The 72089-nt window shown below is 42.6% G+C and overlaps 1 protein-coding gene and 1 long non-coding RNA gene across 3 annotated transcripts in view; one reads left to right on the forward strand and one right to left on the reverse strand.

The window, feature by feature from the left end:
* LOC132819307 (uncharacterized) overlaps positions 1-7670 on the reverse strand; it is a 21922-nt gene extending 14252 nt beyond the window's left edge. The window contains exons 1-2 of one of the 2 annotated variants that reach the window (XM_060830751.1): positions 7531-7670; positions 3305-3640 (exon numbers count right to left, since the gene is read on the reverse strand). In XM_060830751.1, coding sequence (XP_060686734.1) covers positions 3305-3640; positions 7531-7582 — 388 coding nt within the window. In that variant the 5' untranslated portion in view covers positions 7583-7670. The remainder of the gene's footprint in view (positions 1-3304; positions 3641-7530) is intronic. The other variant, XM_060830752.1, reaches the window with a different exon arrangement.
* An 8025-nt stretch (positions 7671-15695) lies between these two features.
* On the forward strand, positions 15696-58866 carry LOC132819308 (uncharacterized). The gene is made up of 3 exons (XR_009645067.1): positions 15696-15854; positions 47239-47325; positions 54693-58866. It is a non-coding gene; the product is annotated as an uncharacterized LOC132819308 (long non-coding RNA).
* Positions 58867-72089: the final 13223 nt, after the last annotated feature.

Genomic DNA, 72089 nt, shown 5'->3' on the forward strand with positions numbered 1-72089 from the left:
GTTGAAGATAGTTGGCCCTTGGACACAACCTGAGGAACTCACACAGATGCCACAACCAACTCTCTTTTGGCTCTTATAGGTGAGGAGGGGGTGATCAATGTCTCCCTTCTAACTCCCTTCTCGATCATTCACATCAATGGAGGGAGAAGGTGGGAGGGTCTGGGTTTGGGTGGGATGTTCTTCAGAGGGCCAGTGCAGACCCAGAGGGGTGAATGGCCTTGTTTCCACGCTGTCTGAATCACTTTACAAGATTTTCTTGATGGCTAAAAGAGAGTTGACTTTTGTAATCTACTGATCTGAAAGATATCATCAAAATGTATATCATCAAAATGCACACAAGTAAAGAAATAAACTTGCAAAGAAATGGGGAGGTGCATCTGTACTGAAAGGAAGTTAGTCAATGCAGTTAAAATTCGACAGTCCCTATTCCCCACAATCCTAACATCTCCCCACCACGAAGATGCATCCTGAGCAATCTGTTCCCTTTTTCTCTGTTGAAGATTCCATTAAATCATCAATATGAAATCACAAAGATTTTGACAAAAGATGCTCACATTCCCTGTGAAATAACTCTACAGAAGTGATATCCTGTCAACAAGTCACCCTTTATTTACATGTTGATCATATTTAACACTGATCCAGTTCTGCTAGAGCCAGCTTGCAGAGTGAACACAACCCCGGCACTTCTGTTTCTATTTGCCAGCCTGAACTCCCTGGTTGAACCAGATTAACAGTCCCAATCAGAGAATTCTGAGGTCCACCTGTCTGACTCTGTTCCAGTCATACACCTTCTCTTTCTTTTCACCCTAATCTGCATTTAAAACCTACAGGGCAAGCATTTATTGCCCTTCCCCAATTAACCAGAGGGCAATTAAAAGTAATCCACATTGCTGTGGGTCTGGAGTCATGTGTAGGCCAGACCAGGTAAGGGCAGCAATAGTGGAGCAAACTCAAAAGGCCAAATGGCCTAATTCTGCTCATTTATCTTATGGTTGATAATCTTCCTTCCCAAAGGGACATAAATGAACCAGATGGGTTCTTTCTGACAGGAAACAACAGTTTTATTATCATCATTTAATTCTCAATTTGAGATTTTATTGAGTTCAAATGCCAACATCTTCCGTGGTGGGATTCATACTCATGTCTCCAGGACATATATCTCTGGATTAATAATCTAACCATACACCTCTTGGAAAACATCTCCACCAATTGTTTGTTTCAGACTTGCTCTAGTCTTACTGTGCTGTTTTTTCTCTGTTGGGGAGTATATTTTGCTCCAAGCTGAATCATTTGTCAATGCAGTTTGAGAGCAGCTGAACTCTGAGCAGACCCATTACAAGTCCACTCTCTGAGTAAACTTTAATGGGTTATCCCTCTATACTTGATCTCATAAGGACTTTTATCAGCATATTGGCATTTCCTTTGTTCCTAAGGTGGAAAATCTTCCATTTCTCCACGAGGGACAGCTGTAACCACCCAATGTCTTGGAAAACACTAATTTCTCTCTGCAGGTGCTCCAACAGCCTATAGTCTGCCTTCCTTTTGATGCTGGCCCCTGGCAGTTATTCTGGTCGACAGTCATGTCTGAGCAAGCAGTGACGCCTCCCTTGATGTGACAGATACTCATTGGAAATGGCAATGTATACATGTACGGTTAGGAAAATCATATAGTCATGCAGCATAGAATATAAAAGCAGGATGTACTTCTGAGGCTCTATAAGACTCTGATCAGACCACATTTGGAATATTGTGTGCAGTTTTGGGCCCCACATCTCAGGAAGGATGTACAGGCCTTGGAGCATTTTCAGAGAAGGTTCACAAAAATATTCCAGGAATCAAAAGCTTAACATAACTTTTGAGTACTCTGGGTTTATACTCGATGAAGTTTAGAAGGATGAGGTGGGATCTAATTGAAACATACAGAATACTGAATGACATGTACAGAGTAGATGTGGGAACATGTTTCCATTGATCAGAGAGACTAGGATCCGAGGGCACAGTCCTAGAGTAAAGGGAACTCCTTTTAGAATGGAAGTAAGGAGAAATGTCTTCAGTCACAGAGTGGTGAATTGATGAAATTCATTGCCATAGAAAGCTGTGAAGGCCAGGTCATTGAGTATATTTAAGACAGAGATAGATAAGTTCTTCATTTTCAAGGGAATCAAAGGTTACGGGAAGAAAGCAGAAGAATGGGATTGGGAAACTTATCAGCCATGATTGAATGTAGAGAAGACTCAATGGCCTAGTTTCTGCTCCTATGTCATATGATCTTATGGTCTCAAAAAGGCCCTTTGGCCCACCATCTGCATGCTGATCAATAAACCCTAAACTACATTAATCCCATTTACCTGCACCTGGTCCATCACTGACTGTACCCTGACATTTGAAGCGCCCGTCCAGAAGTTTCTTCAATGTGGTGAGAGTATGTGCCTCTACACCTCTCCCCCCACCCCACCTCCACCGCTCTCAGGCAGCACCTTCCATATTTCTACCATCCACTTTGGGAAAAAAAACATTCCTTAGATCTCCTCTAAGCCACTTACTCCTTCCCTTAAACTTATACCTCCTTAAACATGTGTATTGTGGGGAAAAGATTCTCATAATCTTCTCTGTCTATGTTACTACAACCTCAGGTGTGGGTGGGACTTGGATGCTGGCCTCTTGTCTCAGAGGCTGCAACACTACAACTGCACCACAATGGCCTTTTTATGTTAGTGTCACACTAAATTTATTCCCATTAAAGCCACATGTCAGATGCTTTATTGTCTTGTTATACAGCTTACTTCTCAAAATAATAGAATCCCCAGAGTGTGGAAAGAGGCCATTCATCCCAAGGCACCATGGCTCAGTGCTTAGCAATCCTCCTGAGCCATTGTGCCATCTCTCACCAGCCACTCCTTCCCATTTCCATGGAGGAAACCTTTCCCTTCTTCTCTGTCTCTCACAAATAAGTGGCTGTGCCTTCATGAAACCTCCACATCTAAGTGGAAGTTCTTGCTATGTTTTATACAATACAACGGTTCACCTTTCTTTGTCAAAAAAGCAGTCTTCAGCCAAGCTGTGAATTATATTCCCACCCACCAAGGTTGGAGAGAGCTTGAGCATTGCTGCAGCAGGTGCAATTCTGCTCTTCTGACAAACCCCCAGATGTGAGGAGGCTCCTTGTAGGGGTTTTCATTTCCCCCTCCTGTTACCTTCCCCCAGCCCCACAAACCCACACCAAACCCTTCCCTTGTTCATTGGTCTGGTGCTTGTGATCATGCTGTCCCTGTGAGCCTGCCAGTGGGATCGAATATTTACTTACTGGTTACATTCAGCTGGGTTCCTTCCCCGTAGATCGATCCCTGCACACTACAAACATAGACAGCATCATCACTGAGTTGTACGTTTGTGATGTTCAGGATGTAGCTGTTATTGGAGACATCCCTAGAAGGTTGGAAGCGTGCTGTCACTCCTTTGTTACGGTGGACATTGTTGTGTGAATCGGATGTTAGCAGCTCCTGTCTGCTGGATCCTTGCTTGAACCAAGTAATAATGAGTTTGCTGACATTGGCATTCTCCATGCGACACTGGAATCTGACAGAGCTACCCTGTAACACACTGTGCACTGCTGGAGACTGGAGCAGAACTGGTCTCTCTGCTGTTAGGGGAAAGAAACCTCATTTAGACATCATCAATCTTTGGGGATGGAAAAGCAAGAACTAAAAAAAGAGCAAATAACCATGAATTTGTGTCTTATAGTCATTGAGACATAAGGATTGACAGAACAGAAAAAGAGCCTTCAACCCATCCCATCCACACCAATCAAAAACAACTTCCTCACAATGATAATCCCACTTTCCCCGACATGGACCACAACATTGTATGTCTTGGCATCACAAGTGCACATCCAAACAATTAGTTAATGTGCTGAGGATTTTTGCCTCTCCCACCCTAACATGCAGTGAGTTCCAGAGACCCACCACCCTCTGGTGATTCCATATTTCCCTAAATCTCCTCTAAATCTTCTGCACCTAACTTGAAACCTATGTTCCTGGTCATTCATCCCTCTATCACAATTTCAGTCTAGATTTTCTCTGTCTCTCTTACTTCTCCCTGTAACTTCTCAATCTCCTCTGCTCTAAGGAAAATAACTCTAGTTTGTCTTCTATCTTATATCTTGTCGTGTAATTTTAATAAGATGAAAAAGATATAATTCTATTCCTCCACCTCACTACACCCTTGGTACTGGCTGATCAACCCATAGTATCAACTGTCCCTCGATAAACACCCTGTCCCCATGACCCTATCTAATGAAAGCTCTGTCCGAAGTCAATCATGTATGCTGCTTTCTCCTGAATGGTGTCAAGTTACCTGAGTGCAGTAGAAGCTGTAACCATTCAGGCAAGTGGCGGGGGTGGGGGAGGAGGGTATTCCAGCAAGTTTCAAAAATATGTTAAAGTTCATTTTCTGATGAAGGAAAAGATTCTCAGAAATGAGATATCTTGTCTCCAGCATTTACATCTTCCCTCTCAGACTTGCAGAATCACAAAATTGTAATGGTGCAGATGAAATAACATAAAATCTAGGAGCAAGCAGAGGTCATTCAGCCCCTGTGCCTGCTGATTCAGTTAAAAACATCATGGCTGATCTCATCTTGGAGTTAACTCCACTTCACTGCCCGGTCTCCATAACTTTTCCACCCATTGGTAATTAAAAATCTGTTCATCTCCTCCTTAACTTTGCTCACTGTCCCAACGTCCACCATACTCTGGAGGAGTGATCTCACACATTCATGACACTTTGAGGAAATCATTACCCATCATCTCCATTTTAAATCTGTCACCCCTTAACCAAAAACAATGATCTTTCATTTGAGATTGCCTCATGAGGGGAACCATCTACCTTGAGTCTCCTTTGCCAATCCCTTTCAGTACTTTGTATACACCCATTAGATCTCCTATCATTCTACTGAACTCCAGAGGGTATCAACCTAAATTGCTCAATCTGTCTTTATAAGGCAAGCATTTCATCTCTGGAATCAATCTCATGAACCTTCTCTGATCTGCCTCCAATTCAATTACATCCATCCTCAAATAAGAGATCGAAGTTACCTGCAATACTCCAGATGTGGTATCAGTAATGACTTATACTTTTCATTATCACTGCTCATAACATTTTCATGCACTTTAACATTTTGAGTTGATAACATAAATCTAGGAATTTTAACTATGACTCTCTGACTGCAATATGTAAACTAATGGAATTGTTTTTACTTTCTGGTTTGTGTTTTTGAAAAGACCATGACATGCTTCTAACTCTTGTTCTTTCCATACTGTAAGGTTAATTTTGAGGTCTCTTTATGCTGAGAATACATTGCCAAGTTTTGTTCGGTTTTAAAGTAGACACATACACAGTTTTGTAAGAGTAGTTCAGCTGAGTTTCATTTCAAACAGTTTGGCTTTTCTTAGGATTATTGACTCTCAAAAGCACAATGCTTCTCAATCCATCTCTCACACAGAGAGTTCTCATTTCGTTCCAATGCCCTTCTCATCAAATTCCCATGTTATAATTTGTCATATGACCAGAAGCTTTCCCTCTGATTTGTCATTCCAGGTCATGACAAAGGAAAATTGCACAAAAGTTACAAAAAAGGATGACCTTTAACTCAACCAGTCCATATTGGTAACAAAAAAACAGAAATTGCTGGAAGAGCTCAGCAGGTCTTGCAATGTCTGTGGAGAGAAATCAGAGTTAATGTTTTGGGTCAATGCTTTCCTCAGAACCCCTCAGTCCATATCAGTCCTTCCCACCATGTTTGTAAAGACATCAATGCATCATTATCCATCTAACTCCTACATCCCTTCAATAATGTTCCCTCATTCACTTAGCACTTCCAGTCTCAATTTAAATGTTTGCTCAATAAGACTCTAATTTTCTGATTTATATCTTACTCCTGTTTAGAACAACAATAGAGTATTTGCTAAAACATTCTGCTGTTGCCCTGATATGTTCTGGGCTTGTGAGCATGACACTTAACTATTGCCCAATTTGAAATTGCTTTCTGTTATTATCTGTAATTTCTCATTCACAACTCTTCTCTTTAGCACTGAGGAAACTTCAATTGTAATATTATTTCAACAAAATAACCTTTAACTGTTTTCCACAAGAAGTTTGACTGCCAGTCTGCTTTAAGACAGTAAGACCAGATGATGTAGGAGCAGGAGTAGGCTATTCGGCCCCTTGACCTTGCACCACCATTCCATGGGATCATGGCTGATCCAATAATCTTCACATCCAATTTCCTGCCCTTTCCTAATAACCCGTGATTCGCTTCATTCTCAACTTTAAATATATACAAGGACTCTGCCCCAACAACTCACTATATTAAGGAGTTCCAAAGAGTCTCCAACCCTGTGGGAAAAGAAAGTTTTCCTCATCTCTGTCTTAAATTGAATCTCCTTTATTCTGAGATGATATCCTCTGGTCTTAAACTCTCCCATGAGAGGAAACATCCTGTCAGCATCTACCCTGACAATCCTCTTAAAAATGCTATATGTTTCAATGGGATCACCTCTCATTTTTCAAAATTCCAGTGATTCACAACTGTTTAACCTTTGCTCAGAAGACAATCCATTCATATCAGGGATCAACCAAGTGAATATGTTTTTAACTGCTTCCAATGAAATGATATATTTTCTTAAATAAGGAACTAAAACTGCTGCCAATACATTGGATGTGATCTCACCAGCAGCTTGTATAGTTAAAATAAAATTTTCCTACTACTTCATTCTCCAAATAAGGACAACACCCTATTATAATTCCTGATTAGCTGCTGCCGCTGCTTGCTAACTTTTTGTGTTTTGTGCACAAGCCCCCCCCAACACACACACACACACACACACACACACACACACACACACACACACACACACACACACACACACACACACACACACACACACACACACACACACACACACACAGTCCCTTTGTATTGCAGCCTTCAGCAGTTTTTCTTTGGTTCAGTAACTTGTACTTGCATCACAATCAATTACAAAGGAGGCCACACGAGTGATATTCATTGAAAGGTCAGTGACATGTGGTGATCAGGACGGTCCACACCAGCTTTAACAGTCAGTTCCACAGTCTCACCACTCCCCATGGAAACACATTCCTTGCAAGATATTCATTTGATCTGTTTGAATTCTTTCTTTTCATTCTCACTTTTTTTTTCTAGACTGAACTTCCAGTAAAAACAGCTTCTTTATGTCTACCCTCGTGATTTATTCCCTCTTTTACAAATGTCCAGGCTCATTTTGTTGATGAAGCTTGTCCCAGCGCACCCAGCCCAAAGCATGGAAAGGAACAATTCCATTTCTGAAATCGCAATGAACAATGTCTCGCCTGTCAGAAGTACACACAATGAAGCAGAAGAAGCTGAAACACAGATCACAAAGAATTGACGAATCGACCAAACACGAGATACTATCAGTAACACAAACCAGGGCAACTCTCACTGAGGTCAAATCAAACAGAACTCATACTCACCCGTTTCAGCAGAGAAAGTCAACGTTGCCACAAGGAGGATAATATGGAGCATTTTGGATGCCTATGATATGAAATGACGATGCGGTGTATCCACGCTGTGCGATATTTCAGTGTACAATGTGTCAAAGTGGAAGTAAAAGACTTTCTTTCTGACTTGGGTCAGAACTAGTCACACTGAACTGTAGAGGAAGTACAAACCAGCAAATAGGGATCCTGACCAAGAAAGTAAGTGTGAAGGCAGGCTTACACAGCCATCTCAGAGGTTTCAGCTTCACAGAGTTAGTGTTGAAGCAATTGTTGTACAGGAACTAACACAGAAAGTAACAGAGCAAAGCTGCCTGTCCTTTCACCAAAGTGGAATATAATTCAATCTTTGCAAACTCAGTTTGTTGTAATGAGCCAGTGACTCACTGACTCCTATCAGTTTGTCTGGCATCAGTGGAAACTGATTGCTCTGTTTTAGAGTCTTGAAACTTCCTGATAACTACAGAGCTGGAAGGGTTCTGAAACACTTACCCATGAAGACAGCAGACAGTCAATATATCTGCTTCATACCCTTCAATAAGACACAATGCAAAAAGGAACATCTATTCAGATATCACATTTCCCATCCTCATCAATGTCATGGCATCTTATAATCAATGAAGGATATACTTGAAAGTGCAGTCTCTGATGTCTTGCAAGGAATGATGCAGATGTTATAAAAACTTTCATGATTAGAGATGTGCTGGAAAAGCACAGCAGGTCAGACAGCATCCAAGGAGCAGAAAAATCAATGTTTCAGGCAAAAGCCCTTCATCAGGAATACAGGCAAACTGTCAAGTCCCACCAACAAAAAAGACACGGTGTTGATTGAAGGTCAGTATTGGTCAGGATACTAGGGAGACCTCTCTTGCCTTTCTTCAACATAGTTCCAGCTGGAGATCTACTCTGTCCACCTGAAAGGACAACCCTGGCCTGGGGAAATATTGCCTCAGAAAGGCTGTGCCTCTGACAGTGACACACACCCTCAGCACTGCCCTGAGTGCTGGTATTTTTGGATATACTGCCTGGGCAGCCCGATCAGATCTGAACCACAGTCAGAAAGGTGCACGATAGGGAAATAACAGCATTTAATGTATCCAATTGATTCTCCTCAGAATGCAGGTGAATGTGTTTGTGAGTGGATGGACAGAATTCTTCTCCTTCTGATGTACAGGAAGCCTGTTCTGTCAAAAAGCTGAAGTGATGGTTCTCTCAATTTCCCTGTCTTGTTTACTAGTCTCTCTCTCTCTCTCTCTCTCTCTCTCTCTATATATATATATATATATATATATATATATATATGTGTATATACCTCCCTCTCTCTTTCCAATGGAGGAGCAGTCCTATGGTCTTGTCAGACTAAGGCAACCATATCTTAGTGGCAGGACTGAGGGGGTTCTTGAATGTGTTGTCTGATAAGAGTTAGCCTATTTGTGAAATGGCATATTGAGAGGAAATGCTGAGAACAATTCAAAGCAAACTGACTTTGGGCAATACTTCTGACACGCAACAAGCCGACTGTCATCTGATAAGTGGAAGAGAGGTGAAAATCATCGGTTTGTGGGCGGTGGTTGCTGCTCTTTTTAAATTCTTGCCTTATCACTGAATTTCCAGGAGGCCTGTTGGCTGAATAGTTCATTGTGCCGTGTTGGACTGACGTTATCTCACACAGTGACCCTGATGTTGATGTGGGACTGAGAGACCGGTGATAACTGACAGCATCAAGAGTCACATAGGGACAGACACTGCAGAAAGCTGACCCTATTGCAGGCAGCTGGAGAGTTGGAGAGGGAAGCCTGCTGGTGCTCAAAAGGAAATAATTATACATTTCGGGCAACAGCTTCACATTTTGACCTTATAGAATTTATTGAATTTAACATGAATAGGATTAAATACTCAGGATGTCAAACAGCCACAATAAGCAAAGGGGAATAAATGTGTAAACATTGTGCTTTCCATATACAGATGAATATACTGACATACAAACAGACAGACAAACAAGGAACAAGAGTAGACCACTCAGCCCATCAAGCCTGTAAATTACTGCCATGTCTATTTTCACCAATTTCCTACATGATCTGCATTCCATTCCCATGTTTTAATCCTCTGCGGAGGGTTTGGTCCTGCATTCACTGTTTATCCTTCAGTGCAGCTTGCAGAGTTTACATTATGCTTGGACTGGTCCCTACCTGGTTCTGATTACATGTGTGATAGCTCCAAATGGTTGCGGTCCCAAGTGAGAAAGGATGAACTGACATCTCTTCCTAATTCATCTCCTCTCTTGGTTGGTCACAGCAAGATTAACTTTAAAAGAGGGCCTTACCTCATGGATATCTTTCATCAGCCCAAACACATTTCTATTTGAAAGGAATCCAAATTAATCTGAGTTTCTTCATCAGCAACTAACCAGGGGAAAAGCTTGTGAAAGACAGACACAAGGATGGTAACAATTAAAAGGATATCTGGATCAGCCTCTGGGTTTGGTGCAAAGTAAGGTCAATGTAAAATCGTCCTATTCCCAGAGGGCCATAGTTCCAGAGAGCTGCTCTCATTAGAGACAAGGAGAGGGAGGGAGACTTCTGATGGGTGTTTAACTTGAGGGTCACTATATCTCATGTCAGGGGAGAGGTTGTCGAGGTGGGAGCTGCCTGGTAATCTCGGATGTTGTGGGAATTGAAACTACACTGTTGATGGTACTGTAAATTGTAAACCTGCGCTCAGTCAACTGGGCTACCCAGCAACACCCTCCCCATCCCCTCAGCATCCCACCTTTGAAAAGTCAATGGTGAAACCTCATGGCAGTTTAAACAAAGAAACAAAAAACAGTACAGCACAGGAACGGAATCTTTGGCTCACCAAGATTGCATTAACAAATGATGCATTTCTAAACCAAAAGCCTTTTGCCTCTATACGGTCTCTATTCCCTGCCTCTTCAGGTAACAGATAAATGGTGGCCTCAATGGGTTGCTGGGCCTCCAGCACTCAGAGCGATGGAGTTGCTGTGTTTTCTTTACCTGTTGTGTAGTGGTGTCTAATTACTGTTCCCAAGCTGTGATCTTTGCAGGACTAGACTCCACATCAGTGCATCAACCTATGAACGTTCACAAACCAGGGATAGCAGTTGCCTGTTAATTTCTTTTGAGTATATTTCTGGAAGGGTAATTCCAAAATGTCTGCAGTTCAGGACATAATTCACAGCAATGGCATTCTGCTGAGATGAGTAGTCACTCCCATTCTCTCTGTACCATGAGATCTTGCTGAGCTTTGAATTGTATTTCTCTCTTTGTTGTCGGTAGTTCCCTGGCACCTTTTCAGGTGTGACACCCCAATGTTCCCCTCAGAACTTTGTCAGACAGCCACTGGATTTACAGCCACCATTCCCTTTGTGCTGTCAGTTGTAAATACCACATCTTTTAGTTTCCTTCCTTTTGGGACTGTAGTTTCAAACAGAAAAATTCTGTTCTGCTGGCATAGCTGCGATTTTAAAAATCATGTCTCCTGCAGCACACTGTGAGTTGTATATAATGTTGAGTCTTCATTGAACAGGGAGAATACTGGCAGACATCACAGAGACGAACAGTTCTGAACTAAAGAACACTTGTCCATGGAGGAGGTGGAAGTTTGTGATTGTAGTACCAATCAAATGGGCTGCTTTTTTCCTGGATTGTATGAACCTTCTTGAGTGTTGTTGGCGCTGCAATCATCCAGGCAAATGGGGAGCATTCCATCACACTTCTGACTTGTGTCTTGTTGATGATGGTCAGGCTCTGGGGAGTCAGGAGGAGTGTTGCTCCAAAACTGTGTACAATATTCCACGTATGGTCTTACAAAGGTCCGGTATAGCTGCAGCAAGACATTCCTGCTCCAATACTCACATCCTCTTGCTATAAAAGCCAACATACCATTTGTCTTCTTTTCAGTAATTGGTGTTCAAGGAGACCTAGCTCTCGTTGCTCCTCTCCCTTTTCCCAATCTATAATCCTTCAGACAAACAATCTGCCTTCCTGGATAACCTCACATTTATCTACATTATCCTGCATCTGCAATGCACTTGTCCACTCACTCAAATTGTCCAATTTACATTGAGGCTTCTCTGCATCCTCCTCACAGCTCATCCTCTGATCCAGCTTTTTGTCATCAACAAACTTGGAGATATTACATTTTGTTCCCTCATCTAAATCATTGAAACAATTTGTGAATACCTAGTGTCCTAACACAGATCTCTGCAGTATCCACGAGTCTACAATTTGAAGAAAGGTTTGTTCGTTCTTACTTTTTCTTTTCTTTGACAACCTATTCTCCATCCATGGATCCCAAATCCATGTGTGTTCATTTTACTTGCTATTCTGTACAGTGGGACCATATTGAAAGCTTTCTGAAAGTAATTGTGGTGAGGTGCTGGAAGACTGGAGGTTGGCTAATGTGGTGCCACTGTTTAAGAAGGGTGGTATGGACAAGCCAGGGAACTATAGACAAGTGAGCCTGACATTGGTGGTGGACAAGTTGTTGGAGGGAATCCTGAGGGATAGGATGTACATGTATTTGGAAAGGCAAGGACTGATTAGGGACAGTCAACATGGCTTTGAGCGTGGGAAATCACATCTCACAAACTTGGTTGAGCTTTTTGAAGAAGTAACAAAGAGGATTGACGAGGGCAGAGCAGTAGATGTGATCTATATGGATATCAGTAAGGCGTTCGACAAGGTTCCCCATGGGAGGCTGATTAGCAAGGTTAGATCTCATGGAATACAGGGAGGACTAACCATTTAGATACAGAACTGGCTCAAAGGTAGAAGCCAGAGGGTGGTGGTGGAGGGTTGTTTTTCAGACTGGAGGCCTGTGACCAGTGGAGTGCCACAAGGATCAATGCTGGGTCCTCTGCTTTTTGTCATTTACATAAATGATTTGGATGTGAGCATAAGAAGTACAGTTAATACGTTTGCAGATGACACCAAAATTGGAAGTGTAGTGGACAGTGAAGAGGGTTACTTCAGATTACAACAGGATCTGGACCAGATGGACAATGGGCTGAGAAGTGGCAAATGGTGTTTAATTCAGATAAATGCGAGATGCTGCATTTTGGGAAAGCAAATCTTAGCAGGACTTATACACTTAATGGTAAGGTTCCTAGGGAGTGTTGCTGAACAAAGAGACCTTGGAGTGCAGATTCATAGCTCCTTGAAAGTGGAGTCGCAGATAGATAGGATAGTGAAGAAGGCATTTGGTATACTTTCTTTTATTGGTCAGAGTACTGAGTACAAGAGTTGGAAGGTCATGTTGCGGCTGTACAGGACATTGGTTAGGCCACTGTTGGAATATTGCATGCAGTTCTGGTCTCCTTCCTATCGGAAAGATGTTGTGAAACCTGAAAGGCTTCAGAAAAGATCTACAAGGATTTTGCCAGGGTTGGAGAATTTGAGCTATAGGGAGAGGCTGAACAGGCTCGGGCTGTTTTCCCTGGATCATCGGAGGCTGAGGGGTAACCTTATCGAGATTTATAAAATCATGAGGGACATGGGTAGGGTAAATAGGCAAAGTCTTTTCCCTGGGATCGAGGAGTCCAGAACTAGAGGGCATAAGTTTAGAGTGAGAGGGGAAAGATATAAAAGAGATCTGCGGGGCAATTTTTCCACACAGAGGGTGGTATGTGTATGGAATGAGCTGCACCAGAGGAAGTGGTGGAGGCTAGTACAATTGCAACATTCAAGAGACATTTGGATGGGTAAATGCATAGGAAGGGTTTGGAGGGATATGGGCTGGGTGCTGGCAGGTGGGATTACATTGGATTGGGATATCTGGTCGGCATGAGCAGGTTGGACCGAAGGGTCTGTTTCCGTGCTGTACATCTCTATGACTCTATGACTCTAACTAAAAGGGAAATAAAATGAAGAAAAAGGTAGCAACTTGTCAAATATATGTATTTCTGAATGGTGCATCAGATGAGTTTCTGATTTTTGTTTTCTCCCTTTTCTGCCCTTAATAGATATGTCTTAGAGTCATTGAGTCATGGAGAGATATAGCACAGAAATAGACCCTTTGATTCACCTTGTCCATGCCAACCAGATACCCAAAATTAATCTCGTCGCATTTACCATCATTTGGCCCATATCCCTGTAAACCTTTGTGATAGATGTACCTTCCTATTCATATACCCATCCAGACACTTTTAAAATGGTGCAATTGTACCTGCCTCCATCATTTGCTCTGGCAGTTCATTCAACGCATGAACCACATGTGTGAAAATGTGGCCATTAGGTTTCTTTTAAATTTTTTCCATCTCACCTTGAACTTGTATCCTTTTGAACTCTCCTATGCTAGTAAAAAGAGTTTGGCTGATCACCTCGTGATTTTATAAACTTCCAAAGGTCACCCCTCAGCTTTTGATGTTTCAGGGAAAACAGCCCCAATCTATTCAGCCTCTCCCTATAGCTCAAATGTTTTGCCTATCTTGTGTGACTGCCTTCTTATGGGACAGGATAAATTCAAACAGAAATTGTGTTTCCATTCTGTCTTTGGTTAAAACAAATAGGTTGCAATAAGTTTAAGTTTATCTTGATCAGTTCAGTAACCTGTTTTGTGTTTACATTTACCTTGAGCTGATTGGTCAGGAGTTGATTGGAATGTTTAATGCAACCTTTCCCAATTTGGCCAACTCTGGAAATAGTGGGCTTGATTTCCAGGGAATCATGACAATGTTGAATTTTAAATAACCATGTTGCAATTATAACTTTAATGTATCTGTAAATAATCTGTGGATATAGGGTGTAGGTTTGCTCACTGAGCTGTAAGTTTGATATCCAGACGTTTCATTATCTGGCTAGGTAACATCATCAGTGGCGACCTCCAAGTGAAGCGAAGCTGGTGTCTCCTGCTTTCTATTTATATCTTTCAACAAACTCGCATTTCTGCACGTCACATTAGAAAGAAAGGACAAGGGAGAATTACAAACCTGCGTATACAGAAAACTGACAAACACTGACCAAATACTCAACTACACCAGCAACCATCCTAACACACACAAATGAAGCTGTATCAGAATACTTTTCCAATGAGCCACCACACACTGCAGCACAGACGAACTTCGAAAAACAGAGAACCACCTATACGACATATTCAAGAAGAACGGATACTCAAAAAACACAGTGCGCAGATTCCTCAAGAACAAACCACAACAAGCAGACAAAACACAGCCAGAAATCCTAACCACCTTACCATATATCAAAGAAGTTTCAGAAATTACAGCCAGACTACTGAGACCCCTCGGAATCCGAGTAGCACACAAACCTACCAACACTCTCAAACAAAAACTAACAAACTTAAAAGACCCAGTACAACCCATGGACAAAACCAACATCATCTATAAAATTCCATGCAAGGACTGCTACAATCACTACGTAGGACAAACAGGAAGAAAGTTAGCCACCAGAATACATGAACACCAGCTAGCCACAAAAAGACACGACCCCCTCTCCCTCAGAGCCCTACACACAGATGAAAAAAAGCACCATTTCAACTGGGACAACACCCCTATCCTGGGACAGGCTAAGCAAAGACATGCCAGAGAATTCCTAGAGGCCTGGCACCCCAACCACAACGCCATAAACAAGCACATAGATCTAGATGCCATCTATCAACCCCTCAGAAAACAAACAGGAAATGACATCACCACAAACCCCAGGAACCCCATCCAGGAGAAAGATATAAATAGAAAGCAGGAGACAACAGCTTCACTTCACTTGGAGGTCACCACTGATGATGTTACCTAACCAGGTAATGAAATGTCTGGATATCAAACCTACAGCTCAGCGACCAAACCTACACCCTAAACCTCAACCTGAGCTACAAACCTTGCGAAAATCTGTGGAAATGTTCCATTTTCATGACAATTACTGCAGCGATTGTAACCACCTCTGTGTAATCCTCAGGGTAAATACACTGCGAACAAATCATAAACACAAATAATATCAGATTCACTTCATTGAAAGCCTACTCAGTAATGTCTGTTCACTAAAGGGTTAAAAAGAAGTTAAAGAGGAACTTTGAAAAACAAGAAATGTTTCAAATTTCAGTCCCCGTGGGGAATGAGAGAACTGTGCTGAACTTCCTCTTTACTGTCATTTTAACACCTTTAACCCCTGAGAAACAAGAGATTAAAGAAGCTGCAGTTGGCCTGGACACTTTGTATTTTGATTAATTAACTGAATTTACAATAAATTGTGTGGACAAACAGGGCTGTCACTCTCTTGAGATGATCAGTGGAACTCTGTTTGCTGTGACCCTGTATCTCTGTGTTACTTTGGGTAAGTGTTTGCTTTGGAGAAATTTAACTTGTTATAAAAGACCTTTCCATGGTTTGTGCTGTTGTAGAATTTGTATGAATTCTATAAGTTAGAATGTTCAGAGCTACAGGCGAGTGTCACAAGGAGAATTTATCATTATCTGGAGATAGTTTGCTGCAGCTAACACAGAGCTCCCCAGGGTGGGAACACAGAGCAGAAAACAGAGTGTTCCTCCCATGCTTTGCTGTCATTCATTTACTGGAAGAATGGGATTGAGGGACAGGCTGCACCATTAAGGTGTGTATTTCAGGTGAATTGAATTAGCCTGTGTTCCCACTGGGTCTCGTTGGTGTGGATTTAAAAGACAACCTCCCATTTTTACAAAGTTGGTGAATTTACAGCTTTGTGATTCAGAGTGAATTTCACCAATCACTCGCATCAATTTTCTATCATCAATAATATTGAATTTGTTCCATTAAAACATCTTCAGGACATCACAAACTGTGAACCAGTTTGAAGTTCAGTATCTGTGATAGCACTGAGTCCTGGGTCTGTTCCTCACTGGGAACATTTCCAAAGATGAATGTGCTGAATGCCAGTTCATGTTTTGTGTGATAGTGTTAATTGAAGGAAAGATGTTGGTTATCAGGAGATGGAGAGTATCTCCTGTTCTTTTTCACATTGTGCTTTGTGATCTTTATATCTTTAAATTAGATCCCTGAGCACTCCACACACCATCTGATGGAAACAAGGACAGAGTGCAATCTTCTCTCTGTTGCTGCTGTTTGTAGCCTCTCCTGCCAGGTGATCTGCTGCCATGGCACCACGCTCATCTGTTTTGTTTAACAGCCTCACCCACCCACTGTAGCTTGTCTGAAACTGTTCTGTGACATCCGGCTAGTCCAGCAGAACATTGGCTTTGAGCCAAGCTCCAGAAATAGTTTTGACAGCCACAGCTTCCTGTCGTTGGATGGTGCATGCCAGGAGTGCGTTGTCAGTGGAGGTGTTAGAGGCGAGCACAATTGCGTCATTTAAGATGTATTCTGATACATTAATGTTCAGGGAACAGAGGCACACAGATCCTGAGATAATAGGTGAGAGGTTTAGGTAGAGGATCTGGATTGGTGCTGTCTTGGAGGGCCGAAGTTCCTGTTCTTGTGCTGTAATTTTCTTTGTTCTTTGTTCTTCTTTGTTCTAAGTGTGAGAGAGTTACCAACTGAGCCAAGCTGCCACCTCACACTCACTGAGAGTATCGAGTGTCCCCCTGTGTTCCCACCATTTCCCAGCTGTTCAAAGAACAGACAATAAGGTGGAATAAACTGGGGATTTCACCATCTACAGAGCAAACAGAGGGAATGCTAGCTCAAAAAGAGTTTTGACAGTTTGCCTGAGATAGGGGTGGCCTTTTCTGAATACCAGCTGCAAACTGAGGCCAGGAAACAGAAAAGGGGAAGCAACTTTTGCTGCACAGAGTGGAATCTCATTGTTCCCAAACTCATAGGAATGTTCTGATGAAGAAGGAAGCCATTGGGTCCATTGTTTCAGCACTGGCTCTCTCAGCACTTTGACGTAGTGTCAATTGCTTGACTTTTCCCCTTCACCCTGCACATTATTTTAGTTTGAATAACCATCCAATACTGTTGGATGTTAAATACCTCATTTGGAGCTTAAGACCACAAGACATAGAAAGAGAATTAGACCATTTTGCCCATCATGCCTGTTTCAACATTCAATAAGATCATGGCTGCTCTGATAGTCCCCATCTCTACTTTCATGCCTTTTTCCCATAAACCTGGGTTCCATTACTGATTGAAAATATGTCTCTCTCAACTTAAATATACTTCATGACCCAGCCTTTGACAGCCCTCTGCAGTAAAATATTCCTCAGATTCACTTCCTCTGAGAGATAAAATTCCTCCTCGCCTCCATTGGAGACCCATTCCTATGAGCTTTTGTCCTCTGGTCCAAGACACTCCCACAAAGAGAAACAACCTCCTCTCCATATTCACCCTGTCAAGACCTAAAGAAACTGAGATGTTTCAAATCTTTTTTTCATTCTAAACTCTAAATCAGGACAAGCCCTTCCCCTTCCTTTTAAAATATTGCACACAATTCTGATCACTGTGTAAACAAAGATTCTATTAAACTGGAAAGAGTACAGATACTATTTGTAAGGATGTTGGTGGGAGTAGAGGGTTTGAGTTAAAAGGAGGTACTGGGATTATTTTCCCTGCAATGTAAGAAAATGAGGGGTGACCCTTTAGAGGTTTATAAATTTATGAGAGACACAGATAAAGTGGATAGCTAAGACCTTTTCCAAGGATAGAGGCGTCCAAAAATAGACAGCATATTTATAAGGTGAGAAGGGAAAGAGTGAAAAGGGACCTGAGGGACACATTCTTGACACAGAGGATGGTGCATGTATGGAACAAACTGCCAGAGGAAGTTTTAGAGGTCAGTATAATTACTTCTGTAAGAAGACATTTGGATGAGTCCATGAATAGAAACGTTTAGATGGATATGGGCCAAACACGGGCAAATGGTATTAGTTCAGTGAGGCTTAGCTGATCAGGATGGATGAATTAGACCAAAGGATCTGTTTCCGTGCTGTGTGACTCGATGAATCTTGGAACAAAATGGGTAACTGTAGGTTAGTTCACTTCACATCTATTGTTGGAAAAGTATTGAAATCAATTATTAAGGAAGTATGAACAACCATAACCTAATAAAGCAGAGTTGGTGTGGCTTCATGACAGGGAAATCCTGTCTGACTAATTTAAGGGAGCTTTTTAATGAAACCTTCACCAGCATGGTAGTGGGGAACTGCTGTCGTATTTGGACTTCAAGAAAGTCTTTGGCAAGGGACCTCACAAAAATTTAAGACAAAAGATGAGCCCATGGTATTGGAGATTCTATACTAATATGGACTATCGAGAATTGATCAAAGGGTAGCAGACAAGTTCATGTTGATGATACATGTCCAATGGGGCTTCATGGGATCAGTGTTCAGACCACAACTGTTTACAACACAGATTACTGATTGGGAAGAAGGAAGTGAATGTACTGTAGAAATACTTCCAAATGACACAAAGTAGGTGGAAAGGCAGATTGTGAGAGGGGTGCAAACAGTTTACAGAGAGGTGATGGTAGGTTAACTAGTAGGCAAAAAGCTGGCAATTGGAGTACAATGAAGGGAAATGTGAAGTTTGGAGGAGAGAACAAGCTAACAAAATATTATTTACATGAATAAAAACTGCACACAGGGGCAGTAGATAATCAGGAAGGCAAATGGAATGCTGGTCCTGATTTAAAGGAGGTTGGAGTATAAGAGAAGGGAGGTCTTATTGTAATTGTAAAGTCTATTACTGTAAAGTGTGGGGAGATATCAGTGAGACAGGAACCCAGCTGACTGTAACAGGTAAGTCGTGTTTACCTTAGAATAATCTGATACAATAACCATTTCCACATGGATTTATTAGAGAGGAGAATGTGTTAAATTCCTCTGGTAAATAGAAAGCAGAGAGCTTGATATAAATAGAATAGTTACTTCCTCTTCTTTTACTCACAGATAGAATAAACGGGTTCTCCTCCTGCACCAGTTTCTCAATCTCAAATTCTTTATATTCTCTCTATCTTTCTGCTTCTCCATCTCATTTGTTCGCAATGTTGTATTTAACATTCTCCTGTCCCTCTCTGGTTTTGTTTCCTTCATTCTTGGCACATGGCCATCATAGTTGGGCCAGCACTTGTTGTCCATCATGAATGTCCTTGAGAAGAATTGTCTTCACCTAGAGAGTGGGGGACCTGTGGAATTCTCTGTTACATGAAGCAGTTGAGGCCAAAACATTGAGAGGTTTCAAGAAGGTGTTCAATATATTTATTTGGGATAAAGGGATCAAATGGTATGGGGAATAAACAGGAGCAGGGATGTGCATTGGATGATCAGCTATGGTCATGTTTAAAGGTGGTGCAGGCTCAATGGGCTGAATGGCCTACTCCAGCTCCTGTTTTCTTAATGCTGAGAAGGTGATGGTGAGCTGCCTTCCTAAACTGCTGTGTTGGGACATTTGGTCCAGTGAAACTGAAGGAATGATGATGATGTATTTCTATGTCAGGATGGACAAAGTTAAAAATCTCTTCAAAACATTTATAGTCCAACATCCAAACATTTGTACTTCCCAATAAACCTGTTGGAATATAACCTGGTGTTGTGTGATTTTTAAAATTTTCCACCTCAGTCTAACACCAGCACCTTCACCTTATTCAGGATGGTGAGTGCACTGGAGGAGAACATGAAGGAAGTGCTGTCCCATGTATCTGCTGTCCTTGTCCTTTCAGATGGGAGAGGCTGTGGGTTCAGAAGCCGTTGTTGAAACAGCCTTGGGGGGTTACTGAAGGGCATCTTGTGGATCAGTGTTAAAGGGAATGAGTATTGGTGTGAGTTGCGGTGCCAGTCAAGTGGCTGCATTATTGTGGATGGCATGAAGCTTCTTGAGTGTTGTTGGAGCTGCACCCATCTAGGCAAGTTGTTCCATCATCCTTCTGATTTCTGCTTTGTCAATAAGTGGTAGGCAGGCTGTGGGAGGCAGAGTGTGAGCTACTCACCTCGGCCCGCTCTTGTAGCCACAATATTTATTACACTGCTCCAGTTAATGGATAGATCAATGGGGACTCCCAGGATGTGGTTCATCAAAGAACTGTTTTCTTTATTTTTTAATGTGAGCATCATTGGCAAAAAGCAGCACTTGTACCTCATCCCTTTTTGCCCTGAAACTGAGCTTCTTGACTGCTCATTCCAGACAGCAATAAGAGCAATCCACATTGCACTGGATCTGGAGCCACAAGTAAGGTCAGCAGATTTCCTTCCAAGAAGGACCGTAGTGAACCAAATGGGTTTTTCCAACAATTGATGGGCACATCAGGAATTAAGATGACATAGAGATTTAACACTTTAGTAGAACACAACACAATTTGTTTTATTGAAACTTATTGTATTTCAGAATCATTCACTCCCATGAGCAAGATCCTTGTTCAAACAGACCACAGCTGTTCTATATCTCAGCATCATTTAAACTAAATGTTAAATTGGTTTCCGGTGTAACTCATTCAAATCTGACTAATTGAGGACTCTGGGTCTGTACTTGATGGAGTTTAGAAGGATAACGGGAAATATTTGATGACAACTTACAGAATATTCAGAGACCTGGATAGGGAGAATGTGGAGAAGAGGTTTCCACTTGTCGGAGAAGGAATTTCTTCATCATTACTCTGTGGTACTAATTGCCACAGAAGACTGTGGAGGCCACGTCACTGAGTTTATTTAAGACAGAGATAGATAGGTGCTTGGTTCATTAGGGGATGAAAAGATCTGGTGAGAAGGCAGGAGAATGGGGATGAGAAAACTTTATTCATGATCAAAATGTGGACAGCAAACTCAGTGGACTGAATGGCGTAATTCTGCTCCTATATCTCACGGGTCATGATCTTGAGGTTTTAAATGGGAAATTTCAAACTCCAGCTCTCGAGCCTTTGGGCCATTATTTCCCACAACCCTCTGCAGCTCCTGGTCTGTTCAATGACACTCCCATCTCCACGTCTCTTGTCTTTGTCTGACCTAAACCTTTCTTATGACCCTTATTCATTCCCTTAGTCTAAGAGACACAGACAGAGGGACATAAGAACAGGAGTAGGCCATTCAGCCCATCAAGTCTGCTCCATCACTCAATTAAATGACAGATGATCAATGGCCTCAATGGCACCTTCACACACTATCTCCAAATCCCTTCATGTAAATCACCTCCAGTAAGCTCTCAGTTTCAGTCTAGAACATTCCCAATGACTGAGTGTCCAGAATTTTCTGGGAAATGTCGGTTATTGGAATTTCAGACAAGACTTTGACAAGGTCCACTGTGGAAGCTGATCGTGAAAGTAATAGCTGGTGGGATGCAGGGTCATCTGGATCCAAAGTTGGATCCAAAATTGGTTCTGTCCAAACAACAGAGGGTGTAAGGTCTGTTTGTGTGACTGGACATCAGTGTCCAGTGGTGTACCACAGGGATCAGTGCTGGGTCTGTAATTGTACATGCTGTATGTAAACATTGCAGATCCAAATATAGGGGATTGCATGTAAGTTTGCAGATGACACAAAGATTGGCCAGGTGGTTATAGAGTCATAGAGTCCTGTGGCACAGAACCAGACCCTTTGGCCCAAACTGGTCCAAACTGACCAAAATGTCCACCTCTGCTAACCCCATTTCCCTGTACTTGGCCCATATCCTTCTAAGCTGAAAATGTGTTGCTGGAAAAGCGCAGCAGGTCAGGCAGCATCCAAGGAGCAGGAGAATCGATGTTTCAGGCATGAGCCCTTCTTCAGAAAATGCTGAAGAAGGGCTCATGCCCGAAACAGCAATTCTCCTGCTCCTTGGATGATGCCTGACCTGCTGCGCTTTTCCAGCAACACATTTTCAGCTCTGATCTCCAGCATCTGCAGTCCTCACTTTCTCCATATCCTTCTAATCCTTTCATATTCATGTTTTTTATACAAATACATGTTAATGTATCTGTCTCAACAACTTCTGCTGGCAGCTCATTCCATATGTGCAGCACCCTCTGTGTAAAAAAAGTTGCCACTCAGGTTCCAGTTTTTTTTTCCCTCTAACTTTAAACTGATGCCTTCTAGTCCATGATTCCCCAACCCTGGGAAAAAAACATTGAGTGCATTCATCCTATCTCTGCCTCTCATGATCTTACACACTTCTATAAGTTCCCTGCTCAGTCTTCTCTGCTCTGAAGGATAATGTCTGAGCTTGTCCAACCTCTCACTATAACTCAGACCCTTGAGTCCTGGCACCATCCTCATAAATTTCTTCTGCACTCTTTCCAGTTTAATAACATTCCTCTGATAACAAGGTGACCACAACTGAATACAATACACCAAGTGCAGTCTCACCAACATCCTGTACAACTGCAATATAACTTACCAACTCCTATACTCAATGCCCTGACTGATGAATGCCAGAGTGTCATAAACCTTCTTCACTTCTCTATTTACCTGTGAATCCAGAGAACCGAACACTTGAACTCCTATTTTCATGTCATCTGAAAACTCATGACTCATGCCTTATACATACTCATCGAACTCATTCATATATATTACAAACAGCAGTGGGCCAAGCACCGACCCCTGAGGCACTTCACTAGTCACAGGCCTCCAGTCCAATAAACATCCTTCCACTATTACCCTATTTTTCCTACCACCAAGTCAATTGTGTATCCAATTTGCCAGCTCCACCTGGATTCCATATGATCTAACCGCCCACCCTACCATTTGGAATCTTAGCAAAGGTCTTACTGAAATCTATGTCTAAAACCTTGCTCTTGTCAACCTTCCTGGCCACTTCATCAAAAAACTCTAACAAATTTGTAAGGCATGATCTCCCACTCACAAAACCATGCTGACTGCTCCTAATCAAACCCTGTCTTTCCAAATGCATGCATACCTTATCTCTCAGAACCTTCTCAAATAACATACCCACCATGAATGTTCAGCTCACTGCTCCATGGTTCCCAGGTTCTCTTTGCTGTCGTTCTTGAATAAGGAGAGTATTTGTTACCCTCCAGTCTCCAGGACCTCACATGTGGCTAACGATAATGCAAAAATATCAGCCAGGACCCCCGCAATTTCTTCGTTAGCCTCATGCAGTGTTCTTGGATATATCTGATCAGGACCAGGAGATTTATCCACCTTCATACATTCTAATACATCCAGCACATCTTCTACTGTGATACAGACTGTCCCCAAGATATCATCACCAACTTCCCCAAGTTCCCAAGTCTTCTTTTCTTTCTCCATATAGTGGAGAAATACTCATTGAGATCCTCACCCATCTCTTGCGGTTTTGCACATACACATACACTTTGGTCATTGAATGGTCATAATCTCTCTCTAGTTATTCTTCTTTCTTTAATATTCTTAAAGAATCTCTTTGGATTCACCCTAGTCTTCTCAGTCAAGGCTATCTAATGCCCCCTTTTTGCCCTCCTGATTTGTTTCTTCACTAAACTCCTGTGTACCCTGTATACCTCCAGAGATTCCCTTGATCCCAGCAGCCTGCTCCTGAGCCATACTTCCTCCTCTTTTTCTGGTAAAAGTCTCAATATCTCTTGTCCTCCAGGGTTCCCTATTCCTGCCAACCTTCACAGGAACATATAGACCTTGAACTCTAGCTATCTCACTTTTAAAGGCCTCCCACTTGCCAGCGGTCCTTTTGTCTACAAATAAACTACTGAAACCCCTGCAATTCCATCAAAGTTCTCCTTTACCCAGTTTAGAATTTGAACCTATGGATTAGTTTTGTCCCTCTTCATAACTATTGACTGAGAGTGAGGAGATAGGTCTGAGGTTGTAGGAGGATAGAAATGGATTGTTCGGATGAACAAATCAGGCAGTTAGAATTAAACCCTGATATCTGTGAGGTGATAATCTTTGGAAGAAGTAACTGGACAAGTAAGAACTCACTAAATAGTAAAAAAACAAGAAAGCTCAGAGTAAAAGAGGGATGAAGCGAATGAAAAATACAGGTTTTGCTGTCAGACGCAGATTACTGACTGATCTCAGTTTTTAAAGTGATTGTTATTTTCCATTTCCAGGTGCATTGTTGAATCTGAGACAGGGTCACGCTAGACTGGAAATATTAACTCTGTTTCTGGCTCCATGGCTGCTGCCAGACCTGCTGCATCTTCCCACTGTTTCTATTTGTTGATCAGATTTTTGAGTTTTGTCTTCATGTTGCATTCTTTGATTGGTGATAAAATTTGTTCATTTCCTCACTTTTGAAAAGTTTTGCCATCATTTTAGTGAATACACACTGCTACATAAATGACAGTTGTTATAAAGAGGTGGGATTTGGGCCCCATGTTTTTTTAATAAGTGTTTTGACCATTCACAGGGTTGCAGCGAATGTGTGAATTCTCAATGTTTAGGCAGCTGATTGTGAGGAAATTACATTGAATATGAAATTAACATCACTGCTGCAGTAAACCTCTCTGAGTCACATTTAGAAAAAAACGGCCAGTAATGTTCTCCCTCAGAAGAGAACAGCCATTGGTTTATTGTCATTGCTTCCCCTTTACTGATATTTTAACTTCTTCACCTTCTAAGAAACAAGACATTAAAGAAGCTGCAGTTGGCCGGGACACCTTGTGTTTTGATGTATTAACTGGACGTACAATAAACTGTGTGAATACACAGAGTGTCATTCTTCTGAGATGATCAGCGGAACACTATTTGCTGTGACTCTGTCCCTCTGTGTTGCTTTGGAGAAGTTCAACATAAAATATCTTTCTGTGGTTTGTGCTGCTGTGGAGTTTGTGTGAGTTCTATAAGTTTGAACATTGAGAACTGGAGGGGAGTGTCACAAGTAGAATTTATCATTGTCTGAGGTTTGCTGCTGCAGCTGACACAGAGCTCCATAGACTGGGAACACAGATCTGAAAACAGAATGTAAATAATTATGGCCCCAGCACTGATCCCTGTGAAACTCTGTGGGAAAAGATCTGCCACCCTGCTGACCTACAGCATGGCCACACAGAACACAGAAACCAAGCCTGTCAAAAACATACAAGAAACACCCAGAATGCCTCAGCATTGACCAAACAAGCTGACAAGAGAAACCAGACATGACTGCAGTCACTCGCAGACCAGGGAATACACTTCCCAAGACAAACTAACAATAAGCTTCCTGAACCTGATCAATACAGGTGATACCAAAGCCACACAAAGGACAGGTCAGATGGAGAGGCAGCAGAATACCTCGCTCACAGGAGAGAAACAATGGAAACACCTTACTGCTTTAAAAGGGACATTCTCACATACCCTCAAAGAGAGCTGGAATCTCCTGATCCCATTAAGAACTGATTGATATTACCAGGATGCTACATTGTATCTACAATCAGGACATTCTTCTGATAACTGCATTGCGATTATCACCATCGTATCTGGATTACTTATTTTCCCTATTTTAATTTGCATCATTGTACAAGAATCTTATAAAAGCTGGTTGGATTCTCAGCTCGGGAAGAGGGTTTCAGCTACCTGGACAGACTGTCTGTGCTGTTTCAGCTGAGTTAATTTCTTTTTCCGCCATATCACTGTTTGTTAATTTCACTTTGATCTGTGTTTTGTGATGTCTGCTTTATTGGGCTAATTTCTCTGACAGTTTGGCATTAGTCAGCAGCCCCTTTTCTCTCAACAGTGTAAGCAAACCTGACATTTTAAATTTAGCCCAATTCAGACTGGGCAGTTAGCCTTGTCCCAATGGGTCAGACCAGAGAAAGGCTGGATGACTGAGGAGAGTAGCCACAATTCTAATCCAACTACTGCGGCAATTCAGCATTGATTGACCGCGGACTTGGCCTGATAAGGTAGTCAGGTAAGCTCCTAAACTGGTCAACTAAATTTTAACCAATTTGGCAGACATATGATCCAACTTGAGCCAGGGCTTATGCCGCCATCCTGACCCAGCTAAGGGAAAGATTCATGGGCAATGGAAGACTTGCAAGATAGACGGAGAGATCACAGATTAAATTTTGCTTTAACCTTAAGGAATCCTCAGCTCAAAGGAAATTGACAGGGGCCCCACCTGTTCACTGTTGTTTTTCTTCTGTCCTGTGGTTTCTGAATGCTTATTTTAGGTACAAAGAGTAAAGAACAAAGAAAATTTACAGCCCAGTAACAGGCCCTTCGGCCCTCCAAGCCTGAACCAATCCAAATCTACTATGTAAACCTGTCGCCCACTTCCTAAGCATCTGTATCCCTCTGTTCCACACCAACTCATGTATTTATCCAGACACATCTTAAATGAATCTATCATGCCTGCCTCTACCACGTCTGCTGGCAACGCGTTCCAGATGCCCACCACCCTCTGTGTGAAGTACTTGAGGCATGTATCCCCCTTAAACTTTCCACCTCTCACATTGAAAGCATGACCTCTCGTTATGGAATCCTTTACCCTGGGAAAAAAAGCTTGTCTCTATCCACCCTGTCTATTTCCTTCATGATTTTGTAAACCTCAGTCAGGTCTCCCCTCAATCTCCATTTTCTAATGAAAACAAACCTAACTTACTCAACCTCTCTTCGTAGCTAGCACCTTCCATAAAAGGCAACATCCTTGTAAACCTTCTCTGCACCCTCTCCAAAGGGTCCACATTCTATGGTAATGTGGTGACCAGAACTGTACACAGTGTTCCAAATGCGGCCGAACCAACGTCCTGTACAATTTTAACATGACTTGCCAGCTCTTAAACTCAATATCCCGTCCAATGAAGGCAAGCATACTATATGCCTTCTTGACTACTCTATCCATCTGTGCAGCAAACTTCAGGGTACAATGGACCTGCATTCCCAGATCTCTCTGCCCATCAACTTTTCCCAAGGCTCTTCTGTTCATTGTATAATTCGCTCTAGATATCTTGCCTAAATACATCATCTCACATTTGCCCTGATTGAACTCCATCTGCCACTTTTCCGCCCAACTCTCCAGTCTATCTGTGTCCTCCTGTATTCTTTGACAGTCCCTTATGCTCCACCAACCGTCCTGTCATCTGCAAACTTGCTGATCATACCAACAATGCCTTCTTCCAGATCATTTATGTATATTACAAACAACAGTGGCCCCAATACTGACCCCTGAAGAACACTACTGGTCACCTTTCTCCATTTTGAGAAACTCCCTTCAACTACTAATCTCTGTCTCCTGTTGCTCAACCAGTTCTTTATCCACCTAGCTAGAACACCCTGCACACCATCTGACTTCTCTTTCTCCATTAGTCTATCATGGGGAACCTTATCAAATTCTTTACTAAAGTCCATATATATGACATCAGCAGCCCTTCCTTCATTTATCAACTTGGTCACTTCCTCGAAGAAATCTATTAAGTTGGTAAGGAACCATGTACCCCACACAAAACCATGTTGCCTATCACTGACAAGCCCATTCTTTTTTAAATATAAATAGATCCTATCCCTCAGTACCCTCTCCAGCAGATTCTGCACTCTGCAACTTTCCCACCACCGACGTCAGGCTCTCTGGTCCGTAGTTACCTGGAATATCACTACTACCCTTCTTGTACAGGGGAACAACATGAGCAACCTTCCAGTCCACTGGCACGTCACCTATATTGAAGGATGCCACAAAAATATCTGTCAGGGCCCCAGCTATTTCCTCTCTCGCCTCCCTCAGCAACCTGGGATAGATCCCATCCGGTCCTGGGGATTTGTCTACCTTAACAACCTTTCAGCTACACAACACATCTTCCCTACTTATGCCAACGTGATCCAGACTAATCAAACATCTATGTCTAATCTCAAGATTCATGTTCCTCTCCTCAGTGAACACTGATGCAAAGAAATCATTCATATTCTCACCCATTCTCTCAGGTTCAAAGGGAGTGTTGCTGATCAAAAAGATTTTGGAGTACAAGTTCATAATTCATTGAAAATGGAGTGGCAGGTAGATAGGACAGTGAAAAAAAGCATTTGGCATGCTTATCATTACTGGTCAGTGCATTGAGTACAGGAGTTGGAATGTTATGTTGTAGCTGTGCAGAACATTGATTCGGCCACTTTTGGAATACTGTGTACAAATCTGGTCTCCCTGCTCTAGGAAGGATGTTGTGAAACTTGAAAGGGTTCCAAAAATATTGGCAAGGATGTTGCCAGGGTTGGAGAGTTTGAGCTACAGGGAGAGGCTGAATACATTGGGACAATTATCCCTGGTGCAACAAGGCTGAGGGATGACCATATCGAGATTTATAAAAGGAATGGCGTGAGTAAGGTAAGTAGTGAAGGCCCTTCCCCTGGATGGGAAAGTTCAAAACTAGAGGGTGTTGATTTAAGCTGAGAGGGAAAAGATTTAAGAGGGACCTGGGGGCAAATTTTTCATGCAGGCGGTGGTACATGTATGGCATGAGCTGCCAGAGGAAGTGGTCGGGGTTGGTACAATTCATTAAAAGACACCTGGATTGGTATATGAATAGGAAGGGCTTGAGGAATATGGGCCTAATGCTGGTAAATGGAATGAGATTTATTTAGGATATCTGGTTGGTATGGGAGAGTTGGACTGAAGTGTTTGTTTCCATGCTGTATATCTCTGTGACTCTATGGCTGTACGACACAAACCACTCGCTGTGCATAAAAAAAGTTGCCCCAATGTCTTTTTTATGTCTTCCTCCTCTCACTGAAACGATATGCTCCCCAGTCTTGAAACCTGTCCATTCGCCTTATCTATACCCCTCATTTATAAACCACAAGATGGTCATCCCTCAACCTCCTATTCTCTGATGAAAAAAAGTCTGTAGTATGGTCAAACTGTCTTACAGCCAGTACCACAACATTTCTGACCTGGTCTCCGTTGAGGGCAGTTGATGTCAAACAATTAAAATTGCCACTTTTTAAAATTCACTGTAGGACAGTGGGTATCACTGGCTGGGTCCAGCATTTATTGTCCATGACCAGTTGCCCTTGAGAGGGTAGTGATGAATTTCTTCTTAAACTGCTGCAGGAACTGAACTGTAATTTTTGATCCACAGAACCCCTAGGGAGGGAATTCTAGGATTTATTTCCATGTTTGGATAGTGAGTGGCTTGGAAGGGAACGTGTAGCTGGTGGTGTTTCTATGTATCTACTGCGCTTGTCATTCTAGATGGAAGTGGCCTTGTGTTGGGATGTGCCATCTGAAGGTCTTTGTTGAATTTTTTAAAGATGGTACTCACTGCTGTGACTGAGGGTCAGTGGTGGAGGGACTGAATGTTAAAATGCTGCAGATACAGGAAACCTAAAATAAAATCAGAAATGCAATTGGACTTTCAGAGATGAGACAGCATTAGCCCTTTCCCTTGGTTGTGTACTTCTGTGAACAACTCTCCATCTCTAAAATCTTGCATGTCTGATGACAAAAAACAACTTGACCTCTCTTTCTTCACAGAGGCTTCTTTGATTGTTTTCAGTGTTTCTCTTCCCTGCCTCCTCCCCCACCTTCAATAATGAGACAAACTCCTCCCCAAGTGGCCATTTCAGCGAAAGATTGATTTCCACCTAGAGGATGATGATTTCCGAATGCATCTGATACAGAAGAGAACAATGGCTCCAGCGATGACAATAGCTCCCAGTACAGCCCCCACAATGATCCAGACAATCCACAGCTCTCTGTTCATTCCCACTGCAGGAACTGCAAACAGAGAAACAGATCAACCATAGGAAAAAGAATGAAACCAATCCTGACCTTTTCTTTATTGACTTATGCTCGAAGGAAGATGAAACAGTTGAAGATAGTTGGCTCTTGGACACAACCTGAGGAACTTACACAGAGGTCTCCTGGACCCAAGATGGCTGCCTCCAACAATCACAATTAACTCTTTTTCGGCTCTTATAGGTGAGGAGGGGGCGATCAATGTCTCCCTTCTAACTCCCTTCTCGATCATTCACATCAATGGAGGGATAAGGTGGGAGGGTCTGGGTTTGGGTGGAATGTTCTTCAGAGGGTCAGTGCAGACCCAGAGGGCTGAATGGCTTGTTTCCACACTGTTTGAATCAACTTACAAGATTTTCTTGATGATTAAAAGAGAGCTGACTTTTGTAATCTACTGACCTGTAAAAATGCACTCAAGTAAAGAAATAAACTTAGAAAGAAATGGGGAGGTACATCAGTTCTGAAAGGAAGTTAGTAAAAGCAGTTAAAATTAGACAGTCCCTATTTCACACAACCTTAACATCTCCCCACCATGAAGGTACATCCTGAGCAATCTTTCCCCTTTTTCTCTGTTAAACATTCCATTAAATCATCAATATAAAATCGCAAAGATTTTGACAAAAGATGCTCACATTCCTTGTGAAATAACTCTACAGAGGTGATATCCTGTCAACAAGTCACCCTTTATTTACATGTGTTCAACTCCCTCAGAGCCAGCTCTCAGAGTGAACAGAATCCCTGGCACTCCTGTTTCTATCTGTCAGCCAGGACTCCCTGATTGGGCCAGATTAACAGTCCTATTCAGGGAACTCACATTCTCTAAGGTCCACCTGGCTGTCTGTGTTCCAGTCATGCACCCTGACATTCTTTTCACTCTAACCTGCATTTAAAACCTACAGGGCCAGCATACCTTCCCCAATTACCCAGAAGGCAGTTAAAAGTAAACCACATTGCTGTGGGTCTGGAGTTATGTGTAGGTCAGACCAGGCAATGATGGAGCAAACTTGATAGGCCAAATGGCCTAATTCTGCCAGACGGAGTGCCAGGCCGTGTACTCAGAGCATGCATAGGTCAATTGGCAGAGGTCTTCTTGGACATCTTCAACCTCTCCCTGTAGCAGACGACTATCCCTGCCTGTTTCAAGAGGGCCAACATCATCCCTGTGACTAAAAAGGCTCATCCAGCATGTCTCAATGATTACCATCCAGTGGCCCTAACTTCAGTGGTCATGAAGTGCTTTGAAAGGCCAGTCATGGCATTAATCAACTCCAGCCTCCCCACTATTCTTGACCCACTCCAATTTGCCGATCAGATGTACAGATCCATATCAGATGCCATATCACTTGTCCTTCATTCCTCCCTAGAACATCTTGATACCAAGAACAGCTATGTAAGAATTCGACTCATTGACTACAGCTCAGCCTTCAACACTATTATCCCATCGAGACTGATTACTAAACTTAGCGATCTTGAACTAAGCCCCACTCTCTGCAACTGGATTCTCAGTTTCCTGACCCACAGGCCACAATCAGTGAAGATTGGGGACAATATTTCATCCTCACTAACACTCAAAACTGGAGCCCCCCAGGGATGCGCACTCAGCCCCTACTGTACTCACTGTATACCCATGACTGCGCCGTCAAATACCAGACTAATGCCATTTACAGGTTCGCTGATGATACCACCATAATCCAGAGGAATCTCACATGGCATTGAAACAGACTACAGACGGGAAGTGGAACACCTGAAAAAATGTTGCACTGAGAACAACCTTGCTCTTAATGCCAGCAAAACCAAGGAACTCATTATTGACTTTTGATGGGATAATACTCATAGCCTTTCTATACAGAGGTGCAACAAGTGGAGAGTGTCAACTCCTGAGAGTGGTCATCCACAACAGGCTTTCTTGGACTCTTCATGCGCACACACTGGTTACAAAGGCCCAAATAGCATCTCTTCTTCCTCAGGCAGCTGCGGAAATTTGGCATGACGGCGAATACCCTTGTCAACTTTTATTGGCGCACCATCGTGAGCATTCTGTCTGGATGTGTCACTACCTGGTATGGCAACTGTACCATTCCAGATTGAAGATGGTTACACAGTGGTGAACTCGACCCTGACAACCACAAAGGCCAACCTCCCACCCATAGTATTCATCTACAACGCTCGCTGTCAAGGAAAGGCCGTCAGCATTCTGAAAGATCCATCCCACCCTGGCAATGTTTTTTCCATCATCTCTACCATCGGGGAGAAGGTACAGAAACCTAAAACATGCACCAGCTGGTTTCATAACAGTTTCTACCCTACTGTTGTTAGAATACTGAATGGACTCATAAACTCTTAACATTCACCTGTACCTGTGTTTTTGTTTTTGTCACTGTTTACCTATTATTTACTATCTATGCTACTTTGTGATCTGCCTGTATTACTCGCAAGACAATGCTTTTTACTGTGCCTCAGTATACATGATAATAAATTCAATTCAATTCAATTCAATTCAATATATTTTATGGTTTCTAATCTTTCTTCCCAAAAGGATGTAAAGAACCAGATGGGTTCTTTTTGTCAGTTAACAACAGTTTTATTGTCATCATTTAATTTTTAATTTGAGATTTTTATTGTGTTCAAACTCCAGCATCTTCTGTGGTGGGATTCATAACCATGTCCCCAGAACATTGCCAATATCTCTGGATTAATAATCTAACCATATACCTCTTGGAAAACATCTCCACCAATTGTTTGTTTCAGACTTTCTATTCTTTCTGTGCTGCTTTTTTCTCTATTGAGGAGTATATTTTGCTCCAAGCTGAACCCTTGGTCAATGCAGCTTGAAAGGAGCTGAACTCTGAGCAGACCCATTCCAAGTCCAGTCTCTGAGTAAACCTTAACCAGTGGTCCCTCTATACTCAATCTCATAAGGACTTTTATCAGCACATTGACATCTCCTTTGCTTCTAAGGTGGAAAATCTTCCATTTCCCCATGAGGGACAGCTGTAAACAGTCAGTGTCTTGGAAAACACTAATTTCTCTCTGCAGGTGCTCCAGCAGCCAATGGTCAGCCTTCCTTTTGATCCTGCCCTTGGCAGCTGCTCTGGTCAACAGTCATGTCTGAGCAAGCAGTGACACCTCCCTTAATGTGATAGACACTAGTCAGAAATATGTGGCATCAAACATGCAGACAAATAATGAGAGGAATGAGATGTATATATACAAATAAGAAGGTAATAGTGTCATGCAGCATAGAATATAAAAGCAGGATGTACTTCTGAGGCTGTATCAGGTCTGGTCAGATCACATTTGGAGTATTGTGTGCAGTTTTGGGCCCCGTATCTCAGGAAGGATGCACAGGTCTTGGAGCATGTTCAGAGAAGGTTCACAAAAATGTTCCAAGAATCAAAAGCTTAACATATGAGGAACTTATGAAGACTCTGGGTCTATACTGAATGGAGTTTAGAAGGATGATGGGGTATCTAATTGAAACATACAGAGTACTGAATGGCATGGACAGAGTAGCTAATGGGAAGATATTTCCATTGGTCAGAGAGACTAGGACCTGAGGGCACAGTCTTAGAGAAAAGGAAAGACCTTTTAGAATAGAGATAAGGAGAAATGTCTTCAGCCAGAGAGTGGTCAATCGATTGAACTCATTGCCACAGAAGGCCAGGTCATTGATTATATTTAACACTGACCTAGATAGGTTCTTGATTATCGAGGGAACCAAGAGTTATGGGAGGAAGCAAAAGAATGGGATTGAGAAACTTATCAGCCATGATTGAATGGTAGAAAAGACTCAATGGGCGCAATGGCCTAATTTCAGCTCATTTGTCTTATGCTCTTCTGGTCTTAAAAAGGCCCTTTGGCCCACCATCTCCATGCTGACCAATAAACACCAAACTACAATAATCCCATTTACCTGCATCTGGTCCAACACCGACTATGCCCTGCCATTTGAAGTTCCCATCCAGAGGCTTCTTCAACGTTGTGAGAGTATGTGCCTTGACCACTGCCTCCCCCCCACTCACCCCACCCCCAACTTCTTTTAGGCAGCCCCTTCCATATTTCTACCACCCACTTTGGGAAAAAAAACATTTGTAGGATCTCCTCTGAACCACCTACTCCTCTCCTTAAACTTAGATCCCATTAAATATGTGTGTCATGGGGCAAAGGTTATCTTAATCTACTCTGTCTATGCTATTATCATCTCAGGTGTAGATGAGACTTGAACTCTGACATCCTGGCTCAGAGGCAGTGACACTACAATTACACCACATTGGCCCTTTTTATGTTAGTCCCACACCGCATTCTTTCCCATATCAGATGTCTTGATTGTCTTGTGTACAGCTTACTCCTCAAAGTATTAGAATCCCCACAATGTGGAACGAGGCCATTCAGCACCATGGCTCAGTGGTTAGCACTCCTACTTCAAATTGCCAGGGACCCAGGCTCGATTCCACCCTCAGGTGACTGTCTGCGTGGGGCTTGCACATTCTCCTCGTATTTCCACCGGGTGCTCTGCTTCCCTCCTACAATCTGAAGATGTGTAGATTCGGTGAACTGACCATGCTAAATTGCCCACATTGTTCAGGGATGTGTAAGCTAGGTGTATTCATCAAGGATAAATGTGAAGTAGTAGAGGAATGGGCCAAGGGGGGTTACTTTTCAGAGTGCTGGTGCGGACTTATTGGGCCAAATGGCTTGTTTCACACGGTAGGAAATCTACCTGACTCCCCAAATAGCATCCCACTTAGACTCACTCCCTCCCTATCCCTGTAACCCTATACTTCCCATGGCTAATCCACCTAATCAGCATATTATGGGCAATTTATCATGCCAAATCCATCTAACCTGCATACCTTTGGAGTGTGGGAGGAAACTGGAGCACCTGAAGGAAACCTACATGGATATGAAGAGAATGTGCAAGTTCCGCACAGATAGTTGGAATTGAAGTTGAGACCCAGCACTCTGAGGTAGTAGTGCTAGCCACTGAGCAACCATGCCACTCCTCAGCAGCCACTCCTTCACACTTCCCTAGAGGAAACCCTTCCCTTCTTCTCTGTCCCTCATAAATAAGTGGCTCCCATCAGTTTGTCCGGCTTCAGTGGAAACTGATTACTAAGTTTTAGAGTCTTGAAACTTCCTGAAAATGACAGAGCTGGAAGGATTCTGAAACACTCGCCCGTGAAGACAGCAGTCAATATGCCTGACTCATACCCTTCAATAAGCCACAAAGCAAAAAGGAACGTTTATTCAGCTAACACTTTTCCCAACCTCATCAATGTCATGGCATCTTATAATAAATGAAAGATATCTTTGAAAGTGCAGTCACTGCTGTTGTGCAAGGAATGATGCAGAAGTTATACAAACTGTCATGTCCCACCAACAAAAAAGACACAGTGTTGATTGAAGGTCAGTATTGGTCACACACCCTCAGCACTGCCCTGAATGTTGATATGTTTAGATATACTGCTTGGGTAGCCTGATTAGTTTTGAATCACAATCAAATAGGTGCACAGTAGTGAAATAACACAGCATTTAATGTATCCAATTAATTCTCCTCAGAATGCAGGTGAAAGTCTGTGTGAGTGGATGGACTCAATTCTCTCTCCCACTGATGTACAGAAAGCTTGTTCTGTTAAAAGGCTGATGTGTTGTTTATCTCCATTTCCTTTTTTGTTTCCTGTTTCCTTGTCTGAGGCAGGATGAACCTTAGGCTAAATCCCAACAGTCCTCTCTCTGTGTGTCTCTCTCCGTCTCTCTCTGTCTCTCTCCTTCTCTCTCTCTCTGTCCCCGTCCCTTCTCTCTCTCTCTCTCTCTCTTTCCAATGAGGGAGCAATCCTACGGTCTGGTCAGACTAAGGTAACTATATTTAAGTGGCACAGCTGATGGGGGTCTTGAATGGATTCTCTGATGAGAGTCAGCCCCTTTGTGAGATGACATATTGAGAGCAAATGCTGAGAACAATTGGAAACAAATTGATTTTCGTCAATACCTTTTACACGAAACAAGCCGACTGTCACCTGCTAAGTGGAAGAGAGGTGAAAATCATCGGTTTGTGGGTAGGTGGTTGCTGCTCTTTTTAAATTATTGCCTTATCACTGAATTTTCAGGAGACTGTTGGCTGAATAGTTCATTGTGTCGTGTTGGACCAACATTATCTCACACAGTGACCCTGATGTTGACATGGGGCTGAGAGACCGGTGATAACTGACAGCATCGAGGGGCACATAGGGACAGATACTGCAGAAAGCTGACCCCATTGCAGGCAGCTGGAGAGTTGGAGAGGGAAGCCTGCTGAGGCTAAAAAGGAAATAATTACACATTTTGGACAACAGCTTCACATTTTGACCTGATAGAATTAAACATGGATAGGCTTAAATACTCAGGATGTCAAATAGCCACAATGAGCAAAGGGAAGTAAATGTGTAAACATTGTGGTTACTGCATACAGGTGAACATACTGAATGCAAACAGACAGACAAACAAGGAACACTCAATCCATCAAGCCTGAAAATTACTGCTACATCTATTTTCACCAATTTCCCACATGACCTGAATTCCGTTCTTACTTTTTAACCAGCTGCGGAGGTTCTGAATTCACCTGTTTATCCTTCAGTGCAGTTTGCACAGTTTGGTCTGGTCCCCAGTTGGTTCTAATTTCCCGTGTGATAGCTCCAAATGGTGGTGGTCCCAAGTGAGAAAATGAACTGACACCTCTTCCTAATTCACTTCCTCTCTTGGTTGGTCACAACAAGATTAACATTAAAAGGAGGCCTTACCTTACGATTAATTTCCATCAGCCCAAAGGCATTTCTGTTTTTAAGGAATCCAAATTAATCTGGTTTCTTTATTAGCCAATAACCATGGGCAAAGATTGCAAAAGACAGACACAGGGATGGTAACAATTAAAAAGATATCTGGACCAACCTCTGGGTTTGATGCACAGTAAGGTCAATGTAAAGTTGTCCCATTCCCAAGGGACCATAGTTCCAGGGAGCTGCTCTCCTTAGAGAGAGGGAGATGACTGATGTGGGTTTAACCTGAAGGTCACTATATCTCAGGTCAGGGGGGAGGTTGAGGAGATGGGAGCTGCCTGGGAACTAAAACTATGCTGTTGATATTGCTGTACATGGTAAACCAGCACCCAGTCAACTGAGCTAACCAACAATACACTCCCTCTCCCCTCATCATTCCAACTTTGAAGAGTCAATACTGAAACCTCATGGCAGTTTAAACAAAGAAACAGAACAGTACAGCACAGGAACTGAACCTTCATCTCACCAAGGTTGTATTAACAAATTATGCTTTTCTAAATTATAAAGCTTTTGCCTCGATACCCTGCCTCTAGAGATAACAGATAAATGGTGCTCTCAATGGGTTGCTGGGTCTCCAGCACTCAGAGCAATGGAGTTGCTATGTTTTCTTTACCTGTTGTGTAGGGGTGTCTAATTACTGTTCCCAAACTGTAATCTTTGCAGGACTGGACTCCACATCAGCACATCAATCCATGAACACACACAAACCAGCGATAGCAGTTGCTGTTAATTTCTTTGGAGTATATTTCTGGAAGAGTCAACCCCAAAATGTCTGCAGTTCAGGACATAATCCACAGCAATCGCTGAGAGGAGTAGTCACTCCCATTCTCTCTGTACCATGAGATCTTGCTGAGCTTTGAATTGTATTTTTCCCTTTGCTGTTGGTAGTTCTCTGGCACTGTTACTTGTGTCCTGTTGATGGTGATCAGGCTTTGGGAAGTGAGGAGGAGTGTTTCACCAAAACTGTGCACAATATTCCAGGTGTGGTCTTACAATGGTCTGTAAAGCTGCAGCAAGGTACATCTGCTCCTATACAAAACTGCTCTTGCCATGAAAGCAAACATACCATTTGTCTTCTTTTCAGTAATTGATGTTCAAGCACACCTAGCTCTCGTTGCTCCTCTTGCTTTTCCCAATCTGTCATCCTTCAGGCAAACAATCTGCTTTCCTAAATAACCTCACATTTATCCACATTATCCTGCATCTGCAATGCATTTGTCCACTCACACAAATTGTCCAAATCATATTGAAGCATGTCTGCATCTTCTTCACAGCTCATTCTCCTGTTAAAGTGGAGCTTTGAGACGGCCAGAGAATCCCTTGTGGATTCAGACCTTTAAAAGCTCTCTCTTGATTCGTCCTGGAGATCATATTCTTTGGAAATCTGGAATAAAAAACTCTTACGGACAGTTTAGTTTAATTTTAATCATCCCTTTATTCACCAATGACTCCTGAGGAAGGGCTTATGCCCGAAACGTCGAATTTCCTGTTCCTTGGATGCTGCCTGACCTGCTGCACTTTTCCAGCAACACATTTTCAGCTCTGATACTCCAGCATCAGCAGACCTCACTTTCTCCTTCACCAACAGTATCACTGTTATAACATAACACTGATACCTACAAGCTAAACTAACTAGGTTCTAATAACTTAGGAGAATAGCGTACCAGCTCTTCATGTGCCTCAGCAGGTTACTCCAATGCACTGATACAAAATAGCTTCCTTTATACAAAAGTTTGCAAAAACATTGCATGTTCTTAATTAGATAGATTACAGTGAACAGATTACAGCGAAAGACAATAGTTCGTAAAGAAGGAAAGTTAATTGACAGATCTGTGACTGATCACTCCTACATTCCTTGAGCTATCCATCAGGTGGGAAAAAAAATCCAGCTGAGTTACGCATCTACTGGCAAGATAAGTTCCTATAAAGTAGTATCAGCCTAAATTAAGTGGAGATGTCATAAGGTAACTTTGGACAGCTCGCATGTCTGATATCATTGTGTTATGAAATGACTCCTTAGCAAGGAGGGCAAACTTTTGACCATAAAATGGCTTCCCAACAGATTGTGTCAGAATCTCTTCAATGTTAGGTTGAGAATAATTTTAGGCTGGGAGCAGATTCCTGTTTTTTTATCTTAAGTACAGAATCATTCTGTACCTAAGGCTGAAATGTTACTGTAAGGTTGTATTTCAAATGATTTTGCCTTCTTTTCAAGTTTGTGATTCAAATTCAAATAAGACATAAGATTTGATTAGTTAGAATTGCTGTAGAGTGGTCTGCAAGAACAGCAAGTAAGTTAAGACTTCATCAATATTACCTTTCGCAGAGTTTGTATTTAATAACTGGTAATGGCTACTTAATATCATCATAAAGTCCCAAAATGCAATTAAATTTAATCCCTATCAGATAAGCACTAAGAGTTAATTTTCTACTGGATTCAATAACCTCAACATTAAAATGGTCTCTCTCTAATGTCCTTTTGAACTCTCAAGTCAGGGTTTTGTAACAGTAAAGATTTTTTTCTCTGTGACTGCCCTGCTTGCAAGGGGTAATAAGAATCCATTATAATTAGCAGTATCTGACCATTAATTGCAAAGTTTTTAATAGTACCAGGTTTTGTTTCAGGGTCAGAATCGAACACTGTCATTAATTTCACAAGGGAACGGCTGTGAATGTTATCACTTGGTATCCTGTTCACACAGATTCATCGATGCTAAAGCAAATGTTCTTAATTGCCTGACAGCAGCCTGTTATCATTTGGTGAGCCCGGGTGTCAATATCTTTTACATTCTTTAAGTACCCCCTTTTTCTGAGCCTTCCTGTCTGTCTATTTTCTAGTACAGTAATTGTGTTCTATAATTCAGCATTGCATTTTAGTCTAAATGTTTAAAGGCAAGTTTTAAGGCTATAGACTTACTCACTCCGACCCAGCTTTGTGTCATCTGCAAACTAGGAGATTTTACATTTAGTTCTCTCACCTGATTCATTGAAACAAATTGTGAATACCTGAAGTCCTAGCACGGATCTCTGCAGTACCCACTAAACTACAATTTGGAGAAAGATGTTTATTCCTTCTTTTTCTTTCCTTCGCCAACCTATTCTCCATCTGTTGATCCCCATGGATTATGTGTGTTTATTTTACTTGTTATTCTGCACTGTGGAACCTTATTGAAAGCTTTTGCAAAGTAAACTCGGATCAGCAGCCAAGAAGCAAATGGAAATTGAAATGAAGAAAAAGATAGCAACTCATCGAATATGTGTATTTCTGATTGGTACTTTAGATGGTTTCCCTGATTTCCCATTAAAGCTACACATCAGATGTCTTGATTGTCTTGTGTACAAGCTCACTTCTCAAATAATAGAATCCCCACAGTGTGGAAAGAGGCAATTTGGCCCAGGCACCTTGGCTCAGCGGTTAGCACTCCTGCTTCAGATCGCCAGGGACAGGGCTTGATTCCACTCTTGGGGGACTGTCTGTGTGAAGTTTGCATATTCGCCATGTGCTTGCATGGTTTTCCACTGGGTGCTCTGGTTTCCTCCTACCATCTGAAGATGTGCAGGTTAGGTAAATTGACCATGCTAAATTGCCCACAGTGTTCAGGCATGTGTAGGTAAGGGGCATACGTCAGGGATAAATGTGAAATAGTAGAGGAATGGGTCAAGGTGGGTTACTTTTCAGAGTGCTGGTGTGGACTTGTTGGGCCAAATGGCCTGTTTTCACACTGTAGGAAATCCACCTGACTCCCCAAATAGCATTCCACCCAGACTCACTCTCTACCCTATCTCTGTAACACTGCATTTCCAATGGCTAATCCACCTAGTCGGCATATTATGGGCAATTTATCATGCTGAATCCATCTAACCTGCATATCTTTGGAGTGCGGGATGAAACTGGAGCACCCGAAGGAAACCTACATGGATATGGAGAGAATGTGCAAGTTCCGCACAGACAGTCGCCCGAGGTTGGAAATGAATTTGGGACCCCGGCACTCTGAGGTAGCAGTGCTAACGACTGAACAACCATGCCACCCCTCAGTAGCCACTCCTTCCCAGTTCCATGGAGGAAATCTTTCTCTTCTTCTCTGGTCCCTCATAAATAAGTGGCTGTGCCTCCATGAAGCATCCACATCCAAGTGGAAGTTCTTGCTATGTTTTATACAACACAACGGTTTACCTTTCTCTGTCGAAGAGCAGTCTTCAGCCAAGCTGTGAATTGTGCTACTACCCACCAAGGTTGGAAAGAGCTTGAGCATCACCGCATCAAGTTCAATTCCTGCTCTTCCGACAAATGCCCAGAGTGTGAGGAGGCTTCTTACAGGGATTTTCATCTCCCCCTCCTGTCACCTTCCCCCAGCACCACCAAATCCTTCCCTTGCTCATTGGTCTGGTGCTTGTGATAGTGCTGTCCCTGTGAGCCTGGCAGTGGAATTGAATATATACTGGTTACATTCAGCTGGGTTCCTGCCCCATAGATCGATCCCTGCACACTACAAACATAGACAGCATTGTCACTGAGTTGTACGTTTGTGATTTTCAGGATGTAGCTGTTATTGGTTACATCCCTGAAAGATTGGAAGCGTGCTGTCACTCCTTTGTTACGGTGGACATTGTTGTGTGAATCGGATGTTAGCAGCTCCTGTCTGCTGGATCCTTGCTTGAACCAAGTAACAATGAGTTTGCTGACATTGGCATTCTCCATGCGACACTGGAATCTGACAGAGCTACCCTGTATCACACTGTGTACTGCTGGAGACTGGAGCAGAACTGGTCTCTCTGCTGTCAGGGGAAAGAAATCTCACTTATAAATCATCAAACTTAGTACAAAAAAAAACAGAATATTAAAATTTGGTAAAGCCTTTTGTTGATGGAAGAGCAAGAGCTAAAAAAAGAGCAAATAATCATGAATTTACATCTTAGAGTCCTTGAGACATAAAGATTGACAGAACAGATCAACCCATCACATTCACACCAGTCAAAAACATCTTCCTCACGATTATAATCCCACTTTCCCCAACATGGACCATAGCATTGTATGTCTTGGCGTCACAAGTGAACACCCAAATAATTACTCAATGTGCTGAAAAATGTTGCCTCTCCCACCCTGACTGACAGTGAGTTCCAGAGACCCACTACCCTCTGGGTAATTCCATGTTTTCCCAAATCTCCTCTAAACTTTCTGCACCTACCTTGAAATGTCCCCGGTCATTCATCCCTCTCTCACAGGAAAATATTAGTTTCAGTCTAGATTTTCTCTGCCCCTCATAATTTTATACATCTCCCTGTCCCCTCTAAACCTCCTCTGCTCTAAGAAAAACAACTCCAGTTTGTCTTGTATCTTATATCTTGCCATGTAATTCTGATAAGATGAAAGAGATATAAGTTTATTCCTCCATCTCACTCCACCCTCAGTACAACCCACAGTGTCAACTGCCTCATCGATAGTCATCCCATCCCCATTTCCCTATCTAATGCAAGCTCTGATTGAAGCCAATCATGTAGACTGCTTTCTCTTGAATGGTGTCAAGTTTCTGAGTGCATTTGGAGCTGTAACCATGCAGGCAAGTAGGGAGTATTCCCGCAATTTTTACAAATATGTGTTAAAATTAATTTTCTGATGAAGGACGGATTCCTCAGAAATGAGATAACTTATCTCCAGCACTTACATTTTCCCTCTCAGGTTCACAGAATCACAGAATTGCTACAGTGCAGGTGAAACAATATAAGATCTAGGAGCAAGAAGAGGCCATTCAGCCACATGAGCCTGCTCCACCAGTTAAAACCATCATGGCTCTTCTCATCTTGGCCTTAACTCCACTTTACTGCCTGCTCTCCATAACCTTTCAACCTATTGGTAATTAAAAATCTGCCCATCTCCTCCATAACTTTGCTCAGTGTCCCAACATCCACCATACTCTGGAGCAGCAATCTCGTACATTCATGACACTTTGAGGAAATCATTCTTCCTCATCTCTATTTTAAATCTCCCACCTCTTAACTGAAAACAATGATCTTTCATTTGAGATTGCCTCACAAGAGGAACTATCTATCTTGAGTCTCTTTTGCTAATCCCCTTCAGTACGTTATATATTCCCATAAGAACTCTTCTCATTCTACTGAACTCCAGAGAGTATCAACCTAAGTTGCTCAGTCTGTCTTCATAAGGGAAACCTTTCACCTCTGGAATCACACTCATGAACCTCCTCTGATCTGCCTCCACTACAACTACGTCCTTCCTCAGTTAAGGGGCTGAAATTATTTGCAATAGGATGTGGTCTCAGTAATGTCTTGTACTTTTCACTATCTTTTCATTGTCACTGCTCATAACATTTTTATGCACTTTAACATTTTGAGTTGATAATATAAATCAAAGAATTTTAACTATGACTCTCTGACTGCAATATGTAAACTAATGGAATTGTTTTTACTTTCTGGTTTATGTTTTTGAAAAGGCCATGGTATGCTTCTAACTCTTGTCCTTTCTGTACTGTAAGGCTAACTTTGAGGTCTGTTTAGGCTTAGAATACATTGCCAAGTTTTGTTGAGTTTTGTAGTAGACACAGTTTTGTAAGTGTAATTCAGCTGAGTATCATTTCAAACACTTTAGCTTTTCTTAGGATTATTCACTTCAAAAGCTCGATGAATCTGAATTCCCCTCTCACACAGAGAGTTCTCATTTCACTCCAATGCCCTTCTTGAAATCCCATGTTATAAATTGTCATATGACAAGAAGTTCTCCCTCTGATTTGTCATTCCAGGTTCTGACAAAGGAGAATTGCGCAAAGGTTAAAATAAAAGACAACCATTAATATAACCAGCTCATATTGTTTACAAAAACAGAAATTGCTGGAAGAGCTCAGCAAGTCTTGCAGTGTCTGAGGAGAGACATCAGAGTTAATATTACAGGTCAAATTCCTCAGAATTCCTCAGTCCATATTGGTCCTCCCACCATGTTTGTAAAGACATTGATGCATCATTATCCATCCAACTCCTACATCCCTTCAAAAATGTTCCCTCATTCACTTAGCACTCCCAGTCTCAATTTAGATGTTTGTCAATAAGATTCTAATTTCCTGATTTATATCTTACTCCTGTTTAGAACAACAAGAGTATTTGCTAAAACACTTTGCTGTTGCCTTGATGTGTTATGATCTTGGGAACATGACACTTAACTATTGCCCAATTTGAAACTGCTTTCTGTTATTATCTGTAATTTCTCATTCACAACTCTTCTCTTTATCACTGAAGAAACTTCAATTGTAATATTATTTCAACAAAATAACCACAAGAAGTTTGACTGCCAGTCTGCTTTAAGACAGTAAGACCAGATGATATAGGAGCAGGAATAGGCTATTCGGCCCCTTGAATTTGCACCACCATTCCATGGGATCATGGCTAATCCAACAATCTTCACATCCAATTTCCTGCCCTTTCTCAAGAGTGATTCACCTCATTCTCAACCTTAAATATACTCAAGGACTCTGCCCCAACAGCTCTCTGTAGCAAAGAGTTCCAAAGAGTCTCCAACACTGTGGGAGAAGAAAGTTTTCCTCATCTCTGTCTTAAATTGAAGTTCCTTTATTCTGAGATGAAATCCTCTGGTCCTAAACTCTCCCATGAGAGAAAACATCTTGTCAACATCTACCCTGACAATCCGCTTAAGAATGCTATATGTTTCCATGAGATCACCTCTCATTCTTCAAAATTCCAGTGAGTAGAGTCACAACCTGTTTAATCTTTGCTCAGAAGACAATCCGTTCATACCAGGGATCAACTGTGTGGACTTTCTTTGAACTGCTTCCAATGAAATTATATCTTTTTCTCAAATAAGGAAGCAAAACTGCTGACAGTGCATTAGATGTAATTTCACCAGCAGTTTGAATAGGTACAATAAAATCTTCATACTCCCTCATTCTCCAACCCTCTTAAAGTAAGGGCCAACACTGATTATCCTCCTGATTACCTGCTGCTGCTGTGTTGTAGCATTCTGTGTTTTTTGCACAAGCTCCCCCCATATCCCTTTGTGTTGCAGCCTTCAGCAGTTTTTTTCTTGGGTTCAATAACTTGTACTTAAGACCATAAGACAGGCCATAAGACATAGGAGTGGAAGTAGGGAGATTCAGCCCATCGAGTCCACTCCACCATTCAATCATGGCCGATGGGCATTTCAACTGCTGCAAATGTGTTGCTGGTCCGCAACTACACTGGCACCACCCCCCACCTTTTCCTCCGCTACATCGATGACTGTATCGGCGCTGCCTCGTGCTCCCACGAGGAGGTTGAACAGTTCATCAACTTTACTAACACCTTCCATCCCGACCTGAAATTCACCTGGACTGTCTCAGACTCCTCCCTCCCCTTCCTAGACCTTTCCATTTCTATCTCGGGCGACCGACTCAACACAGACATCTATTATAAACCGACTGACTCCCACAGCTACCTGGACTACACCTCCTCCCACCCTGCCCCCTGTAAAAACGCCATCCCATATTCCCAATTCCTTCGTCTCCGCCGCATCTGCTCCCAGGAGGACCAATTCCAACACCGCACAACCCAGATGGCCTCCTTCTTCAAGGACCGCAGATTCCCCCCAGACGTGATCGACGATGCCCTCCACCGCATCTCCTCCACTTCCCGCTCCTCCGCCCTTGAGCCCCGCTCCTCCAACCGCCACCAAGACAGAACCCCACTGGTTCTCACCTACCACCCCACCAACCTGCGCATACAACGTATTATCCGCCGCCATTTCCGCCACCTCCAAACGGACCCCACCACCAAGGATATATTTCCCTCCCCTCCCCTATCAGCGTTCCGCAAGGACCACTCCCTTCGTGACTCCCTTGTCAGATCCACACCCCCCACCAACCCAACCTCCACCCCCGGCACCTTCCCCTGCAACCGCAGGAAATGTAAAACTTGCGCCCACACCTCCACACTCACTTCCCTCCAAGGCCCCAAGGGATCCTTCCATATCCGCCACAAGTTCACCTGTACCTCCACACACATCATCTATTGCATCCGCTGCACCCGATGTGGCCTCCTCTATATTGGTGAGACAGGCCGCTTACTTGCGGAACGCTTCAGAGAACACCTCTGGGCCGCCCGAACCAACCAACCCAATCACCCCGTGGCTCAACACTTTAACTCCCCCTCCCACTCCACCGAGGACATGCAGGTCCTTGGACTCCTCCACCGGCAGAACACAACTACACGACGGCTGGAGGAGGAGCGCCTCATCTTCCGCCTGGGAACCCTCCAACCACAAGGTATGAATTCAGATTTCTCCAGCTTCCTCATTTCCCCTCCCCCCACCTTGTCTCAGTCGGTTCCCTCAACTCAGCACCGCCCTCCTAACCTGCAATCTCCTTCCTGACCTCTCCGCCCCCACCCCACTCCGGCCTATCACCCTCACCTTGACCTCCTTCCACCTATCCCACCTCCATCGCCCCTCCCCCTAGTCCCTCCTCCCTACCTTTTATCTCAGCCGGCTTGGCTCTCTCTCTCTTATTCCTGATGAAGGGCTTATGCTCGAAACGTCGAATTCTCTATTCCTGAGATGCTGCCTAACCTGCTGTGCTTTGACCAGCAACACATTTGCAGCTGTGATCTCCAGCATCTGCAGACCTCATTTTTTACTCGATGGGCATTTCAACTCCAATTACCTGCATTCTCCCCGTAGCCCTTAATTCCTTGTGACATCAAGAATTTATCAATCTCTGCCTTGAAGCCATTTAGCATCCCAGCCTCCACTGCACTCTGCGGCAATGAATTTCACAGGCCCACCACTCTCTGGCTGAAGAAATGTCTCCACATTTCTGTTCTGAATTTACCCCCTCTAATTCTAAGGCTGTGTCCACAGGTCCTAGTCTCCTCGCCTAACGGAAACAATTTCCTAGCATCCACCCTTTCAAAGCCATGTATTATCTTGTAAGTCTCTATTAGATCTCCCGTTGATCTTCTAAATTCCAATGAATACAATCCCAGGTTCCTCGTATGTTAAACCTACCATTCCAGGGATCATCCGTGTGAATCTCCGCTGGACACAATCCAGTGCCAATATGTCCTTCCTGAGGTGTGGGGACAAAATTTGGACACAGTACTCCAAATGGGGCCTAACCAGAGTTTTATAAAGTCTCAGTAGCACATCTCTGCTTTTATATTCCAACCCTCTTGCATCACAACCAATTACAAAGGAGGTCACATGAGTGATATTCATTGATAAGGACAGTCCCCACAGCTTTAACAGTCAGTTCCGCAATCTCACCACTCACCATGGAAACACATTCCTCCCAAGTTATTCATTTGATCTGACTGGAATTCTTTCTTTTAATTTTACTTTTTTTTTCCTAGACTGACACAATAGTCAATTGACTTGGGCAATCACACTGAACTGTGGAGGAAATACAAACCAGCCAATAGGGATCCTTACCAATGAAGGTAAGCGTGAAGGGAGGTTTACACAGCCACCTCAGAGGTTTAACTTCACAGAGTAAGTGTTGGAGCAGTTGTTGCACATGAACTAGACTGTGTGGCGTTGGCACGTTCTCCCCGTGTCTGCGTGGGTTTCCTCCGGGTGCTCCGGTTTCCTCCCACAGTCCAAAGATGTGCGGGTCAGGTGAATTGGCCATGCTAAATTGCCCGTAGTGTTAGGTAAGGGGTAAATGTAGGGGTATGGGTGGGTTGCGCTTCGGCGGGTCAGTGTGGACTTGTTGGGCCGAAGGGCCTGTTTCCTCACTGTAAATCTAATCTAATCTACAACTAACACAGAAAGTAACAGAGCAAAGCCACCTGTCTTTTCATCAAAGTGGAATATAATTCAATCATTGCAAACTCAGTTTGTTGTAATGAACCAGTGACTCACTAACTCCCATCAGTTTGTCCAGCATCAGTGGAAACTGATTGCTCTGTTTTAGAGTCTTGAAACTTCCTGAAAACTACAGAGCTGGGGACATTCTGAAACACCCACCCATGGAGAGGGCAGACAGTCAATATGTCTGTCTCATACCTTCAATAAGACAAGAAACAAAAAGGAACTTAGATTCATAGGGTCATACAGTTGTACGGCACGGAAACAGGCCCTTCAGTCCAACTTGCCCATTGCAACCAGACATCCTAAATTGATTTTGTCCCATTTGCCAGTATTTGGCCCATATCTCTCTAAACCCTTCGTATTCACATACCCATCAAGTGCCTTTTAAATGTTGTAACTGTATCAGCCTCCGCCACTTCCTCTGGCAATTCATTCTATACACGCACCATCCTCAGCATGAAAAGGTTTCCTCTAATGTCCATTTCTGATTTGTTCCCCTCCCACCTTAAACCTATGCCCTCTAGTTTTAGACTCCACCACCCCAGGGAAAAGACCTCACTATTCACCCTATCCATGCCCCTCATGATTTTATAAACCTCTATAAAGTCAACCCTCAGCCTCCAGCACTTCTAGAAAATTAGCCCAAGCTTATTCAGCCTCTCGCTATAGCTCAATTCCTCTAACGCTCGCAACATTCTTGTCAATCTTTTCTGAATCCTTTCCTATTTTACAATATCCTTCTTATAACAAGGAGATCAGAATTGCATACAATATTCTAACAGAGGCCTAACCAAGGTCCTGTACAGCTGCAACATGAACTCCCAACTCCTGTACTCAACACATTGACCAATAAAGGCAAGTACTGACTTCTTTATTAACCTGTCTAGCTGTGACTCCATTTTCCAATAACTATGAACCTGCACTCCAAGGTCTCTTTGTTCAGCAGCACCCTCCAGGACTTTACCATTAAGTGTATAAGTCCTACCCTGATTTGCCTTCACAAAATGCAGCAGCTCATATTTATCGAAATTAAACTCCATCTGCCCCTCTTCGGAACATCAGCCCATCTGATCGAGATCCCGTTGTACTGTAAGGTAAACTTCTTCACTGTCCACTGCACTTCCAATTTTCATGTCATCTGCAAACTTACTAACCATGCATCTGTATTTAGCTAGCCCCTTTCCCATCCTCAGCAATGTCAAGGCACCTTATAACCATGAAGAATATCTTTGAAAGTGCACTCACTGTTGTTCTACAGGGAATGATTGTAAGCACTTCCCAAATATTCAGTTCCCACCAACAACAAAGACACAATGCCCAGACCATCTGTTGATTGAAGGTCAGGATACCACGGCAATCTCTCTTGCCTTTCTTCAACATAGTGCCAGCTGAAGATCAACTCTGTCCACCTGAAAGGGTAGCCCTGGTCTGGGGAAACATTGCCTCAGAAAGGCTGTGCCTCTGACAGTGAACACAACCTCAACACTGCCCCGAGTGCTGGTATTTTTGGATAGACTGCTGGGGCAGCCCAATCAGTTCTGAACAACAATCAGAAAGATGCACAGTAGTGAAATAACACAGGGTTTAATGTATCCAATTGATTCTCCTCAGAATGCAGGTGAATGTGTGTGTGAGTGGATGGCCGGAATTCTCTCGCCCTCTGATGTACAGGAAGCCTGTTCTGTCAAAAAGTTGAAGTGTTATTTCTCTCCGTTTCCCTGTCTTGTTTCCTGTTTCCTTGCCTGAGGCAGGGTGAACATTAGGTTAACAGTCCTCTCTCCCCCTCCCTTTCTCTCTATGTCTTTCTCTCTCTCTCTCTCTCTCTCTCTCTCTGTCTCTCTTTCCAATGAAGGAGCATTCCTATGGTCTGGTCAGACTAAGGTGATGATACTTAAGGGGCAGGACTGAGGGGTTCTTGAATGTATTCTCTGATGAGAGTCAGCCCCTTTGTGAAATGGCATATTGAGAGGAAATGCTGAGAACAATTGAAAACAAATTGATTTTCGTCAATACTTTTTACACAAAACAAACCGACTGTCACCTGATAAGTGGAAGAGAGGTGAAAATCATCGGTTTGTGGGTAGGTGGTTGCTGCTCTTTTAAAATTCTTGCCTTATCACTGAATTTCCAGGAGGCCTGTTGGCTGAATAGTTCATTGTGTCGTGTTGGACCAACATTATCTCACACAGTGACCCTGATGTTGACATGGGGCTGAGAGACCGGTGATAACTGACAGCATCAAAGGTCACATGGGAACAGACACAACAGAAAGCTGACCCCATTTCAGGCAGCTGGAGAGTTGGAGAGGGAAGTCTGCTGGGGACAAAAATGAAATAATTACACATTTTGGACAACGGTTTCACATTATGACCTGATAGAATTTATCAAATTAAACATGGAAAGGCCTAAATACTCGTTATGTCAAACAGCCACAATAAGCAAAGGGGAATAAATGTGTAGACATTGTGAATTCTGTATACAGGTGAACATACCAGCATGCAAACAGATAGACAAACAAGAAACAAGAGTAGACCACTCAGTCCATCAAGCCAGTAAATTGCTGCCATATCTATTTTCACCAATTTCCCACATGACCTAAATTCTGTTCTCACTTTTTAATCCTCTGCGAAGGATTCAGTCCTGCATTCACTTGTTTATCCTCCAGTACAGTTTGCACAGTTGACATTCTGTTTGGACTGGTCCCCAGTTGGTTCTGATTACCTGTGTGATAGCTCCAAATGGTGGTGGTCCCAAGTGAGAAAGAATGAACTGACACCTCTTCCTAATTCACCTCCTCTCTTGGTTGGTCACAATAAGATTAACTTTAAAAGGAGGCCTTACCTTATGGTTATTTTTCATCAGGCCAAATACATTTCTGTTTTTAAGGAGTCCAAAATAATCTGGTTTCTTTATTAGCAACTAACCATGGACAAAGATTGCAAAAGACAGACACAGGGATGGTAACAATTAAAAAGATATCTAGTCTCTGGGTTTTGGTACACAGTAAGGTCAATGTAAAGTCGTCCTATTCCCAGAGGGCCATGGTTCCAGAAAGCTGCTCTCATTAGAGACAGGGAGACGACTGATGTGAGTTTAACCTGAAGGTCACTATATCTCAAGTCAGGGGAGAGGTTGAGAAGATGGGAGCTGCCTGGTAACCTTTGGCTCCCTGGGAATTAAAACTATGCTGTTGATATTGCTGTACATGGTAAACCAGCACCCAGTCAACTGAGCTAACCAACAATACACTCCCTCTCCCCTCATCATTCCACCTTTGAAAAGTCAATGGTGAAACCACATGGCTGTTTTAAACAAAGAAACAAAGAACAGTTCAGCACAAGAACGAAACCTTCAGCTCACCAAGATTGCAATAACAAATGATGCTTTTCTAAACTAAAAGCCTTTTGCTTCTCTGGTCTTTACTCCCTGCTTCTTCAGGTAACAGATAAATGGCAGTCTCAATGGATTGATGGGCCTCCAGCACTCAGAGCAATGGAGTTGCTGTGTTTTCTTTACCTGTTGTGTAGTGGTGTCTAATTACTGTTTTCAAACTGTGATGTTTGCAGGACTGGACTCCACAATAGCACATCAACCATGAATGTACACAAACTAGCAATAGTAGTTGTCTATTAATTCGTTTGGAGTATATTTCTGGAACCATAAATCCCAAAATGTCTGCAGTTCAGGACATAACCCACAGCAATTGCTGAAAGGAGTAGTCACTCCCAATCTCTCTGTACCATGGAATCTTGCTGAGCTTTGAATTGTATTTTTCTTTTTGCTATTGGTCATTCTCTGGCACCTTTATTTGTGTCCTGTTGATGGTGATCAGGCTTTGGGAAGTGAGGAGGTGTGTTTCACCAAAACTGTGCACAGTGTCCCAGGTATGGTCTCACAAAGGTCCTATAAAGCTGCAGCAAGGCACATCTGCTCCAGTACAAAAATCCTCTTGCCATGAAAGCAAACATACCATTTGTCTTCCTTTCTGTAATTGGTGTACAAGGACACCTAACTCTCGTTGCTCCTCTCCCTTTCCCCAATCTGTCATCCTTCAGATTACAATGTGCCTTCCTGAATAACCTCACATTTATCCACATTATCCTGCATCTGCAATGCAGTTGTCCACTCACTCAAATTGTCCAATTCACACTGAAGCATCTCTGCATCCTCCTCACAGCTCATCCTCCAATCCAGCTTTGTGTTATCTACAAACTAGGAGATATTACATTTAGTTTTCTCATCCACATCATTGAAACAAATTGTGAATACCTGAAGTCCTAGCACGGATCTCTGCAGTACCCACTAGTCTGCGATTTGGAGAAACATGTTTATTCCTTCTTCTTCTTTCCTTTGCCAACCTATTTTCCATCTGTGGATCCCCAAATCCATGTGTGTTCATTTTACTTGTTTCTTTTTCGTGGGACTATATTGAAAGCTTTCTGAAAGTTATTGTGGTGAGGTGCAAACTTGAATCAACAGCAAAGAAGCAAAAGGGAATTGAAAAAGAAAACTCATCAAATATCTAATTGGTGCTTTAGATGGGGTTCCCTGATTTTTTTTTTCCTTTTCTGCCTTTAATATCCAAGTCTTAGAGCCATAGAGTCATAGAGATGTACGGCATGTAAATAGACTCTTCGATTCAACTTGTCCATGCTGACCAGATATTCTAATTTAAACTCATCACATTTGCCAGCATTTGGTCCATATTCCTATAAACCCTTCAGATAGGTGTATCTGTCTGTACCTTCCTGTTCGTATCCCCACCCAGATACCTTTAAAATAATGTAATTGTACCCGCCTCCATCACTTGCTCTGGTAGTTCTTTCCATACATGCACAACATACATGAATGCGTTGCCCTTTCGGTTCCTTTTAAATCTCTTCCCTCTCGCCTTGAACTTATATCCTTTACTTTTGAACTCTCCTATGCTGGTAAAAAGAGCTTGGCTGTTCACCTGAGTCACACCCCTCATGATTTTATAAACTTCTAAAGGTCACTCCTCTGCCTCTGATGTTTCGTGGAAGATAGCCCCAATCTATTCAGCCTCTCCCTATAGCTAATATCTTGCCTACTTGTGTAACTGCCTTCTCATGGGACAGGAGAAATTCAAACAGGGTATTAGAAATTATATTTCCATTCTGTCTTTGGTTAAAACAAACAAGTTGCAATAAGTTTAAGTTTATCTTGATCAGTTCAGTAACCTGGTTTGTGTTTACATTTACCCCGAGTTCATTGGTCAGGAAAATTGGGGATTTTGGAATGTTTGACTCAATCTTTCCCAATTGGGTCAACTCCAGGAATGGTGGGCTTGATTTCCAGGGAGTCATGGCAGTGTTGAATTTTAAATAACCATGTTGCAATTATAACTGTAATGTATCTGTAAATAATCTGGGGATATGTTCCATTTTCATGACAATTACTGCAGCGACTGTAACCACCTCTGTGTAATCCTCAGGGTAAATACACCGTGAGCAAATCATAAACACAAATAATATCAGATTCACTTCATGGAAAGCCCACTCAGTAATGTCTGTTCATTAAAAGGTTAAAAATAAGTTACTGAAAAACTTTGAAAAACAAGAAATGTTTCAAATTCAGTCCCCATGGGAAATGAGAGAACTGTGCTGAACTTCCTCTTCACTGACATTTTAACATCTTTAACCCATGAGAAACAAGAGACTAACGAAGCTGCAGTTGGCCTGGACACTTTGTGTTTCGATGTATTAACTGGATTTACAATAAATTGTGTGGATAAACAGGGCTGACACTCTTGAGACAATCAGTGGAACTCCCTTTACTGTGACCCTGTATCTCTGTTTGCTTTAGAGAAATTTAACTTGTTATAAAAGACTTTTCCATGGTTTGTGCTGCTGTGGAATTTATGTGAATTCTACAAGTTTGAATATTCAGAGCTAGAGGTGCATGCCACAAGGAGAATTTATCATTATCTGGAGATTGTTTGGTACAGCTGGCACAGAGCTCCACAGGGTGGGAACACAGAGCAGAAAACAGAGTGTTCCTCCCATCCTTTGCTGTCATTTATTTACTGGGAGAATGGGATTGAGGGACAGGCTGCACATTAAGGCATGTATTTCGGGTGGATTGGATTGGTCTGTGTGTTCACTGTCTCATTGTGGTGGATTTGAAAGATAACCTCCCATTTTTATAAAGTTCGTGAATTTACTGCTTTGTGATTCGGAGTGAGTTTCACTAATGGGCCCATTCTGACACTCACATCAATTCTCTATAATCAATACTATTGAATTTGTTCCATTAAAACACCTTCAGGACTTCACAAACTGTGAACTAGTTTGAAGTTCAGTATCTGTGATAGCACCGAATCCTGGGTCTGTTCCAAACTGGGAGCATTTCTGAAGGTGAATGTGCTGAATGCCAGTTCATGTTTTGTGTGATGGTGTTAATTGAAGGAAGGATGTTGGTTGTCAGGAGATGGAGAGTATCTCCTGCTCTTTTTCACATTGTGCTTTGTGATCTTTAAATCTTCAAATTTATTGCTTGAGCACTCCACACAACATCTGATGGAAACAAGGACAGAGTGCAATCTTCTCTCTGTTGCTGCTGTGTGTAACCCCTCCTGCCAGATGATCTGCTGCCATGGTGCCACATTCATCTGTCTTGTACCAGCCTCACCCATCCACTGAAACTCGTCTGAAACCGCTGTGTGACATCTGCCTAGTCTACTAGAACATCAGCTTCAAGCCAAGCTCCAGAAATAGTTTTGACAGCCACAGCTTCCTGCCCTCAGGAGGTGGGTGCCTGGGATATGTTGCCAGTGGAGGTGGTAGAGGCGAGCACAATTGTGTCATTGAAGATGTATTCTGATACATAAATGAGCAGGGCTTAGGGGCATACAGATCCTTAGACAATAGGTGATACGTCTAGATAGAGGATCTGGATTGGTGCAGGCTTGGAGGTCCGAAGAGCCTGTTCATGTGCTGTAATTCTTTTTAATCTTTGTTCTTCTTTTTACTAGGTGAGAGAGAGTTACCAACTGATCCAAGTCCCACCATTTCCCAGCTGTTCCAAGGATGAACAATAGTGCGCAATAAACTGGAGTTTTCACCATCTACAGAACAAAGAGAGGGAACGCCAGTAGGAAATGTGGTTTTGACAATTTGCCTGAAATAGGGGTTGCCTTTTCTGAACATCAGCTGCAAACTGAGCCCAGGAAACAGAAAAGGGGAAGCAACATTTACTTTACAGAGTGGCATCTCTCTGTTCCCAAAATCACAGGAAGCCATTGGGCCCATTGTTTCAGCACTGGCTTTCTCAGCACTTTGGCGTAGTGCCAATTGACTTGCCTTTTCCCCTTCAACCTGCACATCATTTTGGTTTGAATAATCATCCAATACTGTTGGATGTTAAATACCTCATTTGGAGCTTTAGACCACAAGACATAGAAAGAGAATTCAGCCATTTTGCCCATCATGCCTGTTTCACCATTCAGTGAGATCATGGCCGCTCTGATAGCCCCCATCTCTACTTTCCTGCCTTTTCCCCATAACCCTGGATTCCATTCCTGATTGAAAACATATATCTCTAAACTTAAATATATTTCATGACTCAGCCTTTGACAGCCCTCTGAAGTAAAAATATTCCTCAGATTCACTTCCTCTGAAAGATGAAATTCTTACTCATCTCCATCTTAAAACACAGACCCATTCCTATGAGCTTTTGTCCTCTGGTCCCAGACACTCCCACAAAGGGAAACAACCTTCTTTTCATATTCATCTTGTCAAGGCCCAAAGAAACTGAGATGTTTCAAACTTGCTTTTCATTCTAATCTCTAAACCAGGAGAAGTCCCTCTCCTTACTCTTAAAGTACCAGGCACAATTCTGATAACTGTGTAAACAAAGATTTTGTTGAACTATAAAGCGTATAGATACTATTTACATGGATGTTGGTGGGATTCGAGAGTTTAAGTTAAAAGGTGGTACTGGGGCTATTTTCCCTGCAATCTAGAAAGCTAAGGGGTGACCCTTTACAGGTTTTTGAAATTATGAGGGATGCAGATAAAGTGGATAGCTAAGGTCTTTTGCCAAAGGTAGGAGAGTCCAAAACTAGAGAGCATATTTATAAGGTGACAAGGAAAAGTTTGAAAAGAGACCTGACGGACAAGTTCTTGACACAGAAGGCGTTGCACATGTGGAACAAACTGCCAGGGGTGGTTTTAGAGGTCAGTACAATTACATTTTTAAAAAGACATTTGGATGGGTCCATGAATAGAATTGTTTAGAGAGATATGGGCCAAACATGAGCAAATGGTATTAATTCAGTGAAGCTTAGCTGATCAGGATGGACAAATTCCATTGAAGGCTCTGTTTCCGTGCTGTATGACTCTATGACTCTAGGAACGAAGTGGGTAACTGTAGGTTAATTCACCCCACATCTATTGTTGGAAATGTATTTAAATCAATTGTTAAGAAAGTAGCAGCAAAACATTTACAAAAACATAATCTAATAAAGCAGAGTTGGTGTGGCTTCATGACAGGGAAATCCTGTTTGACTAATTTCAGGGAACTTTTTAAAGAAACTTTCACCAGCATGGATAGTGGGGAACTGCTGTTGTATTTGGACTACAAGGGACCTCACAGAAATTTAAGACAAAAGATGAGCCCATGGTATTGGAGGTTCTATACTAGTATGGACTATCGAGGATTGATCAAAGGGCAGCAAACAAGTTCATGTTGATGATACATGTCCAATGGGGTTCCATAGGCTCACTGCTCAAACCACAACTGTTTACAACACAGATTACTGATTGGGAAGAAGGAAGTGGATGTACTGTAGAAATATTTCCAGACGACACAAAATAGGTGGAAAAGCAGATTGAGAGAGGAATATAAACAGTTCACAGAGAGGTGATGGTAGGTTCAGTTGGTAAGCAAAAAGCTGGCAAATGGAGTACAACGAAGGGAAATGTGAAGTTTGGAAGAGAGAACAATGGAAAAAAAACTACTTAAATGAATAAAAGCTGCTGAAAGCCAGCACATGGGGCAAGTAGGTAATCAGGAAGGCAAATGGAATGCTGATCCTTATTTAGATTAGATTACCTACAGTGTGAAAACAGGTCCTTCAGCCCAACAAGTCCACACTGACCATCTGAAGAGTAACCCACTCCCCTCTGACTAATGCACCCAACAATTATGGACAATTTAGCATGGCCAATTCACCGAACCTGCACACCTTTGGAATGTGGGAGGAAACTGCAGTACCCAGAGGAAACCCACACAGACACTTGCCCCAGGCTGGAATCGAGCCAAGGACCCTGGTGCTGTGAGGCAGCAGTGCTAACCACTGAGCTACCGTGCCAACCTAGTAGAAGACCCGAAGCGAGAATCATACCTCTAGACCAACAAGCCGCATATTTGAAGGGGGTTAGATTGTAAGAGCAGGGAGGTCTTATTGCAGTTGTACAAGATGTTGGCGAGACTATGTCTGGAATACTGTGAGCAATGTTGGTTCCCTTATTAAATGAAATACACCATTTCTTTATGATTCAGCGAAAATTCAGAATAGGTTTACAAATATGATCCTGGGTTTGGAGTGATGGTCTCATGGACAAAGGCTAAACAGGTTGGAACATTTATTTATAAATGAGGAAAATGAGAGATGATCTCATTGAAGCATATAAGATCCTTGAGGGTAAATGTTGAGAGGGCGTTTCCCTCATGGGAGAGCTAAGGACCTGAGGACATGGTCTCAGGACAAAGGGGCACCAATTTAAAACTGAGATAAGGAGAATTTCTTCTCTCAGAGGGTTGTGAGTCCTTGCCCCAGAGAGCTGAGGGGCAGAGTCCTTGTGTTTATTTAAGGCTGAGATAGATTCTTGATCAGGTGGGGAATCGAGGATTCTAGTGAAATTGCAGTAAAGTGGATGTGAGGAATGTCAGTTCAGTCATGATTCTATTGAATGGTGGAACAAGTTCATGGGGCCAAATGGCCTACTCCTGTTCCTGACTCTTATGTGCAACCTATTCAAGAATTTCTACTCTCCCGAGAAAAAAGGGCAGTTTTATATTTTCCAACATTATACTCCATTTGCCACGTTTTGCCCATTCACTTCACCTCTCTCTCTCTCTTTCTCTCTCTCTCCACCCCACTTTCCTTCTTCTCTTGGTGTCATCATCAAATTGATCTCCCATCCAGAATCAGAGGTTGCTGTGCTGGAGTCTCTCATTCTTCACCCAGAACGGTGTTCTTTCAAATCCGTGCTGGATCTCCTCCTCTATCTCCCCTGAAGTGGGATGGAATATTTCTGGACAAGAAGACATAACCTTCCAGTGGAACTCACCCTGACTCACTAACTGAGATGTAGGTCCCACAGACTGACCCTGGGACCATCACTGTTCTCTACTCGGAGCTGGAGGGGCACATCTTGTGACCCTCACATTTGTCTCCAATCTGGTCAGTTTACCTTATTTCCTTTAGCCACCCTGTAGCTGTGGGAAAGACTGAACAATCAGACTGCTGTTCATTTATTGGCATTTTTTTATTTTGAAGGTATAAATCCTCCAGTTCTTCTCTAGTCTCTGACACTGGAACGTGTCACCAAGGGTCATACTGCCTGGTTACAGTGCACCATGAGGAACACCGCACTGACACACACCAATGTTCACTGGGACTGGAAGCAACCAGGAAATAACAGAGTTTTAACAAATGACATGAGGAACAACACACAATGGAGCCCAGGATTCACTGAGCGATTCCAGCCTTCCAGAGACCCCTCCAATAACAGCTTCATTCTGACCATCATAAGCATGCAGGTCAGGCTGGTACTTGTTGTCTATCATGAATGGTCCTTGAGAAGAAATGTCTTCACCCAGAGAGTGGGGAACCTGTGGAATTCTCTGCCTCAGGAAGCAGTTGAGGCCAAAATATTGAAAGTTTTCAAGGAGTTAGATATATCTAATTGGGATCAAGGGATCAAAGGGTATGGGGAGAAAGCAGAAGAGGGAGCTGAGTTGGATCATCAGCTTCGATTAGGTTGAACAGTGGTGCAGGCATAATGGACTGAATGGCCTACTCCAGCTCTTATTTTCTTAATTTTGAAAAGGTGATGATGCACTGTCTTCCTGAAATGCTGTGTTGAGACTTTTTATCCAGTGACATAAAAGGAATGATGATGATGTATTTCTATGACAGGATGGACAAATTTAAAAATCACTCTAAAAAGTTTATAGTCCAAAATCCAAACGCTTGTACATCCAAATAAACCTGTTTGAGTATAACCTGTTGTGTGAGTTTTAATTTTTTCCACCTCAGTCCATTTCTGACACCTCCACTTTATGTCAGGATGGTGAGTGCACTGGAGGAGAACCTGAAGGAGGCGCTGTCCCATGTGTCTGCTGCCTTTGTCCTTTCAGATTGGAGTGGCTGTGAGTTCAGAAACTTCTGTTGGAGCAGCCTTGGGGAGTTACTGAAGGGCATATTGTAGATGGTACTCACTCTGTATCAATGTTTAAGGGAATGAATATTGGTGTTAGTTGTGGTGCCAATCAAGTAGCTGCATTGTTGTGGATGGCGTGAATAGACAATAGACAATAGGTGCAGGAGTAGGCTATTCTGCCCTTCGAACCTGCACCACCATTCAATATGATCATGACTGATCATCCTTAATCAGTACCCTGTTCCTGCCTTATCTACATAACCCTTGATTCCACAATCCTTGAGAGCTCCATCCAACTCTTTCTTAAATTAATCCAGAGACTGCACCTCCGCTGCCCTCTGGGGCAGAGCATTCCACACAACCACCACTCTCTGGGTGAAGAAGTTTCTCCTCATCTCTGTCATAAATGGTCTACCCTGTATTTTTAAGCTGTGTCCTCTGGTTCAGCACTCACCATCAGCAGAAATATGTTTACTGCCTCCAGAATAATAATCTTATATGTCTCATTCAGATCCCCTCTCAGTCTTCTAAACTCAAGGGTATACAAGCCCAGTCGCTCCAGTCTTTCAGCGTAAGGTAGTCCCGCCATTACAGTAATTGACCTCATGAACCTACGCTGCACTCCCTCAATAGCCAGAATGTATTTCCTCAAATTTGGAGACCAGATCCTAACATCCTCCTCACATTTCACCCTGCCACCCAGCTTAGTATCATCAGCAAATTTACTAATGTTATTACTAATACCATCTTCTATATCATTAATATATATTGTAAAAAACTGCGATCCAGCACCTGATCCCTGCGGTACCCCCTGATCTCTGCCTGCCATTCCGAAATGGAACCGTTTATCACTACCCTTTGTTTCCCGTCAGCCAACCAACTTTCGATCCAAGTTAGTACTTTGCTCCCAATACCATGCACCCTAATTTTGATCACTAACCTCTTATGTGGGACTTTATCAAAAGCTTTCTGAAAGTCCAGGTACACTACATCTACTGAATCTCCCTCATCCATCTTCAGAGTTACATCCTCAAAGAATTCCAGAAGATTAGTCAAGCATGATTTCCCCTTCATAAATCCATGCTGACTCTAACCTATCTTATTACTATTATCCAGATGTGTCATAATTTCATCCTTTATAATAGACTCCAGCATCTTTCCCACCACTGCGATCAGACTAACTGGTCTATAATTTCCTTCTTGAGTGTTGTTACAGCTGCACCCATCCAGGCAAGTTGTTCCATCATCCTCATGATTTCAGCTTTGTCGATAGGTGGTAGGGAGGCTGTGGGTGTCAGAGTGTGAGCTACTCACCTCGACCTGCTCTTGCAGCCACAGTATTTATTACACTGCTCTGGCTCTTGATTGGGACAATGGACATTCCCAGGATATGGTTCATCAGGGAATTGTTTTGTTTATTTTTTGATATGGGCATCACTGGCAAAAAAAAACAGCATTTGTACCACATCTCTATTTGCCCTGAAACTGAGTCACTTTCCTGCTCATTCCAGATAGCAATAAGAGCAATCCACATTGCACTGAATGTGGAGTCACATGTAGGCCAGGCCAAGGTAAGGTCGGCAGATTTCCTTCCCAGAAGCACCGTAGTGAACCAAATGGGTTTTTGCAGCAATTGATGGGAACATCAGGAATTAAGGTGATATGTTTCCAACTCTCAGTTGGCCTGACATTTTCTCAATATCCATCATCCTGATTTGTTCTTAATGATAGAAATTTCACACTTTAATAGAACACAAAGTAATTTGTTTTAGTGAAACTTATTGTATTTCAGAATCATTCATTCCCATGAGCCAGTTCCATGTTCAAATAGACCATAGCTGCTCTGTATCTCAGCATCATTTAAACTAAAGGTTAAATTGGTTTCCAGTGTAACTCATTCACATTTGACTAATTGAGAACTCTGGGTCTGTACTCGATAGAGTTTAGAAGGATGAGGGGAAATATTTGATGACAATTTACAGAATATTCAGAGCCCTGGATAGAGTGAGTGTGGAGAAGAGGTTTCCACTCATTAGAGAGACTCAGACCTGACGATACAGCTTCAGAGTGATGGAATGATCTTTTAGAATTCAGACGAGGAGGAATTTCTTCATCCAGAGGATGGTGAACCTGTGGAGAAGACTGTGGAGGCCACGTCACTGAGTGTATTTAAGACAGAGATAGATAGGATCTTGGTTCATTAGGGGATGAAAAGGTCTGGTGAGAACGCAGGAGAATGGGGATGAGAAACCTTTTATTCATGATCAAAACGTGGACAGCAAACCCAATGGACTGAATGGCGTAGGTCTGCTCCTGTATCTCACGGGTCATGATCTTAGGGTTTTAAATGGGAAATTTCAAACTCTCAGCTCTCGAGTCTTTGGGCCATTATTTCCCACAATCCTCTACAGCTCCTGTTCTCCTCAATGACACTCCCACCGCCACCTCTGATATCCTTTTCTGAGCTAAACCGTTCTTATGACCCTTATTCATTCCCTTAGTCTAAGAGACACAGACAGAGGGGCAGAGGAATTGGACTAGGCCATTCAGCCCATAATGTCTGCTCCATCACTCAATTAAATGATGGATGATCAATAATCTCAATAGCATCTTCACACACTATCTCCAAATCCCTTCATGTAAATCATCTCCAGTAAGCTCTCAGTTTCAGTCTAGAATATTCCCAATGACTGAGCGTCCAGAGTTTTCTGGGAAATGTCAGTTATTGGAATTTCAGACAAGACTTTGCCAAGTTCCACTGTGGAAACTGATAGTGAAAGTAAAAACTGGTGAGATGCAGGGTCATCTGGATCCAAAGATGGATCCAAAATTCGTTCTGTCCAAGCAACAGAGGGTGGTAAAGTCCTCTTTGTGTGACTGGATGTCAGTGTCCAGTGGTGTACCACAGGGATCAGTGCCGGCGCTGTAAATATGTAAACAATGCAGATCCAAATGTAGGAAGTGGTATATAGGTTTGCAAATAACACAAAGAATGGTCAAGTGGTTGTAGAGTCATAGAATCGTACAGCACAGAGCCAGGCCATTTGGCCCCAACTGGTCCATGTCAACCAAAATGTCCACCTATGTTAATCCCATTTCCCTGCATTTGGTCCATATCCTTCTAATCCTCTCATATCCATGTATTTATCCAAATGTTTTGTAATATATCTGCCTCAACAACGTCCACTGGAAGCTCATTCTATATGTGGAGCACCCTCTATGCAATGAAGTTGCCACTCAAATTTCCTTTTATTCTTTCCTCTCTAACCTTAACCTGATGCCTTCTAGTCCTTTGGAAAAACACTGAGTGCATTCAACCGATCCTTGCGTCTCATGATCTTATCATTATCATTCAATCATGGTTGCTATATTTCTCAACTCCATTCTCTGGTATACTCACAATAGCTCTTGATCCCTCACTAACCAAGAACCGAGCTGTCCATGTTTTAAATAAACTCAATGACTTGGCCTCCACAGCCCTCTGCAGCAATGAATTCCACTGATTCACCACTCTCTGACTGATGAAATTCCTCCTCATCTCAGTTCAAAAGGGTTGTCCCTTCACTTTGACACTCTTTCTTTGTGTCCTAGTCTTCCCTCCTAGCGGAAACACCTTCCTCACATCCATTCTAACCAGGCCTCTCCGTATCCTGTAAATTACAATCAGATTCCCCCATATCCTTCTAAACCCCATCGAGTACAGACCCAGACTCCTCAACCACTCCCCATATGACAAGTCCTTTGTCTCCTGCATCATTTTTGTAAACGTCCTCTGGACTCCCTCCAAAGCCAACACATCCTTCTTTAGATACAGGACCCAAAACTGCTCATAATATTCCAAATGCCAACTTACCAGAGCTTTATACAGCTTTAGCAGTACATCCTTGTTCTTTGCTTTTTGAAGGTAAAAACAATGACTGCAGATGCTGGAAACCAGATTCTGGATTAGTGGTGCTGGAAAAGCACAGCAGTTCAGGCAGCATCCAAAGTGCAGCGAAATCGACATTTCGGGCAAAAGCCCTCCTGATGAAGGGCTTTTGCCCGAAACGCCGATTTTGCTGCATCCTTTGCTTTTTGAAGCCTTTCCCCATTTAGAAAATAGTCCATGCCTCTATCCTTCTTATGAAAATCCATAACCTCACATTCTATCACATGGCATTCAATTTGCCACTTTTTTACCTTGCACTTTCTACTTAATGATGGCCGCTATACTCCCCTCTAACTCCCAACCTTCTTAAAGTTGTGATCTGCTGTGAGTATCTTCCAATATGAAAACTGATGCAAAGTACCTGATCAGTGTCTCTACCATTTTCCCCATTTTGGTAAATCAGACGATAACATGGTGCCCCTTCTCCCAGCTTACAGCAGAAACTAAAGTGTAAGGATCCGGGACAGAGAGTCAGACAGTGCTGTTACGAGGAAACACATAAGTGCCTACATGACTGATTGGAATCTGTGGGACTGGTCCATATTCAAAAATTCAACAGCCAATTTAAGTGAGTATGCCACCACTCTCACAGACCTCAACTGTAAGTGTGTAGAGGGCAATGTGCCTAAGAAGTTAATCTGATTATTCCCCCAACCAGGAACATAGATGAACCCAGAAATCCATTCCCTACTGAAGTCCAGATCAGAGGCGTGAAAATCGGGTGACTCTGACCCACGGGGTGATCTTGGTACGACCTTCACAAAGCCATCAGCGATGCCGAGAGACAATGACAGAATGAACTGGAGTCCCAGACTGACTACACAGATCGATGAACAGGTTCTTCCCTGCTGTTATTAGACTTTCTTTAGGATCTCTCAAATGTTAGAGTTGATCTTTCTCTGCACCTTCTCTGAGGCTGTAACACTATATTCTGCATTCTGTTCTATTAATCTGATGTATTTATAAAAAAGTATGATTTGCCTAGATAGCTTGCAAAATAGTACTTTTCACTGTATCTTGGTACAAGTGACAATAATGAGTAAAATTAAATCATACAAAATCATTTTTTTGTTCCCTATTACTATTTCTCCAGCTAACCATCTTGTAGATATTTCACAAATTCTTTTCTTGAGATCCTGATTTTCTGAGTCCACCTGCATACTGAAGTCCCCTCCATGATTATGCCTATTTTACATGCCTTTTCTAACTCCTGATTTATTTTCTTCCACAAATTCTGACTAATCCTAGGGTCTTTTTAACTTTGAGCTTCCTTAACTTTACCCACACAAATTCTACTCAATATCGCTTCACTTAATTTAATTTCCTGTGATCAAGGCAACCCCACACACACTCTGTCCATCTGCTTGTCATTTCAATGGGAGGTGTATTCTTGGATATTTCATCCCCAGCCCTGATCCCCTTGCAGCCACATTTATATGATAACCACAATGTCTTACCAACAATTTCAAACTGCAGTGCAATTTCATTTACCTTGTTTCAGACACTGAATGCAATATCCTCAGTCCAGCATTGACTGCTACCCTTCTCATAGTTCTCCCCTTATCTGCTATGTCTGAAGTTAGCCTATGTGTGAAAGACACTGCATAATTGCACGTTGTTGCTGTTTAGTGAAGTTTGAGCAAATCCTATTTTGACCGGATATGGGTTTCAAATGTTGCAGATAGAGACTGTCAAGTGACATCATAAACGACAAAGAACGTAGTTGCTGCCTGTGTTTGGAGTGCATTTTTTTCTTGTTAACGTCTTTGTCAACCATCACTGGCAGAGTGAATTCAGCAAATATTTTAAATTGTGCTTGATTTCACTGATATAACCAGATTTTGAATAAAATCTAATATTTGACCATTAAACTGGGTGTCTGTGTTCTTGAACTAATTAACTGAAAAGCATGACCTGGAGCTGCTGGCAGCTTGTGCACATTTAATGTGACAAAGTTTTCCCCTCCCACATCACCCTAACCCACTGTGTATTCATGTGTTATCAACAACTGCCTTGGAATGAACAGCAACAGAAATGACAAAAGGTTCTAGCCATTTGTTTGAGAGAAGCTGCTGCCCTTGAGACATGTAACCAATGTCAGGATCAGGGGGATGTGGCACAATGGCAGTGTCTCTAACTGTTGATCACAAATGGGCGGCACGGTGGCACAGTGGTTAGCACTGCTGCCTCATAGCGCCAGACACCCGGGTTCAGTTTGCACATTCTCACCGTGTCTGCGTGGGTTTCCTCCGGGTGCTTTGGTTTCCTCCCACAGTCCATAAATGTGCAGGTTAGGTGAATTGGCCACGCTAAATTGCCCGTAGTGTTAGGTGCAGGGGTAAATTAAGGGGAATGGGTCTGGATGGGTGCGCTTTGGCAGGTCTGTTTCCACTGTAAATAATTTAATCTAATAAAATCCCACCCAGTGGCACAACACATTCCCACAAGTTGCTGAGAAATAATTTCAATGTATAAGGGCTGGGTCTGTATTTAACCAATGCAGTGTTCTGCTTGGTGATCTCCAGCTGTGACCACAATGAATGGCCATTGGCTAATCACTCACTGTGATCCCTGGATTTATTTTTGGGGATTCTCTACATTAACCCACTACATTTCTTTATTGTCCCCTCCCCTTTCAGGCTCTGCTTCAGTCCAAACCATTTGTTCAAATTTCTGAGACAGTGTCACACTGGACTGGAAATATTAACTATGTTTCTGACACCATGGCTGCTGCCAGACCTGCTGCATCTTTCCAGCAATTTCCATTTGTTAATCAGATTTTTGAGTTTTGTCTTCATGCTACATTCCTTAATTGGTGATAAAATTTGTTCATTTCCTCACTTTTGAAAACTTTTGCCATCGTTTCAGTGAGTACACACTGCTAATAAATAGCAGTTGTTATAAGGAGGAGAGGTTTGGGCCCAGTGTTTTTTTTTAATAAGTGACCATTCACAGGGTTGCAGCATATGTGTGATTTCTCAAAGTTTAGGCAACTGCTTATGAGGAAATTACATTGAATAAATCACTATCGCACTCCTGAAATAAACCTTTCTGACCAAAGTTTAGAAAATCCAGCTAGTAATATTCTCACTCAGAAGAGAGCAGCCATTGGTTTATTATCTATGCTTCGCCTTTACTGACACTCTAACTTCTTTACCTACTGAGAAACGAGACATTTAAGAAGGTGCAATTGGCTGGGGCACTTTGTGTTTCACTGTTTTGACTGGACATACAATAAACTGTGTGGACAAACATGGTTTCACTATGTTGAGATGATCAGTGGAACACTATTTGCTGTTACCCAGTCCCTCTGTGTTGTTTTGGAGAGGTTTAACTTGTCATAAAAGACCTTTCCATGGTTTGTGCTGCTTTGGGGTTTGTGTGAACTGTAAAAGTTTGATGCAGCTGACGCAGAACTTCACAGGCTGGGAACACAGACCTGAAAGCAGAGTATAAATAATTTTTGGCTCCAGCACTGATCCCAGTGAAACTCCTAAAGCTGCAAGTTACCAGTATGAAAATGTACCCTTTAACCTCACTCTCTGTCTTCTATTAGTTAACCAAACCTTTATCCATATTCATAAACTACCTTCAACATCATGGACTCTCTGTAAGTAGCCTAATGTGTGGGACCTTGTCAAATGCTGACTGATAATCCCGCAATATTACATTCACTACTTCCTCTTTTTCAAAGGTAAAATACTGCAGATGAAGGAAACCTGAAGCAAACACAGAGAATGCTGGAGAAACTCAGTAGGTCTGGCAGTATCTGTAGTGAGAAAAACAGCGGGAACATTACATCTTCGATCCAACTCTTCACAATGCTACGTTTGCCTGAAATTGAACCGATATTTCAGTTATTTTGTTCTGAATATCATGTGCATTCAAGTAAAGAGTTGTTAACTTTGCCTTTTTAATATTATTTCTCCTGAGTACTGTATTCATTGCTGTTTTTCTGCTCCTGCCCCTGCTCTGTAATGCTACTGCTTCCTCTTGCTTTGTCAGCTTCTGGACTCTTTTTCGTTAATCCTGCCACATTCTAATCAGTTCAAAATCCTCTCTCTAGCCCAAGCTATTTAATTCACCAGGACACTGGTCCCAGCCTGGTTCAAGTGAAGCCCATCTCAGAAGAACACCTCCCTTTTATTCTAGTACTGGTACCCAAACCCTTTCCCCTCAGACCAAACTCTGAGCCACATATTGAACTGCCTGACTGTATTTACCCTGTGCCGGTTTGCTGTCACTTAAAAAGCAGGAAATTCCTCACTGAAAATCAGAAACCTACACATGCTGCTACTGCTGCCTGATACAAAAGGAAAACAGTAAAAGTGGCTGAACCATGGCTTACACGGGAAATTACAGACAATTTTAGATCCAAGGAAGAGGCAAACAAACTGGCTTGGGAAACAACAGCTCTGACAAGTGATTGATTAATGATTGATTAAAAACAGAAAATGATGCATGATAATATGCTTGAGGGGAACATAAAAACTGACCGTAAAGATTTCTGAAGGAATGGGAAGAGAAAAATATTTTTGAAGACTGCAAGAGACCTCCATGATAGAATTTATAATGGGGAACAAAAGGTGGCTGACCAACAAAATACAAACTTTGATTCTGTGTTCACAAAGGATAGAGGCAAAACATCAGAAATATTCAGGAACTCAGGGTTTAGTGAGAGGGAGGAACTGAATAAAATCAGGATGATAGAAAAATGATGTTGGGGAAATTGCTGGGATTGAAGGCTGATAAATCCACAGGCTAATAATATACATCACAGAGCATTTGAGTAATTTTCTGTAATTATCGTGGATTCATTCATCATTGAGCCATAGAATCGTGCATTGCAGAAAAGACCCTTCAGTCCACTGATGCTGCACTGACAATAATTACCACTAAAGGCACTGTCATCCCAATTTCCTGCGCTTGTCTCATATTTTTGGACATCTTCCAAGATTTTACAGACTCAAGAACACTCCCAAGGGATTAGTGGTTAACTGACATAACACCACTGTTTAATAAAAGGAGGCAGAAGAGAAACAGAGAATTATAGATCAGCCATTGACCGTGGAGAAAATGCCTCAGTCTATTGTAAAAAGATTAATAGGGCATTTAGAAAATTGAGTCAGCAGTGCTTGATGGCAGGGAAATCGAGCTTGACAAATCCACTGGAATTCTTAGTTAATGTGACTCATAGAGTTGATGATGGGAATGTAGTTAAATGGAACGTTTTTGAGAAAGTCCCATGAAAGATATTAACACGTAAAATTAAAGGACATAGGATTGGGGATTGTTTAGTGATGTGAATAGAGAACTGATTAACAGACAGAAAACAAAGAGTCAGAACAATTGAGTGTTTTTCTGAAGGCAGCCAGTGGGATACTGCAGGGATCAATAATAGGACCCCAGCTATTGCACAATATACATTAATGATCTAAACAAACCACATATAATGTCTCCAAGTTTGCAGATGACACAGAGCTGGGTAGGAGGGTAAGCTGTGAAAAGGATGCAAAGATGCGTCAATATGAATTTGACAGGCTGAGTGAGTGGGGAAATACATGGCAGAGTCAGGATAAAGTGGATAAATGTGAGGTTTTCCACTTTGGTTCAAAAACAGGAAGGCAAATTATTATCTGAAGGGTGATAGATTGGGAATGGGGAAGGTGTAATGAGACCTAGGCATCTTTGTACACCAGACACTGAAGGGAAATGTTGCAAAAGCAGCAGGTAGCAGAGAAAGCAAATGGGAAGTTGGCCTCAACGAACAAAGAACAGCAGAGCACAGGAACAGGCCTGCACCAACACATTTATAAACAAGCAACCGCTTGGCTTTACATGGGCCTTTGTGTAAATATAGAAATTTAAGGATTCATTTAGCTTCTCAGTTTATTTCTTTAATATAAGCATTTTCACTCTGCCTTAAAGTGATTTATCTTAGTTTGAATGTCCAATAGTAACTGCTTTCTCCCAGAATAGTGATTCAGATTGTTCCCCTTGTCGTCTCAGAGAGATTGTGTCTGGTTTACACAGGACTGAAGAACAATTTGGAGAGGGAGGAGAAGGATCCACTCATCATTGTCTTTGTTGGGACCATTGGATTTAGACACTGGATTTATTTAGGAAATATGAAGTGAAGAAGGCAGCAGCCAGGTGTTTCAGAGAAAAATAATCGCTGTGTTTATTTACAATATAAAAAGTAAGTCTAATACAAGAAATAAATGTAAATGAAATAAAAAGGGAAATTGACATAACCCAATTGACAGATGCCAGTAATACTGTTACAGTATTAACTAGATTAAACATGAGAACCAAAAAGCAATAGTCTTGATTATAGAATCTTTAATCAGGATTAATACCCTTGGGGTCCCAATACACTGTCATCTCCTAGCTTTCCCTCCCTGTTGGCTCAGTCAGAAACCTGAGGGTCTCGGGAGTTCCAGCTCACCGCTGAGGAAAATGCTGTTTTGATGTACAGCTGGCTGTTCCTGTTTGCTGTGCCTGGAGCCTGGGTGAAGACTGTAGACTGCGAAGGCCGCTCAGTTTGAGCTGAATCTGCTGATGCGGTACAGTGGATAGTGCATCTATTGGGACATGGTTTTCTTTCCTTTCTGCTGGTTTTCTGGGCCTGAGTTTCACCTCAGGATGTATCTGAGGCCTTGTGGTGTCAATCACATTCCTGGTTTTGTCAGTTTTTGGGTTTGCTGTTTGTGGTTGGTCACTGTTGGTTCCCCTGGTTCAGAATAGGCCTGTGTCAGTGGCTCTTTGAATGAGCTGTTGGAATTCTTCTTCTGGAGATAGCTCTTTGGAACATTTCCGGGGATGCTTCTGACATCTGTCCTGGGGATCGCTCTCAGGGATGGCAGTCTTAGGTAAGTTTGGGACTTGCAATTATACAAATTGGGAACCCCTTATCTTAGTGCCAAATCTGTGCTTTTTGGTGCTTCTTTTGAAGTTAATTATTTTCCCAATTGTTCAGACTGTGTGTGAATGGATTTTGATTGGATTTGAATGTCTGGTATCTCTGTAGGCCCCATGCTGTCTGTTCTGGGGAGCCTGTGGTATAAACGCAGTATCATGCCAAGAGTCTGTTTCAGTTGATTGCTCTCTCAGAGATGATGTGTAAATTGTAAATCCAGGCTGAGCAAAGGTTCCAGACAGCCGTCTCAGATCTGTTGATTGGGTTTGTGTATTTGTCACAGAGCTCATTCCAGCTTCCATTTACTTATTAAAAGTTTTGAAAAGACCAGAGTTTTGTCCAATACTTTAGATGATGGGATCTTTTGCTCAATTCTACATGGTAAAGATCCTGTCTCCCAGGGAATGGAGGGAGAGACTCCCCAATTCCCCACAGTCTGACCCCCAGGACCCTTACCTCTGGAGAAGCCTCAGTTTGCTGAGGCTGGAGAGGCGGCATCTCTGTTGATCTCTGGGGAAGCCTTGCCCTTTAAATGCTGCCTGGCTGCCTTTTCTAATGCAGCAGACCCTTCCCAGTTCCAATCCTCACATCTGCTGTGGATTGTCAGGAAGCCTCTCCCACTATGAATAGCCCAGGAAAGAGGACTGCTGTGTGTGGCGAGTTAGCTTGTGTTAGACAGTGGTTTGACAGTGGGAGCTCAATATGTCGCTGTTACAACCCAACATTTCAACTCCCCCTCCCACTCTGCCGAGGACATGGAGGTCCTGGGCCTCCTTCACCGCCGCTCCCTCACCACCAGATGCCTGGAGGAAGGACACCTCATCTTCCGCCTCAGAATATTTCAACCCCAGAACATCAATGTGGATTTCAACAGTTCCTCATTTCCCCTTCCCCACCTCACCCGAGTTCCAAACTTCCAGCTCAGCACTGTCCCTATGACTTGTCCGGACTTGTCCTACCTGCCTATCTCCTTTTCCACCTATGCACTCCACCCTCTCCTCCCTGACCTATCACCTTCATCCCCTCCCCCACTTACCTATTGTACTCTATGCTACTTTCTCCCCACCCCCACCCTCCTCTAGCTTATCTCTCCACGCTTCAGGCTCTCTGCCTTTATTCCTGATGAAGGGCTTTTACCCGAAACATTGCTTTCGCTGCTCCTTGGAAGCTGCCTGAACTGCTGTGCTCTGCCAGCACCATTAATCCAGAATCTGGTTTCCAGCATCTGCAGTCATTGTTTTTACCTCATTGACTTTAACCCTACTGCGAATCCTCTTGCAAGGATCTGCCTTGAAAAAGTTTTCCTCCTCTCTCTACAAGAAGCTCAGGGAGTCCCTCTCCCACTACAACTACCAGGTCATTTCCTCTGCCCTGAAGCTCTTTAAATACGTCGTGAAACAAACTCACTACCACAGCCACATTTGCTTCCTCAGTGTCTGCCTCCGTAACCAACTCAGCTGAAAATGTGTTGCTGGTAAAAGCACAGCAGGTTAGGCAGCATCCAAGGAATAGGAAATTCAACGTTTCGGGCATAAGCCCTTCATCAGGAATGAGGAGAGTGTGCCAGGCAAGCTAAGATAAAAGGTAGGGAGGAGGGACTTGGGGGAGGGGCGATGGAGATGTGATAGGTGGAAATGTAACCGCAGGAAATGTAAAACTTGCCCCCACACCTCCTCCCTCACTTCCCTCCAAGGCCCCAAGGGATCCTTCCATATCCGCCACAAGTTCACCTGTACCTCCACACACATCATCTATTGTATCCGCTGCACCCGATGTGGCCTCCTCTATATTGGGGAGACGGGCCGCTTACCTGCAGAACGCTTCAGAGAACACCTCAGGGATGCCCGCACCAACCAACCCAACCACCCCGTGGCTCAACACTTTAACTCTCCCTCCCACTCCACCGAGGACATGCAGGTCCTTGGACTCCTCCACTGGCAGAACATAACAACACGACGGTTGGAGGAGGAGCGCCTCATCTTCCACCTGGAAACCTCCAACCACAAGGAATGAACTCAGATTTCTCCAGTTTCCTCTTTTCCCCTCCCCCCACCTTGTCTCAGTCAGTTCCCTCAACTCAGCACCGCCCTCCTAACCTGCAATCTTCTTCCTGACCTCTCCGCCCCCACCCCA

This window comes from Hemiscyllium ocellatum, chromosome 10, assembly GCF_020745735.1.
Source record: "Hemiscyllium ocellatum isolate sHemOce1 chromosome 10, sHemOce1.pat.X.cur, whole genome shotgun sequence".
NCBI classification, from domain to species: Eukaryota; Metazoa; Chordata; class Chondrichthyes; order Orectolobiformes; family Hemiscylliidae; genus Hemiscyllium; species Hemiscyllium ocellatum.